The 71,632-nt window shown below is 42.3% G+C and overlaps 4 protein-coding genes across 4 annotated transcripts in view; 2 read left to right on the top strand and 2 right to left on the bottom strand.

Moving 5' to 3' along the window:
* Positions 1–5,310: 5,310 nt before the first annotated feature.
* tbr1b (T-box brain transcription factor 1b) lies at positions 5,311–9,005 on the top strand. Its single transcript, XM_076262789.1, has 6 exons — positions 5,311–5,966; positions 6,268–6,422; positions 6,599–6,720; positions 7,077–7,235; positions 7,353–7,414; positions 8,159–9,005. The coding sequence occupies exons 1-6, from the start codon at positions 5,311–5,313 to the stop codon at positions 9,003–9,005; spliced, it is 2,001 nt and encodes a 666-aa protein (XP_076118904.1).
* Positions 9,006–16,791: 7,786 nt separating this feature from the next.
* On the top strand, positions 16,792–57,822 carry slc4a10b (solute carrier family 4 member 10b). The gene is made up of 22 exons (XM_076262787.1): positions 16,792–16,839; positions 32,117–32,198; positions 34,985–35,128; positions 35,782–35,920; positions 38,192–38,352; positions 39,478–39,666; positions 42,213–42,301; positions 44,001–44,158; positions 44,378–44,465; positions 45,497–45,643; positions 46,160–46,260; positions 47,980–48,154; positions 49,818–49,951; positions 50,416–50,661; positions 51,063–51,168; positions 52,497–52,658; positions 53,128–53,241; positions 54,597–54,665; positions 54,805–54,978; positions 55,272–55,394; positions 56,744–56,759; positions 57,755–57,822. The coding sequence occupies exons 1-22, from the start codon at positions 16,792–16,794 to the stop codon at positions 57,820–57,822; spliced, it is 2,733 nt and encodes a 910-aa protein (XP_076118902.1).
* Positions 57,823–61,640: 3,818 nt separating this feature from the next.
* On the bottom strand, positions 61,641–62,633 carry gcgb (glucagon b). The gene is made up of 3 exons (XM_076263545.1): positions 62,539–62,633; positions 62,268–62,408; positions 61,641–61,761 (listed from the first exon to the last, which is right to left on the bottom strand). The coding sequence occupies exons 1-3, from the start codon at positions 62,631–62,633 to the stop codon at positions 61,641–61,643; spliced, it is 357 nt and encodes a 118-aa protein (XP_076119660.1).
* Positions 62,634–63,946: 1,313 nt separating this feature from the next.
* fap (fibroblast activation protein, alpha) overlaps positions 63,947–71,632 on the bottom strand; it is an 8,287-nt gene continuing 601 nt past the window's right edge. Inside the window, exons 2-26 of the mRNA XM_076263535.1 lie at positions 71,448–71,532; positions 70,976–71,065; positions 70,747–70,841; positions 70,577–70,651; positions 70,429–70,481; positions 70,270–70,339; positions 69,860–69,980; positions 69,600–69,754; positions 69,384–69,481; positions 69,135–69,264; positions 68,946–68,984; positions 68,766–68,864; positions 68,609–68,679; positions 68,452–68,505; positions 68,049–68,182; positions 67,799–67,843; positions 67,557–67,655; positions 67,396–67,465; positions 66,882–67,076; positions 65,696–65,750; positions 65,500–65,599; positions 65,234–65,292; positions 65,006–65,078; positions 64,805–64,878; positions 63,947–64,519 (exon numbers count right to left, since the gene is read on the bottom strand). Of these exons, the coding sequence (XP_076119650.1) occupies positions 64,418–64,519; positions 64,805–64,878; positions 65,006–65,078; positions 65,234–65,292; positions 65,500–65,599; positions 65,696–65,750; positions 66,882–67,076; positions 67,396–67,465; positions 67,557–67,655; positions 67,799–67,843; positions 68,049–68,182; positions 68,452–68,505; positions 68,609–68,679; positions 68,766–68,864; positions 68,946–68,984; positions 69,135–69,264; positions 69,384–69,481; positions 69,600–69,754; positions 69,860–69,980; positions 70,270–70,339; positions 70,429–70,481; positions 70,577–70,651; positions 70,747–70,841; positions 70,976–71,065; positions 71,448–71,532 (2,241 nt within the window). The 3' untranslated portion in view covers positions 63,947–64,417. The remainder of the gene's footprint in view (positions 64,520–64,804; positions 64,879–65,005; positions 65,079–65,233; positions 65,293–65,499; positions 65,600–65,695; positions 65,751–66,881; positions 67,077–67,395; positions 67,466–67,556; positions 67,656–67,798; positions 67,844–68,048; positions 68,183–68,451; positions 68,506–68,608; positions 68,680–68,765; positions 68,865–68,945; positions 68,985–69,134; positions 69,265–69,383; positions 69,482–69,599; positions 69,755–69,859; positions 69,981–70,269; positions 70,340–70,428; positions 70,482–70,576; positions 70,652–70,746; positions 70,842–70,975; positions 71,066–71,447; positions 71,533–71,632) is intronic.

The following is a 71,632-nucleotide window of genomic DNA, read 5'->3' as shown; positions in this document are numbered from 1 at the left end:
TAGTTGGAACATTAGCCCTTTTCTTCACTTTGCGATTTTTTGACATTATATCTTTCCCATCCGTTACCCGAATAATACACATCTGTGATTTAGCTCGGACGATGTCTGCTAGCCTGGTCTAATGGTAGCTCTGGGTCCCAGGGCATTTATGTAGTCTACCAGTTCAGAAAAGGTTTATTCATAGCTATATAAAATACAGCTATACCACAGTGCTCCTATCTTTAACCATTTCCATGAAAGTCACAGGCACATCCAATTGTTTTGTTTAAAGACTAATTTAAATGTGGTCTTGAAATGCATTTTATTGCCTCATTAATAGATTCCCATAGGTGCTTATCTGTGGGAGGCATTTCACATACCCACGAAAACAGTGCGCTGTTGTTTCTTATAAGTGACTGTGCCAGCTCGACTGTATCAAATAAACTTCTCCATATCTCTGGTTGGTGGTTATTACCATCTCTATACATTCTTCCTCATAGGTTACACTGCAAGCATGGAGAATGCATATAAAGACATGTAAATGGAAAATCTGCCTTTAGCTCTGTGGCAGGTTCACTGAAATTGACAGCAGGAGCGTTGCTTGTAAATAACAGCGGGCCCTGCCCTAGGCTTCTGTTTTCAACAGGGAGCCAAGCAGACCAAAATGTTGCTTCATTACAGAGCTAGTCATTAACAGAGGGCCGATACAGATGAAGCTCGACTGTAAAGAAGATATTCCGTACACTAATGAAGACTACATTTGGTGGGGATTTTGACTAACAGATCAGGTCTGAAGTGATGTGCGTGTGTGCGCACAGCCCTGCTTCCATTCTGAGTTAAGTTGAAGCCTCACTACTCTGGGGCTCATTATTCATCCTCACAATGTTTGTGACAGTTCTGTTGCTAAATTAAAATACAAAATAACTGTAATGGCTTGCTACTGTGAGACTTCTCCTCTAATTAGTCTCAGTGCACAAGACCAGGTGGAGGCGTTTTGAGGCCCGCGTCGAGCGGAGACCAGATTACTCTCAGTCTGTCTCATCGCGCTGCCTTCTGTATTTAGTGCAGCATGCTGTACATGCAATATCTCAGCCCGTGCCAGTCCTGTGGCCGCCTTGTGTGGAGTAGGAGAGAGAGAGAGAGAAAGAGACAGAGAGAGAGAGAGAGAGAGAGAGAGAGAGAGAGAGAGAGAGATGGTGGATTGTTCCCCTCCTTGCAATGACACCACTGCTTTCGACCACTCAGGAAGGCCTAGCATTTACTGAAGCATGAGGACATCGCTTGTGTGGACTTATCAATGTTGGCGGTGAGGGCATCTTTTTTAAATATAGTTAGAGTGTCTTTACCTCGAAAGTGTCTGCAGGAGTGAGGTCTGCACAGGTACAGTGGGGGGCTGTGGCCGGACCTCATGCATCTGTGATTGGGGGCATGCCCCCGCAGTGAAGAGCTGGAGTGGGCATAGGGTGAGTGGAGTGTAGGTTCTCTCATGTCCATATTTCTTTTATTCTCCTGCATGGCAGGGCCCGAGAGGAGAGACACCTGAGATGAGGGGCCATAAGAGGCATCAATAATGAGAGGTGGAGGAGTGTCTCCCAGGGGGGTGGGGGTGGGTGGGGTGGGGGTGGGGTGGGGGCAGCGTGGCCGTATGTCATGCAGGGAGGCTAATAAGCCTTTAAAAGCCACAACTGCCCATGTGGCCCAGCGCCGCCCCGACTACGCGTGTGCGTCCCTCTGTCTTTTTCTTTTTTTTTTCTGCAGCGCACCCCTGATTCCTTCTGACAGTAGAGATCGCCGGGCCCCGGGGACCCAAGGGGTCAGTGGGCACGTTACCCTTAAAGGACGCTCTCAGATTTCACCGCAAAATTAACACAAAACCATCAGATACGACTCTGATTTGGACAAACAAAAACAAATAAAAGAGGCGTAATTAGTTGGAATCACAAAAGGGGGGGGGGGGGGGGTAGAACTGACTTTTTTTTCTGACTGACTTGATTTATTGATATGAATTTCAATGGCATCTGGCAAACAACTTATAAATAACTTACGGGCCATCTTAAATGCATTCCCATGAAAATTTTAGTGACACTGTAATATAAGCCACTACCTGCCAGGAATCACAAATAACCTTGGCTCTTCCCCTCTTAGTTTGGGCCTCGGTGCGCCTCATCCCCTTACTGCTGCCCTGACAGGCACATGTTTACCCAGCCAGACAGGAGAGCAGCCCTTCTTCACTCACAAGAAGCGATTACATGTGACTGGGCCAGCGTTCTCCTTCCACCGGATCCAGCCCGCCTATAATTTTGTTGTCAACCTGTGTGCTGTGATCACATCATTGATGTGACAGTGCCGGGCATTAGGTAAAATCCCCGAGCTGGTGCTCACTTTCAGCCCCACTCTCTCCCTCCTTGTCCTTGACATTGATTAGATTAGACCCAGGTGGCCGATATGCTTTTTTTTACATTTTAGGAATAATACTTAACAACACAGACACCTTCAATAGCCAAAGCCCTTAACTTAAACCCTTATTTTTTGGGGACAATTGTTAATAAATCTGTAATGTTTCAATCTGCAAACACAAAATGCAGGATCAGTATTTGTGCTGTGTGAATGTATTAGCAGTATAATATCAGCAGTTAATATCTCTATTTAGAGCTGGCAGGCGGCCAAAGCCAGATGTGCTCCTGCCTTTGTGTGAGGATGAGTAGATTTGACACACCGCCTTGTTGTTAGAGATTGTTATTGCCATCTCGTGACACATCAGTGCCAACACATTGGCTTTAAAATCCGAAATGAAGCCAAAATAAAGCATAGGTCATACAGCATGAACAAGCTGGATGTCCTCCTGTTGTTTTACATATCATTTGCATATCAGTCTGGAACTGGAACTAAAGAGTGATCTCACAACACTCTAGAGTTCAAACTATTGTTCAATGCTTACCTATGCCAGAAGCACATAAACAAGAGGGCACTGGCAGGAGCAGGTCAATGTGTGTGTGTGTTTATGAACAGGCTGGGATGAACCTCCTCTTTATCCCACACAATGGCCTCCCCGAGGAGCGGGCAGTAGGGCCGAGTGATAAACACGAATACTCCTGTGGTCATGGCCACTGGCTGGGCTAATGAGAGCAAAGTACTAGAACTAACACTAAACAAAGGGGACAATACGCTGAGCAGGGGGTGAGAGTGATGGGGGAAGACAGGGGGTATTAAAACTCCTCAGCTGTGCCATGGTGTGGTTAAGTCAGCATGAGCATGAAACCAAGCCAGGCCTGCTTATTAAAATAGTAAAAAAAAACATATGGAAAGTGGAAGTGAGGCATAATCCGGTAATGAGCAGGCGATGGCCTGGTTAGACACAGGCAAGCCCGTGCATGCAAGTTTCCAGAGAATAGATTACTGGACCTCATTGCCCTGCTATAATGACCTTTCTTGTTAGCCTCAGTCATGTAAGGCTTCTCATCAGAGAGAACAGCAACCTACACCTGAAAAAAACCTTACAGGAACATTTTGATTTGCACCCCTAAACACGCGTATTTGTGGTTGCAGACGACTTTTGCTGAAATCGATATGGCGAATGTGTAAATGTGCTTAAGTGGCTTTAGCCCTATTCGCATTGAATGTGCAAAGAGGTTCGACACACCTTGAGAGAAGAGTCTCTAGCCCACAGGTAAGCATGAAACTAACCAGTCAAGTCTGTCGGTGGCAGTGCGGTTAATTCACTGGGAAGAAAGAAATCTATTTCAGGCGGCTGAGGAGGTGGACAAGGCTGCCCTGAGCCGCTGCAGGTAACTGTGATGAAGTCCTCATTAAAGTGCCCATCAAAAGTTATTCTACACCGATTTCGTTAATGCGATCACTAGACATTCCTCATCTGTTCAATGAAGAACATGTTGTTACTCGTGACCCTTTTACAAAGAGCGTTAATAAAATAAACAAATCTCGCAACTTGCTCGCCCATAACCCAGTCTAACTATCAATGTGCAAAAACCGTCCATACGAGCCGTTTGCCTCTGTGCTTTTGGCGCAGAGAGAACCCTCTAGCCTACTCATGGCTCCATGTGCACCTGATCTGTGGGTGATCTTTTCGACTACATTCATGACAGTCTTCCTTTTGCATAATAAATTATTTATTTTTGATTCAATTATTCTTGCACTGCATGTGCTAGACTAGTCTGTTTTTTCTTCATCATGCGCTGCAAACTTCGTATTAGGAATGTGTATGCATAACAGGAATTCTTGGCTTGATTTGGTCAGGCAGATGATCATTTTCACAACTTTGTTTTTACACATTTTAGGGTAACTTAAAAAGTAAAACTAACATTAAGACGTATGTTTGTCGCATTACAAATCACGTGACAGTCGATAAAAATGGACATGAAGAAACTGAAACACTAAAACACGTTCAGATGACTTTGAAACGTAGGCGATTCAATGACACGGGAAGGAGAGGAAGGCTGAACCTTTCATGTGTTTTTTCTCCCTTTAAATACAAAATTCATCAGTTGCATATTTTCCATCAATAGTATTTTATTACAATATTCTTTCATGCTCTATTGTCATATCGGTTTTATTTATCTAATGCAACGGAGGATCCTGAGATTTTAACTTGAAGGCGCTCTTTGACATTAAATATTCATGTCTTTTGGGACTGGTAAACATATTTGCAGTGGATGGCAATGATTTCACGCTATATCGCAAACATTTTAAAGCGGAAGGTGCACTGACTGTCATTTTGGATGTTTTAATAATAAATATCCGTTTCACTGGCAAACAGACTTCCTTACTTTTCCAGCATTAATAGATAAATACATACCCACGACAATCTGGAATTCCGATAAAAAATAATAAACTACGTTATATTATAATATACTTCATAAAAAGTATATAAAATATATAAAAATAATGTACTGTAAATGTTTTTGACAACATAGACTATAACCTGCACTTTTGGCGTTGGGAATTTAAAAAATTCATAATGAAGGGTTTAAATAGTTCCTTCAACGGCATTGAGAAACCTTTGCAAACATCTAAATGACCACCCCAAATAGCCACCGTGTGCGAATGTGGCCCCTCTGATTATTCTAATTATGATCTGACTAATTAAATTACTGTCACGCGTCCACCAATAGAAAAAGTCGCTTCATTAACGATGCAGGCTGAGGAATGAATATCAAACCCTTCCTGATTGCAGAATAGTGTCAAATGGCTAATTTACTGTCTTGCACAAAGTAGCTCAAACCCCGGGAAGGCGTTTTCTCTGGAGTTAAAGTGGAGGGGCGTTAAGCTTGTGCTTTGAAGTTGCTTGCATTAATTGCTGTTTGTCATTGAGCTATGCAGCTTGAGCATTGCAGTGTGGGCAGTGGCTATTCCAACTCCGAGGGATCAGAGCTCGCCTTACAGGACCATCCTATTATATCTGCAAGTGACAACCTGGAGAGAAGTTCACCTCTGAAAAAAAACTCGAGGGGGATGACGAATCAGTCAGAGGCAGACAATTTCCCGGACTCTAAGGACGCATCAGGGGACGTCCAGAGAGGCAAAGTCTCTCCTGATCTCCACGGAGTCTCTGATATTCGTCATAATTTCGATGGATCTGCTGGGGAAAGGTACCTCCTTACTCAATCCAGCCAAACTCAACCGGTCTCAGCAACTCCTAGTGCCATGTTCCCATATCCGAGTCAACATGGTCCAGCGCATCCAGCTTTCTCCATCGGAGGTCCCAGTCGTTATATGGCCCATCACCCGGTCATAACTAATGGAGCGTACAACAGCCTTTTGAGCAACACTTCACCGCAAGCGTATCCGACCGCTGGTTATCCATATACGCAGCAGTATGGCCACGCGTACCAAGGAGCGGCTTTTTACCAGTTTTCGTCTGCGCAAGCTGGACTGGTCCCCGGCAAAGCCCAGGTTTACCTTTGCAACAGGGCCTTATGGCTAAAGTTTCATAGGCATCAGACGGAGATGATCATTACCAAACAAGGGCGGTAAGTATTTTTGACAAAACATCTTGTATTCTATTCAGGAATGTGTTGAAACTGCACATCTAAATCACGTCAAGTGCAAAGTGAATCAAGTGCAGTGCAATATTAATACATCGTGAGAACAAATTATGCGCAAAATTAAACGCCATTCGGTTACATGGCATGCGTATTAGTGACATATCCTACTCTTGATTATTATTATTGCTTGATGTATTTGAACAGGTAAAATTAATTAAATATATGAAATGTGGTTTTGATCCGTGGCTTCTCTGAATTAACATTAATTTGTTTTTGACATCCACAGGCGAATGTTTCCCTTTTTAAGTTTCAACATTTCTGGTCTGGACCCAACAGCTCATTATAACATTTTTGTGGATGTAATTCTGGCTGATCCAAACCACTGGCGATTCCAAGGCGGAAAATGGGTTCCATGTGGCAAAGCGGACACTAATGTAACGGGTGCGTGTCCAAATTATCCATTTTTGCAAATGAGGGCCGGTATAGATATGGCTGTTAACTCAACGGAAATAAATATTAAATGAAATAAAAAAATAAACAATTATTCAGTGAATAGTGACATATAAGATAAGGCAGCCCATGTACTATACTCTATCGTTATGTTTACATTTTTCCAGGAAACCGAGTGTACATGCATCCGGATTCACCAAACACCGGCGCGCACTGGATGCGCCAAGAGATCTCGTTTGGAAAACTAAAATTAACAAACAACAAGGGCGCATCCAACAACACCGGACAGGTAAGCGTGAAACATTTTATAATAGGCCTACTTTTAAGCCTTTAGCAAACCAGTCTACTTTACGAAGTTATCTGTGTTGCATCCTTGCGTAACAAACGAGCAAGTTATGAGTGGGTAAGGTATCCATGAAAAGTTAGCGTATATAGTTTATTTAAAAACTAAAATTACGCATTTTTTGTGTTAAATTTCGATATGAATGCTGTTTTCTATTTGTGGTTTGATTTATCATCTCATGCCTATTAAGCTGTTTTACGCTGGATTGTATAAGTCAAGACAATTACTATCTTAACTAGCTATTAATGAAACTCAACAAGTGTGGCGACACAAACGAATCGGCCGTGCATTTTGCCCCACAGATGGTGGTTCTGCAGTCCCTTCATAAATACCAGCCCAGGTTACATGTGGTTCAGGTAAATGAGGACGGAACAGAGGACACCAGCCAGCCAGGACGCGTCCAGACCTTCACATTTCCAGAGACCCAGTTCATAGCAGTCACTGCCTACCAAAACACTGATGTAAGACACCGTTTTGATGCTTCGGCAGGGCGTCCTAGAAATCTGATTTTACCTAGAATGACTGGAATTTGATGGCGAAATTCCAGAAATTCAAATCAAGATGCCTTTATTTTACAGATTACCCAACTGAAAATCGACCACAATCCATTTGCAAAGGGCTTCCGGGATAACTATGACACGTAAGGGACTATTTAATTTTATGGCATTAACAAAAGACATTCGATATGTTTATGTTCTTGCATTTCTGTAGTAACCAACTCCACAGTGACATTAGTCACCACATTTAGATTTCTGGCGATACTATGGCAACAAATGTTTTATTACAGTATATAGCCTACCATGCGATATTTAATATCATTCGATTGGGAAAATTACAATTGCAATTCATTATATCTTATATGCAATATGTAAGTTATAGTCCTACTCTCTGAAATATTATATGCGGGCTGTAGGTACTTGGTGCAGTCAGATGTCATTGTTCACATTGCGCATATGCAATTCTTCCTAAAGAACCATTCGCGTGTAATGTAATTTGATAGTCAGTTCCCTATTAAAATGCAGTAAATTAACTCAGAACTGAGCTCTTCCTTCTAGGCCAATGCGGACCATATAGGACGGAGTATCCTCGGGCTACGGTGCGCTCTCTAGCAGAGAAACCAACATAAACTGGCCATCATAATGTCACAGACTACTAGTGGCATGTTTTCAATAACAAAACCCATCGAAGGGTTGAATAAAAGGGGGACTGGCATATGTATTTCATACAAACATTTAATTTTCACTAAAATAATAGAAAGGGAAAACATTTATTTTTACTTGCGACATAATTAGCCTATAGCCATATTACTGTACTGACATATTTGTCGAAGTTGTTGCAACAAGTGTTTGACATGCCTTTGTTGTTTTGCCCTCTCTTTCTTCAGAGTTTACACAGGTTGTGACATTGACCGGTTAACGCCCTCGCCGGGTGACTCTCCCCGCTCCCACATCGGGCCTGGGGCGAGATATGCCATGGCTGCAGGCTCTTTCCTTCAGGACCAGTTTGTCAGCTCTTATGCCAAGTCCCGCTTTCCCACTGGCGTCGGGACTGGGCCTGGCACGGATCGGAGCGTCTCACTTACTAACAGCTTGCTCTCCCCTCCGCAAACCGAGGAGACCACAGTGGCCTCCCCGCAGCGCTGGTTTGTCACCCCCGCCAACAACCGACTGGACTTCGCCGCGTCGGCGTACGATGCTGCTGCGGCGGCTGACTTCGCTGGTAACGCAGCAACCCTCCTGTCCTATGCAGCTGCCGGAGTGAAGGCACTACCACTGCCCACCGCAGGCTGTTCTAATCGAGCTCTTGGTTATTACGCTGACCCGCCGGGGTGGGGCACACGCACACCACCCCAATATTGCAGTAAATCAGGTACTGTATTGTCGTGCTGGCCATCTAATTCAGTGGGCCCGAGAACGACGACCTCCAACTACCTGGTGGGCTTGGAGGAAGGGGACACTCTAGCCCCTGAAAGATCACCTCTCTGCGGGGCATCGGAGGAAGCCAAACCAAAGGACTTGTCTGAGTCCAGCTGGATTGAGACTCCGTCTTCAATTAAATCCATTGATTCAAGCGATTCTGGGATTTTTGAGCAGGCCAAACGGAGGAGGATTTCGCCATCTGCCACACCGGTTTCGGAGACTTCGTCTCCATTAAAAGCAGACATGCTAAGGGAATGCGATAAAAATGCATCCAAGGACATTGGTTACTACAGTTTTTACTCACACACTTAGAGATTAGATTTTAACTATATAATAACAAACACCAGACATTAATATGTTCCATCCCTACGTCTATTTAATCGACGTGTTTATTAAAATAGGCTATTTATTTAGTCCACCTGAGTCCAAAATAATATTATACATTGCTAACAGGCCTAGCCAATAAACAGGATCCTATATAATTACAAACACACCAAGATAATTTTTTAGTGGACTAGGCTATAGTCTAATTTTAGTATTTATACCACTAGGTGATTTTTAATTTGGCCATTTATTTTGACGCCTTATCTGTTAATTGTAAGTATGAAAATAATGTAAAATAAAATAGACTAGCTTTCGGTGACATTCCATCTGTTGATGTACAGCATGTAAACAACTATTGAGGTTCAAGAATTACAGTTTTGTATGCAATATGCAGTATTGCAGTAGATGGGACATCCTCCAAAACAATGGAAAGAAACCAATTCCTCGCTATTCTGATTGAACTGTGTTTTGGGGAACATCTTCAATTTTGAAGCCAAATCAACCACGTCCTGTTAGACCTGTTACACCTGTACACGGTACACCATTATGCGCTTTCCCAAAGCATGACAGCGCGGTTGGTTATTGGAATGGTACTGATTTAGCACCATTATTACTTTGTTGTTGTGTGGCTTGATATTGCTGGTGCGTATTAGAATCGGGAGGTCTATATTTCTCTTAAGACTAGTGTGTAGACTCTTTGTTATCTTCAACTGTATACATGTTCATTCAAAATCGTGTCCAATTTTTATACAACAGGTAAATTACATCATGCGTAGGCCTACACTGGTAGAATTTTACTTTTTTACATTTTCAGTGGCAGCTATGTGTAGCCAATGTTGGAGATTTTGTCTAAGAGAGCGCGTTTTATTTCATGATTAGACCTATAAGAAAGCAGACATATTTATGTATATTTTTCTGTGTCAGTTAAAAAAAAATATTGATGAATCAGGTGTTATCTGTGGTAAAGCTTATGTATCTGTGATGTGTTTTAATGCAATAAATATAAGCATACATCTGAAAGCTATCAATATACTGTTAAGTTGAAATATGATAATCGAATCTGTTTTACCAAATGTACTGAATGAAATGAATGTAAATCTGAGCTATGTGGCTAGATGCGCTTTCGTTCCCAATCGAAGTCCGGTGTGCGGGGTCATCACATCAGGTAGCCTAGGCTTTGCCACAACCATGTCACACACACACACACACACACAAAATTATCAGGATGCGATTATAATCTTGTTTAGCCTATGTTTAATTCGTGACATGATTCAAACCTTTAAAAATCAAAATCTAAAAAAATGGACACACACACAACATAAACGTATATAGGACCAAGCCTTTGATTATGTCAGTTAAGGTAATGATTTAACAGCCATTTGAAAATCAAATATTTGGTACGAAATATCCCTCTTTGTGCGTCAAGGTGCATCCAGCCATCTTGCGGCAGTTTACTGTAACATATTGACTTACTGTGAAACATTCAAGACAATATACAACCAACTCGACTGAATATGGCAAGAAAATACTTTGCCAATCGTATGCATATTAGCATAATTTTCGTAAATATTGCACTATTTTGTTGCAATTGGGTGTTGTCGAGATTTTAGACTGCTACGCATTGTTGTAACACTAGAGGGCCCTCTAGATCGTTAGATAGAGTAAACTATTTCATCCCTTAAAGGAAAACAGTGTTGCAGCAGCAAGACACACAAATGAAAGAAAACACAAAAACTTGCAACACACTTGGAAAAATAAATACAAAATGCTAACTTACAAAATGCACAATGAGGTACAAAACAACGGAGAAGTAGCAGCACTCATTACACAGTATTACACTATACTCAATAAAATGAGTAGAATAACAACAGAATATATTGCTATTGATGTGCAAATGAAATGAACACTATGCCTTGTGCATTGCCCCTCTCTTCTGGTGTGGCGGGCAGGAATGACTTCCTGTAATTGCCCTTTATATTGCATTGGAGATGAAGGAGACTCCGAATGAAGACACTATGTTATCTAATCTGTAGGTTGTGTAGGGGCTGTGAGGTTCTATCCATTATGTCGAGCAGTGTGTGCAACCGTCCCTCCTCGTCTAGCTGTAGGGGCTTCGGGGCAAAGCAGTCCCCAGCACAGACAGCCTTCTTAATCAGTTGCTTCAGTTTCTAAGAGCCTTCAGCTCTGATGCTACCGCCTCAACAGATGGCTGCAAAGGAAACTGCACTTGCTGCACCAGACTGGTGGGCAACATCTTTCTGCACACTAAAGCTTCTACAGCCTCCCCCTCGAGAGTCTGCTTTGTCCCTTCCAGTAGACAGCCTCACCGTTGCGTTTCCAGTCCAGTTAGTTGTCCAAGTGAATCTGTAGTCCATCACCTCTTTTCCCCAGTATGGAAAGGATGTTAATCTTTGGTGCAGCTCCTTCTAAAGTTCACAACCATGTCCTCTGTTTTGGTCAAATTTAAGAGGTGGTTGTTCCCACACACCGTCACAAATCAGTTGATCCTGTCAATCACTTCTCCACCACTGCCACACCTCAAAGCTGTAAAGTCATCTGAAAATTCATACCAGATGACAGAATATACAGGTATACAGGGTGGAAAGGTGAGCATACAGTCCCTGGGGTGGGGTGGGGTGTGTTGTGTTGCTAATCAACTGCTCAGATGCACATTAGATCCGACTATAGTCATAATCCAGGAGGTTATAGAAGCGCCACTCTCATTTTTTGGAGTTTCTTACACAGCAGTGTAAGATGGATCATGTTAAAGACAGTAGAAATCAAACTAAACTTTAAGATTTAACTAGAGAGAATGTGCAAGGGACTGTTGATCACATGCATGCACTGCTATGTTCTGTGCAGTTGGGATTATAGTCTGATAGTAAAATGTCAAGTCTCACAACTGTTCACAAAAGTTCACAACATCTTTGGTCAGCCATGTGGTAAGATATGGGAAGGTTTCACACACACACACACACACACACATATATATATATACCTTTTTGTCTTTACTTTGTTCATGGCAATCCAGTAAAAAGTTGTTGTAGAGAATCATCATGAGTGCACACACAGGCTAATGTGCAAACTCGGGTCAAGTCAGGTCAGATGTGTCACAGATATGTAGTGCAGAAAGGTAATTTTTCATCACTAAATAAAAAATGGCATTTATTTCTGTAAGGCGCACACCACATACAGTATGTCTGTAAATTGCTCAGCCTCAACGTCCCCCTCCACCATGGCCAGATTCAGGACAGTCTGGCCTACACATACATGAAAGTCATGTCCAGCTGGCAGCTTGCTTTGGTGAGATACATGTCAAAATGTAAGAATTGTATAATACGCTTTTTGTCTTTGTATTATTTAAAATAATCAATGTAAGTATTAATACATGAAATGGTGGCAGATCTGGGTAGCTTAAACTATGCTGAAAAAATATAGCATGTGTGAATGGCACTTACAATGACCAGGATAAATGCTTCTAACTAAAAGTAGTGAGAATGCCCTTAAAATAGTCTAGGGTTCACAGGGTTAAACAGTTAAAAACTAAATTACTGTACAGCTGGTAAATACACACATTGACAGGGTACACAGGGGTATTGTTGATTATAGACACTTGTGTGTAAATAATTCTGTTGATTATAGACACCCGGGTGTAAATAGTATTGTTGATTATAGACACCCGGGTGTAAATAATATTGTTAACTAGAAATGTAATGTCAGAGGAATTACAATAGTGGATGGAAAGCTGCTGGCTTAATGTTGGTGGGGAGATTTGTGGAAAAAAAAACCACTTAATCTTTGAGTTCATACAAACCCTAGTACCAAAAAAACATTGTGTGTCAAAGGAGTTCTTGAGATATAACACTCAAGGGGTTTTTGACCTTGACATTTGACCTTTGACCTCCAACATCAATTCACTTCATCTTTGAGTCCATACAAACACTCATACCAAATTTCAGGCATGTATGTCAAGGCATTCTTGAGATATAGCGCTCAGAGTATTCATGGACTTGACCTTTGACCTTTGACCTCCAACATCAACTCACTTCATCTTTGAGTCCATACAAACACTTGTACCAAATTTGAAGCATATGCGTCAAGCCATTCTGGAGATATGATGCACAAAGCATGAGATATGGCTTTGACTTTTATTTTGACACACAGGAAACACTTAAGTATAGTAAGTATATGTATAAGTATATACTTTGATCCCGTGAGGGAAATTTGGTCTGTGCATTTATCCCAATCCGTGAATTAGTGAAACACACTCAGCACACAGTGAACACAGTGAGGTGAAGCATACACTAATCCCGGCGCAGTGAGCTGCCTGCAACAACAGCGGCGCTCGGGGAGCAGTGAGGGGTTAGGTGCCTTGCTCAAGGGCACTTCAGCCGTGCCTACTGGTCGGGGTTCGAACCGGCAACCCTCCGGTAACAAGTCCGAAATGCTAACCAGTAGGCCACGGCTGCCACTTAAACAGGATGTGTAGTTTTAGGGAGCGCCACATTGTATGCATTAGAAGCTGAGACAGTTGGATTCACAGGTGACACCTGTGCCAGTGTTCTGATTAGCCCGGGAACTACTCTGGGAGCTTAACCATTGGCTTTAGGCCATTATGACATCACAGCCTCCATTCAAGTCTATGGGGGGGGGGGGGGGGGGGGATGAGCTTTTTAACATTTTTAATCCCCTATTTCTCAAATAGTATAAACCTTTTTAAAAAATCTGAAATAATAACTCTCTTGCCCCACTCCAGACCTTCAGAACGGTTATTTCAACATGTCTGTATGTTAAGCGGTTAGAGTCACATTCATTCTTGAAAAGGTAAAAAGAAAAGGTTATACAGTTTTTTACAATTGTTTACACACATTTTCAAAACTCTGTGTCTATTTTTCAAAACTCCACACACAAAACCCACAACTGCTCACACAAAATGCAAAATGCCCCAAATCTCCAGCAAAATGACACACAACATTCAAAATGTCAAAAACACATGTTTAAAGCAAACATTTGCCTCACATTACAAACACTTTTGTCATAATATGACATTTTGGATACATCATGTACACACTGTTGCTCAAAACCTAAAGCTCTTCTGTCTTAGGCTTTCTATATGTATTTCCATACAAGAGTGAAAGTTACGGTATCAACAAAGAGAAGTTGAAATACACAGTAAAAATGCAAACAATATTGAAACCAAAAATAGTGATTTTTCCCAAATAATTTGCCGTTGTGAATACAGTATTTTACAGCAAACAAGAAAAAAAGCAAAGAAGAATACAGTGACCACCAGATGTACATGGAGTTTTGAAAACACTGATTTTGTTTGTTTCTAAAGACAAGTGTGTGTGTGTGTGTGTGTGTGGGGGGGGGGGGGGGTCGTGTACAGTATGTATTCATAGACCTATAGAACCTTTCAACTGCAGAAACAAACAATTCTACAGTAAGCGTTCCTAAGGCATTTCTGGAGGCACAGAAAAATGTATTGAGCTAATGGTACTGTAACATGGGGACAAACAAAAATAGAGTAAAAAGACAAATTTTACATAAAGTCAAGTTTTTGTAGAACATTACTGTAAGCTAAAGTCCGATTACTGTATTTTCTCTATTTTCAAAGTATCTGCATTGGTTCTGAATATTTCAACCGGAAATCCTCTAGGAGCAGATTGAAAGGGTCTATACCTATATAGAGAGTATATCTATTCATAGACCTATACAATGATTGGATGGTGTTCAGTAAAGTAAAGAGTGTTTGCACATGTGAAGAGAAAGAGTGAAGCACTGGTGATTTAGTGTGGCATTTTGATGGGTTGTGTTTGAAGAACGAAATCAAGTTACTTCCTGTTAGATTTGTGTGTGTTAGGTAGAAAATTGTGTGTGGTGTTTTGCAAAATGTGTTTTAGTCAATTGAAAACTGAGTCAAACACTGAGAATTAGTGTATGGTTTTGCAGATTTGGTGTCGGGTTATGATGTTTGGAGGACATGTTTAGAAAATTGTGTGACAAGCAAAGATTTAGTGTGTAAGCAGTTGAAAAAAACTGTAATAAGAAGAAGCCAGGAGATTTCAAGATAGTGGATTCCATCCACTATAATTAGACACCCGGGTGTAAATAGTATTGTTGATTATAGACACCCGAGTGTAAATAGTATTGTTGATTATAGACACCCGGGTGTAAATAGTATTGTTGATTATAGACACCCGAGTGTAAATAATATTGTTAATTAGACATCCGGGTGTAAATAACATTGCTAACACCCTGGTGTCTGTCTGTATCATGCCATGTTATATAAACTCTATTGTAAATAGCCACATTGCCTATTAACCCCGGGTGTAAATATCATCATCGCTATCTACAGTACACCCGGGTGCAAATAATGTCTGCCTATATGTCAGCTCTGGAAAAAATAAGAGACCACTTCACATTTTTCTGATGTCATCCTACGTTTGCTGAGTGATTTGAATGAGTTGACGGTCATATTCAAATTTGCTGTGGTCTCTTATGTTTTGAATATGAACGTCAACTCATTCGAATGTCACTCAGCAACCGTAGGATGACATCAGAAAAATGTGCAATGGTCTCTTATTTTTTTCCAGAGCTGTATATGTATATATATATATATATGTATATATATATATCTCTCTCTCTCTCTCTCTCTCTCTCTCTCTCTATATATATATATATATATATATATAGAACAGTGAGGAGAGTGACAGGAAGTAAGTTGTAGAGAGAGATGGGGTGGGATCGGGAAATGACCCAGGTTGGACTCAAACCCGAGTCCCCATGGGCACATGGTATGGGCATTATTATCTGGACATACCTTCGGATAGGTTATTTATGATGGCGAGGCGACAAATCTGCTGATGCAACTGAAAATGCTTTCATGTTTATTGTGAAGTAAGCTGTGGGACTGAATTGTGTCCTTAAAAATCCTCAGATCAGCTCTATTGCCATTAGCCAACTTTTTACAGGAAGATGATAATATGTATTCAATGCAAGTGACCTAATACATGGTACTGGCTTTGATAGAGTTAATAGTGTGTCTCTTGTAATGCTCAATTGCACAATTTGTAAAGAAACCTTCTTACTTATGACCTGAGATATCAAGTAAGTAACATCACTACATCATATTTATTAACTAAATAATGGACTTAAAAGCCTCTACAAGCCCTTTTCCAAACACATCTGTTGTTTTACTGGGCCTACTGTACAGAGAGAAAAGGGGGGACAGGAGTTCATATTTCCCTAGTGGGTTACATTCAACTTTTTTCAGATGCAGACCTCTGCTATCCCCCAAGACAGCCAACAAGATAAGGTGGGGACAAGAGAAGTATAGAATGAGTTTATGTGTGAAAGTCAATTGTCTACACTCATGAAGATCGACGCATGGATATTTAAGCGTCTCGTCATAACGCTCGTTTTCACTATAGCATTGCATAGATGAGCGCATGTCCCGTTTTGCATAACTATAATATCGGGACATCTATGACTTTGATACGGGAGAGGGGCTTATCTAATTTTTCAAATCAATGTGAGGAGGAGTTTCTCGTAGACTAAGCGACCAGGGATGCTGCGTCATAATCTGAATGCTTATTACTACATGCGCGTTTGAACAAGGGGTTGAAAACCTACGAACAGTAATAATACCGGGTAAGGCTTCGGGACTTTGTGATCATACAACATGTGACCATACAGTACAGCTCCACCGACGGACTTGACTGAGCAGCTGAACGTGTACTAACCGGACTTATTGTTCTACAGGTAAAAGAAGATGGACATCAGAGACCAAGGCGCTCAAATGGAGCCGCTTCTGCCCACGGTAAGATACCTTTGGATCATGTTATGGCATCGTCTCAGTGAGCGTCCTCCAGCTTCTTACAGTAGCTCATCACTCTACACGCTCGTCCTGAGAGACGCATCAAGAATCTGTGGCACGTTTTGCTTGTTCATATATAACCCATCTGTGCTCGCTTGATATGTAACGGTACTCGTAGGCTATGTGTGAACTTATGCGGCGTTCTGAGGTATAGCTGTTGTCGGACACGAGATGCTAGAATGTGTGAGCTACTCATGTGGATGTTTTTTGCGCAGGACAGTAACATGGTAGCCCAATAATGTAGCAATAGCGATATCTGATACGGTATCAGGACTGTGAATTATTTCAGTTGAGTAGCCCGTATCACGACTAAGGTGATGTGAGGATGTTTGACGGACATAATAGGCTAGGATTTGTACAGGTCGTCGTTTTACTGTGGTCAGAAACCGCAATTCTGCTAAAATCCATGCATAATAGCATACATTCACCAGAATAGGCAAAACATTTTTTAACGTTATAGCCTACATAACGTAAACTTGGAAAAACATGAATGTATGATCACACAGTCTGTGATTCTAGAATTCTTTGAAAAAGACTCTGGTCCATTAGACCTGCACCAGACCAGGATGGTTTACCAGTGTCATCAGCTATCAGGGAATTGTCCCTTGTTCTCCATTAATATCAATCATTATAGTAGGCCTACATCATGCATTAGCGCAACCTGTGTGAATGACCCATCTTAGGACCACAGATTATCCATAAACCTTGTTCAATATGTTATCTGTAAGGTAATCTATTGAATGAGCAAAGCAATCACCATGATGGGTTGCAGGCTGGCAGGATTCAAGGATTCAGAGCCTGCAGGGTTCATTCTTAAGTCTTGTTGTTTCCCCTCACAAAATTACAAGCTTGCCAATGATTTATTAAGTGATGCCAGATAGTCATCAGTCTGTTTAAATACTAAAACACATAAACCTGATTAGTGTGGGTTAATACAGTATAAAATAATGTAAGTACTGTTAGAAGGGTCACAGCTCCTTAGGACTGTTGTCTTACTCGAGGGGGCCTTACGTGCCAAAATAAACACAGACCAATAATGCCAGTTGGGTTAAAGGTAGGTTAAAGAATCGAGAATCTGAAAAGAAGTTTGGAAATGCCTGTGTATGCACGCAGGAGAACAATGAGAAGTTGTTGTGCTCAACTGCAATTCCTCAGCGTATTTGGACTTTGGACATGAACCTCCCACTATGATTTGGTCAGAGCTTTTTAAATCTTCCCTCTGGTATAGCCCATATGAAACACATTGCCCCAGTAAGCTCATGAGGAGCTTTAGATTTGATAGTAAGCAATCGCTGGCCTTTTGGATAATAAACTTAAAGTTGGCCTGGCAGGGCTGGGAGTTGGCAGAGGTGAAAGCCAGGGCAGGCTGCTAAGAACTCAGATGCTCATTTTCAAACTTTGGATGTGTGCACCGGGGCAAAGGCTGCTCAAGCGAGCCGTCAGCAAAATGCAACATGCTTTTCTAATTCACTCATATCATCTTTAGCACGGCAGGCATAGCTTGTGGGGAAACGGGCACGGAATGTGTGTTACTTACATGTTTATTTAACACAGCATGTGCAGAATTTTTTTTTTTTTTACAGTTAAGCATCACCCAGCACCCAGCTCTAATCACTTCCTAAGAGATTTGTTTTCATTATCCATTTGCTGTTGACAGAAAAGCAGCTTTTGTACAACCCCTAAAAATATCATCCTGTGCATTGATGCTGTGATGACGGATGGGAAAGATTGCTCTGTGCCATGTTCTTTTACTCTAATGCAATCTCATACACACACACACACACACACACACACACACACACACACACACACATTCTTTCTCTCATGCGCACTACTCTTTTTTCCTCCAATTTAAAAAGTAAGTGCTCTGGATTGTGATGTAATATAACGGCTTTGTCCATGTCTCTACTCCACTTTCTCTCCCCCCACCCCACCCCATCCCACCCACTTTGACTCTGGTGTGTGAGTGAGATAATGGTCTCATTTGGATGCAATGATGGCTTTTTCAGTCTGTGCAACTGTGAAGATACATTTAGTAGTATATTAATTATTAACATGGTGGTGTTTGAATGGAGTATTCAGGCTCTCAAACATTCTTCCACAATTCAGTGCATCTTCAGTCAGAGAGTGGATACCCTTTTACGCAGTAAATTAGTGATGTTCCCCATCTGCTGTCTAACAGTTTAATTTGTCAGTATTCGTTTTTTTTAATCCTTTTTGTTGAATTGTAGTAAATCATTATCACAGGTAGAGATGTTGGGCCCATTGAAGCTAGGCATGCACGTGCACCCAGATTTTCAGTATCTCAAATAATACTATTTTAATTATTGAATTACTGTTATCTCTGTAATCTATTCATTCTATACTACGAGTCATTGTAATGGAAAAATATGTCATATATCATATCTCATTAAGTCGTACACCCCCTTCCCTACAATATGGGTTTCTTCCATGTTATTCTATGTTACTCACCAAGGCAGGATGAATAAACCATTGTTGAAGTGGTTTGTGGAACACCAATCCCTTTTTCAAACTAATGAAAATGAGATGCAAATACACACTGCTTTTTAGAAATACAGGCATTGATTGTTTTGCAAGATAGATTGGCTCGTCCCAAGCTAATTATTAGCTATCCCTGAATCAGGTTGTTAAGCATTCTGGCTATAGCTATTAGCTAGCTACTCATGATAGCACAACACTAAAGGAGAGCTGTATTAATCAACCAGCAGTGAGCTAATAGTTTTTTTAACCATGATTATTACAGGTTATAATTAGCAAAACACGTCATTTTATATATCTATTGGTCAGGATGCAGAGGATTCCTTTTTGCATTTCAGTGCCATAGCAGGACAAAAAACTGGCATCAAATATAAATAATTGCATGGTAGGCTACTTATTTAGAGTGTTAACAGAGATTACTGAGCTGCTATAGCTGATTTAGTGAAGTTTCAAAATATTCCCCCAAAGTCTTTGAATATGTTCAATTTCGGATAATTTTGTGATTATTATTTATGCCCCCAGACCCACTAGCAATTATGTCTTGCACAATGCCCCTGACTACAGGTGTAGAGGTCTGTCTTTACTACGATAGCCTTTTTCAATATTACTGTTAAGCTGTTGATCACAGCTTAACCCTCGAGAGCATACCTGTTTCGGTCTATAGTAATGTTGAATGTGATTAATAAATGTGCATTAGTACTATAGTGCAGAGAATCATTCTGTTAATGTACCTAACTCACGCTGGTTTTAAACCCTCCGGCTTCCGAAGCCTCTTTTAGTTTCAGCAGTGAGTTGACAGCAGGCCTTCTCACAGCACAGATGTAGTCACTGTTGATGGTAAAAAAGCAAAGGGCAGATTCAGATGATGCACTGTAGCCTAAATACTTCAGTTGGGACACAAAGGGTGCATGTGTTGGGGTTTTTGACACTCAGTGTAATTCACAATCACAATAAGGCAAAGTAATGGCAATAAGTTATCCATATTGATCAACATATTGATTTTTTTGCAGGTAATTGAACCTGGAAGCAGAGGCGTGGTAAGTTGGTTCGCAATTACTGCATGCACATTTGTCTTTGTCTACATGGTGGCTTTATTGACCAGGAATGGAACCCCCCCTCTCAATTTGTAAGACTACTGTATTAGTACAGTTTTACAGTGCCATGAGGTCTGAGAGTTCATAACTGAAATATCCTTAAAGAAACGCTGTGTGTGAAAGCTTGTATTCACCGAGTGCCTGACCTTCAAGGTTGAATTCACCATGTCTATACAGCCAGGCTGACTTTCAAAGCCTGTGTCACTGAAGTGCTTTATTTCCCAGGTCTGTGGTGGAAGTGGTTTCCTATGCTGTGCACTTTAATTCCTCATGAGTCCAACATGATGTTTACATCATGTTCATATTGATGCGTTTTAGTTGTGGTTGGACTGACTAGAGTTGATGAAGAGTTGAGTCCAAACTATCCAGCCACTCTGTCCTTTTATGTTGAGGCTTTAGCACCTGTTTCAGTCTATACCAGTCCTTTTTGAATATGGCCCTTAGCAATTATTGCATTGAACTAGAGTTGAAGAAGGTTTAGGAAGATGGGCTACGTCGCTTCAAACAAAATAACACTCAGTGATCTTCAGTGTTCATAAAAGTATGCATCAGTGGACAAATTGCATCTGAACCAGGCGGGGGGCTGAGCTAGAGCTAGTCTTTTATCTCAGCACTTTGAGGGAAATAGCTTGTCCAATGTAAAACATCCTCTGGGACCTCTGTTGAGTTCGAGGAAAGTCAAAAGGGGATTTATCAACGCTCAATTGGACATGGCTCCTGAGACTTAAGATTGCACTGGCAGCTTGAATTTATCATCACTGGTCTTAGGCCAGGTCAATGATTGGGTTCTTGTGGACAGTTTTGGTGCTTCTTGTGGCACACTGGGCACAACTCCAGGCATGGCTCCAGGCATGGCCATACGAAGTCAGGGTTTGGTGGTTCATTATAAAGTGCTTGCCAGTATTAAGGAAAATAAAAGGGACAGCTGGCTGAATGCTTTTATACAGCTTTATCACTGCTGCCCATGTGGTGGTGTTTTTTGTAAGAGATCAGGGGTCATTTATTTTTAATTCTGTACCCAGGACATGACACTGTCCACAGTTAAGCTCAGAGAGGAAATGAAGATTTACAAGCACAAAAGTTTTTTTTCCCTTTTAAAGCAAAACACCAGCTGCAGTTTGGTGCAAATTTGCAACTGATCACAGTTCAGAGGTCAAAATTACTACTACAATTACTACAACTAAAATTTAAAAAATTAAGCTTGAGTCCAAAACACTTCTGCAACATTAGGTTTCCTGTATGACCTGGTATGTGTTTTTGGTTTTGTGCAATCAGGTCTTGTCATTGGGACACAGGATTGGCTCACACACAAATATAACACATCGGTGGCCCCACAAGTGTTGCGGTTATAGGGGATTTTGCCCATTATGTAACAACAAAGTGTCACTTTGATTAGTTGATGGTAAGAGACATTTGAATGAGTTAATCAGACCCCTCATGATTGAAGATCTCTAATTTAGGTTCTCTGAACTGAGATGACGCTATAAAACGCTGTAAATCTGTTCTCGTGAACTAGACAAGGACACATGGCCCAAATAACTCGTGGACTCATTGAGCTCATGGACAAATTAAATTCTCCTTGAATAACTGTGTTAAAGATTTCCTTGTTTTAAGACTTGCAGTGAAGAATTGTATCTTAAGGTTACTATGTTTAGTATAACTAATATTTTCTCACAATTTTTTGACTGCTCCTTTAGGTAAATCTAATTTAGGTTCATCTATACTTAATGTGCAGTTTGTGTCATCACTATTTCCCTCAGTAAGTGAAATTAGGAATCAGTGACTAATGTGCTTTAAACAGTGCATCCTTATTCTCTCTCATCCTTAGAGCACATACAGATATTTTAGTCATCATAAATTTGTGCTTGCACAGCGAGCATTGTTTCCTCGCTGGGAGAGAACTGGATTCAATCAGAGGCAGAGCAAGCAGTGCAGTATTTCAGTCCAGCTCACACCTAAAACAACTGGAATCATTTGCTCCCCGCAACGCTTGACTGGAGACGAGGTGAAGACGATGCACCTGCAAGGTTGTCAGGCTGAGATGTGGGGTACTGGAATCCATCCCATCATCCGATGTACCCTGGAGAATGAGTGCAGGGGCTCCTCTGGGATTGGGAGCTGCTACAGGGCTTTAATGGGAACGCCACATGGAGCAGGGAGAGGAGGGGCGAGCGTCACTAGCTTAGCTGCATCATCTCTCTCTCCCTCCCTCTCCCTCTTAGCTTGGAGGCTGTTCATGTTTGATGTCACCTCTGTAATCTCACACCGGATTGGTCAGACCGAGGGATGCATGCTTGTCGAAAATAGTGGGTTTGTGTGAAGCAACAGAGGCAGTGTGTGCTTGGACAAGGGGCTTTTTTCCCTTTGCTCCCCTGTCTTCCTGGGCATGGTGTGTGGATAGCCATCATCGTCTGCAGCGTCTGGTCAGCTCAGCACAGCACAGCTTCCCTCGTCTATGGGGCTCAGTGTCCTTGACAGCTCTGGATACCCAACAAGGCTAACCTGAGAAGAGGTCATGCATTCGGGGAGCCAGGAACTGTACAGCCAGTTTAACTCTCAGGTAGGGGTCACGCTTGTAGTTTTAAATGTCACTGGTCTCAGCCAAAAGTTTTCAAGCTCTTTGAGTTGACCATCACAGTAACTAGACATGGGGAGATTGCTTTGGTTGTGTCAGCTTGTATCATGTACACAGCATTGTTTTCCCAATACAGTTGATATCTGATGCTGATATAACAGCAAGGGCACTGAACAGTGGGTTTTATCACCCTGCGGTGCAGCATCATTGACTCAGAGTTCTGCATGTGATGCAGTATTGCATGAGCAAGGGCACAGGTAATGAATTCCTCTTGAAGGCAATGAATTCAACATTGCAGAGAAGAGCAAATCTGTTCCTATAACAGGCTGTGCTAGAGCACAGTATAGAGGTTAGTATTGCCTCTCAAACAAGCTGAGAGAACAGCAGCATCACTCTGACACCAGGCTGTCTGATTACCCTGCTGACCATTTGCAGGGAGGCTGGAGCTTTTGAAACAGAGGCTGCATTTCAATGTTCTTGTGGAATAAGTTATGATGGGAGGTAAGTAGAACTGATGACACCGCAGCTTTCCCTACCTAGCATTCCGACTCAAGATGGGGCATCTCATACTTGTTATAGAGAAAATCAATACACACGATCTTCTAAATCAATGCTTGTGTTGTCCAGGGAGAGCCTGTGTTTTGCTGTGGTAAGGCACTCTAAAGAGCTGGGGCTGAGAAGGTGTCTACTGCTGATAGTGAAGAGGTGATGACCACAGTCATCTGCAGAGTCAAAGTGACAGCGATGATGGCTGCCCTACCCAATTAAATCAGTCCAATAGCCCGGCAGTAATCCCCCATCCTCCCAACATCGCCCCTCTCTGCTCTAAGACGATTTTGACTGAGTGAATGCATAACGTTTCAGCAGCACTTTCATTAGCCAGCAGAGGCCAAACGTATTAAACAACAGCCACTGTGATGGGACACTTTAGGCTTTACACAAGACATGCTCGATCCATCCCTTCCATAGGGATATCTCCACATTGTCACGCCTCATTGATGCCATTTCATGCCACTATGGTGTTATTTTTGGAATGCCACTGAAATTAGTAGTTCTGCGCCTCATCAAAAACTCTTAGGTGAGTTAGCCTGAAATGGGTCACAAGCTATTTCTTCTCTAGAACAGAAAAAAATTACACATTTCCAGGATCTTGAATTAGCACAAATTAATTCTATTAGCTTATATTATGGTAGCAGCTAGCAGGTACCCATGCTAATATGGCATTCAGGGTGCTCTGTAGGCCTACAGCACTGGGAATGTTGACAAGACTAGATTTCCAGTTCATAATGGTGATTATGAACAATACAAATGTAAATCTAGGGGTAATATGGCACAGGTAAATCATACAAATTTGTCTAGCATTTACCAAGTTCCTAACTACAAACTAGTACAACGTTAACATGTGACCTCACTCAGAGGTAGAAAGTAGAAAATAATATTTTGTCTGTGTAGCCTGCTCCATAATAATAAAACAAACAGAGACAAAACTCCCACCTAGATTTACTCAATTCTTTGTGCACTGTAAACTTTTTATGGTGATCAATTTAGTGATTAGAAGGATGGTCTGCTTACCTTTTCTATGGAGCTTGTTGAGGCAGTTGGAAATAGAATAGATTCTGTGGAAAGATTGCAATATCAGGTAGGCCAACAGACTGACTTACCACTCTAAGCAAAACAATGTGCTAAGTTAAGTTAGCATAGTCCTAGATAACAATTCAAACCACACCAAGTGTACCTAAATTTATCTTTCAGCACAGATAGGCTACTTGCGAAACTAAGAGGCAATGCCTTAGCCTAGTAAGCAACCATGTAACTTAGGCAATATTTTTACTAGGCCACTCACCTAAGTTTAAAGCACACACATTATATAACACAGTACAGTGATAAAATGTTTCCAGAGAGGGTTAACAGCAGACTCTAGCCTACAATTAAGCCTACATTAGCCCATACCATTTTTTTACAGTAAAAATCCACCTTGGCAACAGGCAGGCACAGGCCTACCTCTCAACTTCTAGTCTTGTGTGTCAACTAAAAAACACAGAGGAAACGATGACAAACGTTGGTTCCCTCAATTGTTTTGACATCTCTTGGAAGGTTCTCATTAAGCTAAAATCACTGTGAAATAGTGAGACCTAAGCTTGAGCCATTGACAATTATAAGTAGCCTAGGCTCTGGAAATATAGCAACTTAACATTCTACAATAATCAAATGAGATGGCACAACTGTGATGGGACCACAATATTTGAACACTGTAGCATAGGCTGTCACATCAGTGAATGCTCATGAACTGACCTTTGTTTATTTTGTTGCACTGTCTGAAGACACCAGATGTGCCAAATTGTCAGATGTGTTGTTGGTCTAATGTGTATGGTTGCTATCATTAGAATTAATTCTTAATAAATATAGCCTACTGTAGAGCAGCGGGCAGCACAATTGATTGTTCAGAGTACAAAACTGTTAATCCTCTAAAAATAGCAGTGTCCTAAAATAAGTTCACATATACAGTATGAAGAGGCACGAAAGCACACAAGTTCCTATTTAGAAAAAAATCCCATTGGTAGTTCCTCTTGGCATAGATAGAACTCCTATATTTATCAAGCACTCTCAAATGCAGAGTGGCTTAGAATGGAGGGCTGACATTTGAGGACGTCACTCACTGTCATCATCAGATTATTTGGTCATGCTGGTGCCGCTGCTAATAGAGTGATGTATTGTAATGTAACAGCGTACTTGTGAAAGTCATTTTTTGCACAAGCTATTTGGAGACAAGTGGACCCGTGTGCTGAGTTTCTGTGGCATAGAACAGAATGTGTGTGGGGCCATTTGTTGACCACAAGTCGCTTCTGCACTACTGGGAGATCGTGCCTGAGCGAGGCTTTAGTGAGTGAAAGTTTTTAGTGACTAAATGGATTTAACTGTCAGTTGGAGCCCATTCCTGCCATCCGCATTAAAGTAAAGCAGATTTTTAATGATTTAAAAAAGACCATTTATGGAGGGAGGGGGACAACTATCCTAAATTCTAATCTTTTGGAAATTCTGAAAGCATTTGTAATGTGTCATGACTCATGAATAAAGGGCTTGACGTTTTTGAAGAAGAAGCACTCTGAGCAATCTGGTAGTGGTGATTTAGGTTTTCCTGAAAATCTGCTGATTGTACCGAAACATCAGCAGTGTAAATCCTGCAATGGTCATGACATTACAGCTCAATACACATACAATTTAAAAAGGAATTAACAATCTCTGAAATATAAACATGTACTGGTTTAGTGCATTTTCCCATGACATTTTTTGGCCATTACAATGTCAGTACTCTGACTGTGAAGATACCGATGGTGCTTTGAAACTATTGACAGACAAATGATGTACCAATAATGCAGCTGTAGCAGTTGGGTGAAACCAGTAGCCAGTCTAGTACGAGGGATATAGTGTGCAGTGTTTAAGCTAAGGATATACTTAAAGTATTTGGGAACATGATACTGATGCACTGATTGTGTAGCCATGGTACATTGGGAATGTACGTTAGCAGCAAAAATCCATCAATGGCTACAGCACATATGTAGTCCATCCGCCCCTTTCACAGACACACTATCACGCACACACACACATACACACATACGTTTAGACATGACCCCCCCCCCCCCACACACACACACAAACACACACACACACATACATACATTCATGCATGAAGCCTCTGTCTCTCCCTCTAACATATTCTATGCACAACACATTATCTATTTACAAGCTCCCATATAGCATGTGCAACACACAAACAAACACACACACACACACATGCACACACACGCACACACACCCATACAGGCATGCATACACACACACGCACACACACGCACACACACACACACGCACACACATGCATACAGGCATGCATACATACATGCTCTCAGCCTTGTGCATACACCCACACATGCTCCCCACACTCGCTCTGGCCTCTTCACTGCCTCTCCTCAGCCTTAGCGTAGTGCCTTGGGCAGCAGTAAGGCCTTGTGGTGAGCGTCCTCCACAGCACTCTCAGGACTCCTGCAGACACAGGCAGGGGGGGAGGAGGAGGGGGGGGGGGGGAAGTGGGCAGAATCTGTGTCACGATTTATGCCTCTGGCACTACTCTAACTCACAAAAGACAGAGCCAAGTGCTCTTCGTCAGGCCCTCTCCTGTGCCTGTGTGTGTGTCTTGTATGCTGCTAAGAGATGTTGCATGCTGGACAGCACTAAAGGCAGCTCTCTCACATGAAGCACCAGTAGCATTTTCAAACCGTTAAGAACTGGTTTGCTCACAGTGTGTGCTCCTGCATGCTAAAAATGACCCAGTCCCAGTTCATTCTACTTGGTTTATGTTGGGATTGTTGATTATCATTGTGGAGCACATGGTGACACCAAGCCAGCGGTTTCTCAACCACAACTGGTATTCACTTCAAATTAATACATACTCAGACTATGGATGGTCTTACTGATTCTTATGCCATGGTATTTTCTGACACGTTACTTCTAAGCTTAACTTCACACCAATCATGAGGGTCACGCCAGTCTAGGCTGCTCACCATAGTCCTTTCCACTGAATATAATGGCTCTCCATTTTTAGACATCTAATGCGGATTGTCTCTGCATGATGCGAAGGCCCGCGATGGCAGACACCGCCTTGTCTGACTGTCACGCTGAACACGGATAAAGCCCGACTTAAAGCGTGCGTGATGTCTCCCCGACCTGTTTGTCTTACGCCTGCCTCGAGAGCATGCCATTGTTTTTTTTCCAGGATTACTTAAAGGGTTGTATGAAAAAAAGAAAAAGTGGTGCACAAAAAGAGGGATTGTTTAAGTCGCGCAGCTATATGTCAGAAAGGATAGGCAGCTTAAGTGGATTACGTCCCATGCAGATTAAATGTCATTCATTTTTCACAACACATCTGAAAGAGGCTCGTTGTTCTTGTGTCTGTGAGAGCGTGCGGCACAGCACACACGCATCAATTCGTGTGGCATGCGCCGTTTCCCCAGTCGCTGCTTTCTGCTGCTTGATGAAATACGGTTATATTCCCACCGGCTTCCCAAGAGTGCATTAGCATGCTCAGCGAATGTCGCTAATGCAAATGGGGGCTGGTGTTTGGGTTGGTCGAGTTGTGTGGGGGTGTCTGGTGAGGGCTGGTAAACAAGAGCTTGAAGTGAGCCGTGCTCGCGCTGCCGCAGAGAGGAGAGAAGGCACACAGGGGGACTCAGCAGAGATTTAGCTGGGGCTCACACTCGGAGCTCAGAGAGGATCACCACGGAAATCTTGACAAGCACATTTCACACACAGGCAAATATGCAGATACACACACACACACACACACACTGTGTACAGATACTCGTTCACACATGTACTGGTACACTCATCCCTCTTTCTCTTTCTTTCTTTTCTTACTCCTTATATTCTCCTGGCCTGTCTTCCTAGGGTGCCCTTGAGGAAGTAATTTTCTTTCCTCCTCCTCCTTCCCATACGTCAGTAAGGAGGGCCCGGCGCGCACACACACACACACGCTCATCCTGGCTGCTGCGTCATATGTTGCCCCACACCTCTCTGGAGCTCTGCTCACATGACTTCCTCTGCGCCAGAGCTCCGTCATTAGTATTCTCCTGCCCGGGGTTGATCATACGAGGCCTCAGATGCGGTAGTAGGCATCTCTCCTGTTCTGGGACCGGGACTTAATACGGCCCCGAATATACTGCTTATGGAAGAAAGGCTCTCGCACTCTGAAAATGCAATTGCATTTTAGAACATCCTTCACTTATACTGTTTCATAGTAGAGGGAGCATACTGCATCTTGTAATGTGTAACGTTAGCTATCTACTGCAGGACATAACTGTACATCCAAATCTGACAGGATTTAAGGATTGACATTAAATTAGCCATTCCCCATTTTCACTAATCCTGATGTATGGCATGATTCATGATATTCTTTAGTCTCAGCATACTGTATTCTTTGCATGGGCCTTAACTGCTTGTTCCTGTGGTGGTGGTAGAGAACACCATTGTCATCCTACATTAAGGCTGTAATTACACCCTATAAAGAAGTCACCTCTTGCACAGTTTAGAGTAAATTATGCGGTACAGTTCATCCCACCAGCACAGTTTATTCTAGCGCTGTATTTACCACACACTGTATAAATAAGGGTGTTTATTTACCGTGGCTATAGAGACGTCAACATCACTCATCTCTGTTTATGTAATAATCCTGCATTATATTAACTTATGATTTTTTCAAAACAGAGGTCTGGTTGGATTTTCTTTCTCAGACAATACATTTGTGGGTTAATTCCAAACGCTGTCAGACAGCATCCTGGACATTAGATGCCAGCTTTAGTGCCTAGCACTGAACTCGTCTGGACTACTAACATCTGCCCCGCCTTCCCTCTCCCACTCTCTCTCTCACTCTCTTTCTCTCTCTCTCTTGTGCTTTCTCTCTGTCTCTCTTTAAATCTCTGTCTCGTTCTCTGTCTCTCTCTCTTGTGCTTTCTCTCTGTCTCTCTCTAATTCTCTCTGTCTCTTTCAGCAGTGCTCTGCTCTCACATGGATGGGCATGTGTGGTTTTAACAGCAATGGTGGCGCTCTAATCCACACTGTCATTTAAACCACCACCCCAGAGAGTTGCTCTTTACTGTGTGGTATTGGTTATAATGAAAGACTCTGGCAACAGAGTTTTACTTGAATGCAGCAATCAAATGGGATGCTCATATTTATGAATTTGGATTGGTGTTGCTCTGCAAGTAGTTAAAATAAAATAATAAATAAAATCAAAAGGGCACTACACCACAGAAAAGTCTTGTGAGTTATTTGCATTTCTGTGACCTTCACAGGGCATTTAAGGACATCCAATTTCAATAGTTTTGTCTGTTTTCTGTGCTGTTTGATGAAGCAGTACCAATTAGTGCACAGCAGGGGCAGATTAAAAATATCACATTGTCAGCGTAGCGTCAGCCTGACGTACCAGATATAAACCTAGCAACTACCTAAATCTGTCATAACATTTCAACCCACAAGTATCATAGCATAATATCATGTCATCTAAAAATGTGCATCCCCTTCCGGTATTGTTATTATACTGGGTTTAGGGTAAGACCAGATCAGTTTGAATCAGCCTTTGTAAATGTTTATGTGTGCTTCTTTTCATGAAGGCCATAGTTGCAGAAAACTACAGACCTAATGGAAAGCATTTCCTTCTGTTTCATAGTGCCCTTACCATTAGCATTGAATGCATTGCATCCTTTATGTGACCTCCTGTGTAAGGACAGGGAGATCCAGGCCAGGCTTGTTTGTCTGGAGGTCTGGAGGCTGTTAGCCAGAATGGGGTCTCATGCCGGGGCTTCTCCACCGCAGATGGACTGTTGTCATGGCAGCGGATAATAAAGTTCTGTGAGGTCGACGAGGGGATACTCTGTTCCACCAACACACACGGACAACCCGCGTTCAGAAAGTAAAAGTTCTGCCAAGTATTTGATCCAACCACACGGACCAGCTCGTAAACCAGCTCGTCCTAATTAGCAGCCGGGTAGATCAGGTAATTAGTGATATCACCTGTATCACCTGCACAGGTAGAAAGATATATGGCAGTACTTTTACTTTCTGGAACCGGGATATCCGACTCTGCCCACAAATACTCCACCCACCCCACCCTTGGGGCTAATGCCAAATGTTGCCATGATAAACGTGACAAGCAATTCATCAGGCTCTCATTAACCAAGCAGATTTGAGCAGATGCACTTTAATGGTGTGTAGTGTTACGGTTGCCTTGTCTCCCTGGCTTCTGTTGTCAGATGGGCCCCTTGGAGACTTATCATTTCTGGGCTCCTGCAGGAAGGTCTCGTTAACGGCGCTGGCACACATATTGTCAGCATATTCTCGCTAATTTATTTATATAGAGTGCGTGCTGCTATGAATAGAACTGCAGGAATGCACCAATAATTAAGAGAGAAATTAAACATGGAGGTGGTTGAGTGCTTTCGATATGCACGCATGCAGAAACACCTCTCTGACTTTCCCTCTCTCCATCTGGACTACTATTCACTGGCTTTTGTGTGTTGAATATGTGCCTATCTCTCCGTACTCTATACATAATGTAGTCTTAGCTGTGCGGTGCCCACTGGCGTGTTTGATACGGAAATATTGAATATTATGATGCAGGTCATTTGTCAGCTATTCCTGCTCCATATCCTAGCAACCAGTGTAAATGGGTATAATAGAGTGTTCTATTAGAACTGGGACAAGATACACATCACATAATGGAATGGCTCTGAGAAGAATATGTCTCTGACGTCAGAATGTCATGTGGGAAAAGCTGTAGTGTCTGAAAGAACTTGACAATTTGATTGCAGCATGAAAGGCTCGTTATTGACCATATTAGTAACCATGGAAACTGTCAACTGAAGTGTGTGTGTGTACTCCCAGCCTGAGGAGATGATACAAGGAGGTCAGATGCTATTAAAATGTATGATGGTCCTCAGCCAAAAGAATAGTTACGGAGGATGTAGCAGCCCAGAGGCTGGTTGGTAGAAGTGCAGAACTCTCAGCCCCTTATCATTCACCATTCGTAGAAAATAAGTAATAAGAAATTTTAAATGAGATAGGGACTTTAGTTACTTTACCTACTTATTTGGGTGCTTTTGGATACAGAAGGTACAGTAAAGTAACTAAATACATTAAGGTCGTTCCACCAGTGTATGTTGTTATATGTTGTATGTTGTTAATAAGTTGTTCATTATGACAACTGAAAAAATATAATACACAGATAATCCATTTCTCATGCAAAATGGCATTAAGGTCAATAAAGCTTATATCCACTGTGGTGTGTGGTGATCAGTGTTGAAGTAACACTATGTTTATAACTGTCTCCTCATTATCACTTTGTGGTTGTGGTGTGGTGTGTGTGTGTGTGTGTCTCGTTTCCTCGCTTGTGTGGTGGCCATGTTTCTCCCTCCCGTGATCACTTGCTGTGGTGTTGCGAAATGTTGTGACTTAAATGTGCTAAGTGCTAACTGTGATGGACTAATGAACTGTCCCCCCACAGAGGAATGATGAGGAGGCTGTGGTGGACCAGGGAGGGGCAAGGTCCATGCTGAAGACCAACTTTGAGAAGGAGGAGCTTGAAGGTAAGATGAACTGGGTTTACCGTAATTTCCCAACTATTGGCCACGGCTCATACATTGATTTTGCAAAATTTCTTCAGCTATGAGGTTAATACACAGGGGCAGTTAATATGGTATTAATATGGTTTTGTTTCTTGTAAATTGCATAAAACCCTGTCCTGCGGCTTGTGCACAATGTGGCTAATACACAGGAAATAACTGTTATCTGTGGTTGGCCCTTTTCTTTCTGCTGAAGGTCAAGGATGTGGGTGTCTGTGTGGGAGAGTGTGTGGGTGGCATGGTGCGCAGGAAGAGAAGAGTGGAGACCGCCTGTGTTGTGCGCTTTCCCTTTGCACCTCTCAGGAGACAGAAGACATGGGAAGGCAGGGGGGAGGAGGACCTCATGGGAGACAGGCTCTGGGGAGTGTGTGTGTGTGTGTGTGTGGGGGGGGGGTGTTGTTTGGTGGACCAGCACTGACGTCAGCCATGTGTCAGCCTCTGGAAGTGTTCTATTTTTACACTGGTCTTGTCTCTCTCCCTCCAACATACGAAAAGCACACATACAGAGACAGGATATATAGGACTTACGGTGATGTGTTAGGAATATATTCTTGGGAGGGATGGCAGTCAGGTTCAAAAATGTATTTCTCAGTGCCTACTTCCAACACAAATTAAATTGCTCATACAAGTATCATTATGGTAGAAAGGTGTATCTACCGCTCGATCCATTTTATGGGTTCACATCAAGTGATTTAGTGATCATTTGTAAGTCCCTGCAATAAAATGGCTGGTAATCCCATCACAATCAACTAAATATTGTATTGTGTCAATTCATTCAGATTCATATATTGCTGAAATACTGATAGTACCAGAAAATCATCAACATATCTGATGTCTGAGGAACGTCAAATATATGTCTTTTAGGGAATGGTTTAGCCACAGATTTCTATGTGTGGACCTAGTGTGTGTGTGTGTGTGTGTGTGTGTGTGTGTGTAGTCCTGTGTACTGTACACACTGTGATGTGTAACAGTTTCTGACTTGCAGCTGCAGTGTGTCGTGACTGTGGTGTCTCTGAGGCAGATTGGCCATTTTTTCCGGATGCTTCTGTGTGATGTCACCGATGTGCAGCCTCACATAGCAAATGTTTGGGTTTCATTTGTTCAATCTCGCTCTCTCTGTCTCTTTCTCTCTTACTCTTTCTCTCTCTCTCTCTCTCCCCTCTCTGCAACCCTTCATGGGTACACGCCAACTACACTGCTGACTCACTCCCTGAACAAAAGAAACACTAAACACACACACACACACACACACACACACACACACACACACACACACACACACACACACACACACACACACACTCATACACAACCATACACACTTACTGACACACAAATCACACGCATACACAGAAACCCACACACACAAACACACCATGACCGTGCAAGATTAGAGAGTGGCATTGTTCGAATTGGCACAGCACTGACTGAAAAAAAGAATCAGAATTCACTTAGACTCTCATTTCTGAGCCTGCCTTCTGGGCCTGACAACTCCCAGGGCCACACATCGACCCGAGACATATGATTTCCTGACATTTCTGGGCCTTATTTAATGACACAGGCTGGTGGCCGAAAGAGAAAGAGAGAGAGAGAGAGAGAGAGATGGATAGAGAGAGAGAGAGAGAGAGAGAGAGCGAGATGGAGAGAGATGGAGATGGAGAGAGACTGAATGTCAGCCGAATGCTCAGAGGAGCAGCTTCATGAGCCAAGATGGCCTGCTGCCTCGGGGCGGGGGGAGCATGGAGTGAAGAGCAGGCCGTGCCGCGGTCAGTGAGCGTTAGCCTCATGCGGCCACAGGAACACATGGCAGCAACCCAGAGGCGCTCCGGCTGCACGTTCAGGCACTTCCTGCACTCTCACACCACCCCTCTGCTCCTCAATGGGGGGGGGGGGCTGTCACTGAGAGTGCTGGATGTGTTTGACAGATTTCACAGTTAGGCTATGGGCCATGGTAGTCTTGGTTCAGAAGTTCATGAGAGGATCAAAGAAAAGAAAGGAAGTGGACACTGATATCAGGCTAATTGGTGTTTCATAATGTACTATTATTGTGCTTGTATTGTTTTGTGGTAATACCTGTAGAATCTGCAGCACACCTGTGCATGGCAGTTCCATTTTTTTAGCCATGGAGGCTTTTAGAAGAGTACTCTGTGTGTGTGTGTGTGTGTGTTTGTGTGTGTGTGTGTGTGTGTGTCTGCGTCTGCATGTGTGCGTGCGTGCCTGCGTGTGTGTGTGCATATGCGGGTGTGTGCGTTGTCACTGCAGCGGCAGATGTTAAATGCTGAGCATATCCTTTCAGCCAGGTCACTTATAATAAAATGGTGTAGTAATAATGTTTCAGCTAAAGCACCCCACCAATGTCATAATTTAATTCCTCTCTCCGGGACACTCTGTCAGTATCCACTTCCATGGAAACCCTGATGGCGCGACCTCTAAATCCAGATTACACCTAATTCTATTTATTTACTATCCTTTTTGCTGTATTAATATGGTTTGGAATTGGACTCCCCCGATTGTTGATAGTGAATGCTCACAGAAGGAAAAAAGACTAAAAGCAGAAAAAGCAACAGTAGTAGGGAAGAGCTGGGGGGGAAACAGTGTGTGTACCCAACGGCTGCTGATTTGAATCAGTAGCTGTCACAGACAGTAAGCTCTCTCGCTGTGATGGTTCATGGCTCTTTGGCTGTACTCCAAACCCACCCCCACCCCCACCCCCACCCTCTAACCCTCCAAACCTGCTCCCTCTCCCCCAGGGCACCGGACTCTCTACATCGGTGTGCACGTGCCACTGGGCCGGAAGTCCCACCGGAGGCACAGGCACCACGGCCACCGGCACCGGAGGAGGAGCCGGGAGAGGGACAGTGGGGTGGACGATGGCCGTGAGTCGCCCTCCTACAGTAAGGCCAGCCTTCCAGTGTGGGCGGGATAGAGGAGGAGGATTTGACCCGTAGATAATCATATCCTGGGTTGTAGTGCCCTCTTCTTCTTTATTCTACTAATATGCGAGCGGTGGTAGTGTTGTGGCTAAGCCAGAAACATTTCCTGGCTGCGTTTGAGCAAGGCACTTTACCCTAAGTAGCTCTGGGGCCCGGCAGTAATTGACGTCTGTAAGTCGCTTTGGATAAAAGTGTCAACCAAAAGATTAAAGAATAATAATACAAATATATAATATACTGTGTATTTCAGCACCATTTAAAGTAATAATAATAATACAAATATATAATACACTGTGTATTTCAGCCCCATTTAAAGGCAAATATGTTCACTTTTGAGGATGCTAATTTGTGCTGATCATGCATACATGGTGTTATCACATGCATTTATGAAGATGATCTTCTCACTTAACAAATCATTGCAAAATCTCCCATCATGCTGTCTTTATTCTCAGTCCCTGCTACTGTACGATTAAATTCACTATAGCACAAACATATTCCTGGTTGCTTTAAACCATAACTGGTAACCATAACCAACCATAACTGTAAACAGTGCATGTTTATATAAGTTTGTTTTAATGGACTGTGAGCGTTCTCCATCCGTCTCTGGTCGTCAGACACCCCATCTCAGAGAGTGCAGTTCCTACTGGGCACAGAGGATGACGACGAGGAGCACATTCCCCACGACCTCTTCACACAGCTGGACGAGATCTGCTGGCGGGAAGGGGAGGACGTCGAGTGGAGAGAGACGGCCAGGTAATGCAACACCGCCAACACCCCCACCACCACCACCACCGTTACGTGTGCACCTAGAGGGATGGGCACGCTATTCAAGTAACTCACATTAGGTGCCCTTGAAGTGGGCTGCACAAATGCTCTTAAGTAGTCATACTTAGTTCCCCTGACGTAACAATTTCTTGAATACTTGAATGCACTTACTGTAAGGGTGCACAACTCAGTCTTTTACTGCCTCAGGCGGTATCGTTTAATTTTTATGGCTTCCCATCTGTTATGCCCACTATACTAGGTTTTATAAATCAATTTCTAATCTTACTTAGCACGACTGACAATAACTGTTGTGTTAATCCCTGATGGCCTGAGCAGATGTATTAGGTGTCAATATTGCTGCTGTTTCGTAACTCTTGTGTGATGCGACCAGAAGCTGCGTTGAAGCTGTCTGGTGCCTGACAAAGGCACAGTGAATGCATGTGGAGAGCAGTCTCATAACCATGGCATGACTCACAGCTGCTAGGATGAGTTCTGTCGGCACATCCAGTTCGGCTTGCTGAGTCTTTTTTCCCACTCACATCCACTGTGCTGCAGCCTGCGTGCACCCTGCATCCTTCAGCCAGACACCATGTACAAGGCTTGCAATTGTGTGGCAGGGAATTACTTGTACACTGACAAGTGCTTTAATTTGAAGGGAAAGGGCTTAGGAACCTAGAATATGATGTTCAATGTGTATTATGGTTAGCATCTGCAGGGCTGTCCAGAAAGACCTTTGTTTTGTCATAAATACAGTATGGCAGTTGTCTGGCCGTTTTCCAACGATTTTTCTGCCTGGGGTGGAAGTTGTTATGGTAACAGTTTCAAGTGACTCTCATCACAGAACTGTGCCAGCCATCTGATGGACATTCATGTTGACGGTTCCACAGAACTCCTAATAACCTCAACATATACACTACCGATCAAAAGTTTGGGGTCACTTAGAAATTTTCATTCCACTCCATTATAGACAGAATACCAGCTGAGATCAGTTGCATTGTTTTTTTAATCAGGGCAGCAGTTTTCAGATTACACAACTGTTAGAAAGAAATGGCTGATCTTTAATGCAATATCTACATTTCCCATTATCAGCGACCATTCATCCAATGTTCCAAATGCACATGCTGTTTACTAATCTGATCATATTAAAAGGCTAACTGAGAAAACATTGGAGAACCCTTTTGCAATTATGTAAGCACATAATATGATCTGAAAACTGCTGCCCTGATTAAGAAAACAATGCAACTGATCTCAGCTGGTATTCGGTCTATAATGGAGTTGAATGGAAATTTCTAAGTGACCCCAAACTTTTGATCGGTAGTGTACTTGTTCTGACAGTTAGATGTTCATCACTGTGGATCTTGTTGTTGTTCAGCTCACCCCAAGTTTATCTGAAAGCCTATAAAGTGTTTTGTTTTAATGGCCTGGCTTTTTTAAAATTGATAGTATATTAAAGACTTTGACAGGAGCAATTTGTATAGAGGAATGGATTTGGACCATGAAACGGCCCCAGACTGGGACCCTTGTGGTTGCTGAGCTTGTAGAACAGGATGCTGACACTTCTATGAGACACTATGGCTCTCCCTGTATCAGACTTATAGTGGTGTGATTTGTGATTTTTCCCTCTGGAGATTTGTGATGAAATTGCCTTTGGATGACAGTGACTGATTTGAATGAAACTTGTAGCTACAGTATATCGCTCTATATCGCTATCTAACGCTATATAACGCTCACCTGAATATGACAAGAACATATTTATTTCATCTGTTTTTAGGATGCAACCTATCACAAACATTAGTTCCCCAGGGATAAAGCCCACCGCCATCCCACCTTTGAAATAGCCACACCACATTAGTATGGCTCGTCAACGTGTGCCACAGACCTGACTCCACAGCACCTGCTGATGTCACAGCTCTAATGAGCTCCTCGTCCATACTCTGAGCACATATGGCGGAGCAGCTGGCTGTGGCCGCGCGTCTGCCGCAAAGTCACCTCACCAGGGCCACGTCCTTGTGCAGGCAGCGCCAGTTTGAGGTGGCAGATATAACGGAGTGATCTGAAGATAACCTGTGTTATTTATGTCTTTGTGTGTTGTTTGTGTGTGTTGTTTGTATGTGTGTGTGTGTGTGTGTGTGTGTGTGTGTGTTGTTTGTATGTGTGTGTGTGTTGTTTGTATGTGTGTGTGTGTGTGTGTGTGTGTGTGTGTGTGTGTGTGTTGTTTGTGTGTGTGTGTGTGCGTGTGTGTGTGTGTGTGTGTCCCAGGTGGCTGAAGTTTGAGGAGGATGTGGAGGATGGCGGAGAGAGGTGGAGTAAGCCGTACGTGGCCACTCTCTCGCTGCACAGCCTGTTTGAGCTGCGCTCCTGCATCCTTAACGGCACCGTGCTGCTGGACATGAGGGCCACCTCGCTGGACGAGATCGCAGGTAGAGCCGCAGCTCAGCTCCACACCTCTGTCTACCCAACACTGGCAAATTTGAATTCAATTTTCAGTCCACCACTATGGCAATTTCAAATCAACACAGTGCGTCCAACTGTAAACCATGGAGACAACAGTGGAAACTACTCTCTGTAGGTTAAACACTAGGATGCTAGTTAATGCGCATTTAGTTTGATTTAATATGAGAATAAAGTTCTTGGTTCATTCGCTGCGACCTGTCATTGAACTGGAAGGTGTTTTTTTTAATTGTGCTAATGTACAGAGACATTGCTCAGATTGTAGCAAGGCACAGCAATTCCCCACGCTCCCCCCCCAGAACCTGTCTGTGGGCTGTGGGCTCCTCAGAGCTATTTTAGCTGCGCTAATGTGAGGTCTCACCTCATCAATCATGCAAGCGCTCCCAGGCTCTATCACAGCTCCTTAAGCATGTGAATTATACATCAGAGAAAACCTGGACTAAATGACTTTTTTTGTCTCTCTCTCTGTCTCTCGCTCTCTCTCTCACCCATACCCAAATGGCTTGTGTGCTGCAACAAATGGGATGTGTAGTCATAACACGTGCTGCCATTTCACTAGCTCACTTGCTGCAGAGGGGTGCTGATTGATCTGTGTAATAACTTAACAGGTCCCATCTGCATGATGTTTTTCGCTGTAAATGACCCAGTGGAAAGATGAACTACATCGGCCCAGGAGCAGCAGAACTCACCAGCACACTGTCTTTAATCGGGGATCATTATACACTCCGCAGATTGTTCACATCTGTGCCATTAATTATTTATTCACTTCTGCTTGCCCAGAAAAGGCTTGAACATGGATTCTGTTAAATCAGGCATTATGTTCACCACCGAGCTCATTTTTGTGTGTGTCAGAACCTCTATGAACCCCAAATCAATTTGCCCAACAGCTCTGTGTCCTCATTTAGTGTTAGTGTTATTTAACATGCTTGGAGTATGAATTTAACAATGATTAACAACCTTGGAACCTAACAGCGTTTGTTCAGAAGTGTTGATCTGGCATCTTGAAAGAGCTCAGATGCTTTTAATATCCTCTCACTGTCTCTCTCTCTCCTCTCTCACTCTCTATCCTCTCTCTCTCTCTCTCTGGTGGTCAGAAATGATCCTGGACCACCAGGAGGCCGCCATTCCTCTGGGAGACGACATCCGTCGTAAAGTCCGTGAGGCACTCCTCAAGCAGCACCATCACCAGAATCAGAAGAAGCTGGCTAACCGCATCCCCATCGTGCGCTCCTTCGCAGACATCGGCAAGAAGCAGTCCGAGGCTCACAACATGGACAAAAACGGTGAGCGTCACCGTATCGGTTCTCGGCTGAGGTGATGCTCTCACTTCTCGGCTGTGTCCACTTAAGAAAGTCTTGAAATATCATCAGTCTCTTGCAGTCAGTTGAGTTGTGTCAGATGAGAAGCTTTTAGAATAGTTTTAGGGTACATCTAACTTGGGATGGAAAATGGTCAGTAGTTACAGTACAGTATATTATGGTTAGATGAATTAAGTGATGATAGCCATTATAAGCAATTTAGCAAAAATGTACGGAGTAACCATGCACCACATATATGATTAATGATATGATAAATTCTTGACTATCAACTCCAATGACAGCAGTTTATTTTCCTCTTTACACTCTGTATACCTACCTACACTCAATTTGGTAAAATATGGGTTAGCATTTTGCATTACCCTTTACCCTGTCACTATCTTTTACTGGTGGAAGGTATCTGGGAAGGTCTGTTTAATTCCATTGTAAGACAGTTCCATATTACCCTGCATTGTCCATTTCTTACCCTTTATTGGTGTGGTTCAGCATCTGTTCTCCTGTTTCCTGTGGTTGAGTCAGTCTTTTTAATCTGTGTGTGTGTGTCTTTACTGTATGTATTTGTATGTGTGTGTGTGTGTGTGTGTGTGTGTGTGTGAGTCTTTAATGTATGTATTTTGTATGTCTGCGTGTGTGTGTGTGTCATTGGCAGGCGGCTCATCCTTCTGTTCCGCCCTCTGTGGCTCTTGTAAGAGGGCGGGCTGTCGGAGTGAGAGGCAGGTGTCGTCCTGCGCTCCCTGGTCACTCTGTTGCCCTCAGTGTGTCCCTGTCCCCGTCTCCACTCCGATCCCCACCTCATCCACCACCCACCCACCCCCCACCGCCCCGCAGCACAGACCCCCGCAAAAGAGCCCACATCCCCCGCACGCCACGGACGTGTCCGATATCCAGCCACTGGACACGGAGGAGGACACGGATGCAGGCAACTTAAAATACTTCACCGACTCGCTCCTTTAGCTCCTTCCTAAAACATAACTTGTGAAGGTGAAGGTCCCTGTGAAGGACTTCCTCATAAAGCTGTTGTCGTGTCTCTGTCAGTGCTAGTTGACAGGTTGGAGGGAAGTGTGGCACTTCGCAGTGCTGTGAGATGTAAAATGATGATTCTCTGCAGCTCAACATGGAGCACAGAGATGTTTGTTTGTTTGTTTGTTTTTTCCTCTAATTTGTGTTTCTTAACAGTTTTGGTGCTCAGAGGTTAGTGGGTGTCACAACACTGACAATGGCTGACATGGATAAAACTAAATATTTAAGTGGATAAAACTAAATATTTAAGTTGAGAAAACTAAAAAGACAAAATAACCACACATTACTCAGTTATCACAATACTGTTTCATTTTTACAACATTTTAAAAAAGTCATGTCTTTTTAACAGACATAGATATAGCATGACTAGGTATGCCTGACTCAATATCCCATGCTGCATGATACTGAAATGAGTTCAGAGAAATGGCGAGATAATTGCCCCCTCTAATTATTGGAAATAAACCCTGTTTTCCAGGATCACCTTTAGCAGGTCTTATGTTTAGGAAGCAGAGTGTGGCAGCTCCCCACATGCTGACATTAACACCCCAAAGAACACCCTAAACCCTTTTAGTGCCTCATCTGGAGTGTTAAATTAATGAATTGAGTCATTAATTCCAGTAGTGCTTATCCAAAAAGCAGCATTTTAACAGACATGTGCGTGACCAATCTGCAAAAATCTGGTCGTGCAAGTCAGAGTATGTGTAATCAGAATCAAAATCAAAATTTTTTTTAGTTGTTTGCGGGGGCCGAATTATGCTAAAGTGCTAAAGGGGTTCATGTTTGGGTGTTACTTCGTTGTTTTTGTCTGCTTGTGAAATCGCTTTAGTGGCAGAGCTCTGACACAGATGTTTTTATGCTAAAAAAAAAGATCATACCCGAAAGGTCTGCTTCTGGCCCTGATGCTTTTTAGCAGCTTAGACTAGAGAGATAGCACCTGCCAACACGCGGATCAAACACTGAAATTAGTTTTAGCAAATGTCATTTCTCCGCTTTAGAGACCCCCTCTTCTTCTGGTCTGTCCTCGAGCTAATTTCATGTTTGTATCAACCTGTCTCAAAGGGGGCAACAACGCTTTAATCATCACAGGCACCCCCCTCAATCACAAATTCTCCCGATCCACCATTCATTCATCCACTCACTCACTCATTCACTCACTCACTCATTCATGCAGTCACTCCATTCACCACCTCTCTCACCCAGCTGCTTTTATCTGCTCTTGAGATTCTCCTCAAATCGCTGGGGATGTTGCCAATGTTGAATACAACACAGCAGAGTGTCAATGGTCCACCTTAGTGCTCACCCTTGGAGCAAAGGCCGTTAAGCAAACACAGTACCGCCCTGAAGAGACACTTCTGTCTGCTGTGATGTATTACCATTTGTGAGGCCGGCCTGTGCCTTTCGTTTATGATGAGAGCGGCTGATGCGCTCAGTTGAAGGGCCACTTGTGGCCAGATAAGTGACAGCTTGAACTTTTCGTCCCGGTCCGATCGCAGGTCAGATGATCTCTCCCCAGACGCTCCCCATGGCCCCAGAGGGGAAGAGTGAGGTGAGCCGAGAGAACAGTGCCGTGGACTTCAGCAAGGTAAGAACCCACGACCCCCAGCAGATCACACACTCATTCTTTTACACACAGAACCTACAGGGAAAGCCATAACACACACTTCATTTGAGAAAACACAGCCAATGTTTTGATTATGTTTGATGATGTTGCACAATGTCTGTATGAGTAATCAAGCTCAATTTCTTTCTCATGGGCATGAAGCAGTTAGTTTATTCTATTTTCACAGTAGTGCAATGGGTATTATTGGGTGTTGATTTCTTGCATTTCAATATGCACAGTTTTATACCTTCACTCGACCTGATTTTATATTGTACATTACTCCAACCATCAGCTCAAATGAGCATTCTGCAAAGTCAGCAAACTTATTAATGGCTCTACTATATAGTATTTAGCCAGAATAATTGTCTCTAATGAATTATCCTTTCTGTTTCTCCCAAGGTCTGCTAAAAGCCTTGATTAGCTGTAAATCAGCTTATTACTGAATATGTTTTAATGGAGGGCTGCCAATACTGTACAGTGTTTTTTCACTTCAATGATTAGGTGCCGTGAAACTGTCAATCTGCCGAGATGGAAATGATGGAACTATTAAATTATAACAACTAGCTGGAAAATGCTTAATTCATTTGTTTTCTGTTTGTGTCTGGTCTGCCCCAAATAACAAAGGGATTTTTCCAGCATTAGACAGCTCACCTCTGACTGTGGATTAGGATTTTAGCTGTACTGAGTGCAAAACTGATCTCTGCCCATTAAGACTGAGCGCCACCCTAAAAATAACCGCCGTTTTCTAAGTCGGGCGCAATTTGTGCTCTGCCACCCTGGCATTTTGTTGATTGTCCGTTTCCACAGAATGAACCTGCAGTCTGTTTTTAAGTATGCTCGTAGAGCTTTTGTTCAGGCAAACCACCTGTTCCCCTCACGCTTCAGTGAAAGATTATTGAACCACTTCAGTGGAATTCATGACATTCTGTCATATTCTATCCTGTATGTAGTTAAGCTCTTTTGGGGCAGATGTTGACTTGACACTTGACATGTTATGTTCTCCTGTTTCTCAGTATCCAACTGCTAATATTCAGACCACATGTACAATGAGTCAGACTGTCAGTGTTTCTGCTGAGAATGATGATGGAAAGGTTTTCATGGCATCCTAATTACATGTGGTGGAACATGACAGTGCAGCCCTGGTTACAGCAGCAGCAGCTGCAGCTTGCCAGAGATACAGCTCAAGGTTGCTCCCGCCCCTGTACCTCCCTCCGCAGTCCTCTGTCTCTTTAAGCCGCGGCCTGTAGGATTGACGCAGTGCAGCTCCATGGCAGACAGCAGACAGCAGCATATTGATGGGACTGGTGGTGGTCCTGGCTCTACAGCTCTGCCTATATGTTATAGAGGGATGGAGCAGTGAAATAGGAGGACAAAATGGTCCCTTTCATTTGGTGTAATTGCAGGCTCCAGATTTGGCTAATGCGATCATCCACCTGCAGCCGCTTTTTTTTTACACAGGATGTCTCATTGGACGTGTTTTGGGTGGGCATATGTGTTTAGATGTGCCATTCTAAGCAGCACTCATAAGCCCACACAGCCCTTTGGCAGGTAGTTAGGAATGGGGGGGGGGGGGGGGTGTCGGATAAAAACGAGAGCAAAGCGGGTGGCCGCCAGCCAATCTGGCACCGGGCAGAGGTGAATCCAGTCGTTCAGAAAGCCGTCTGGCCATGTGTCTCCACAGATAGACCTACATTTCATGAAGAAGATTCCACCGGGGGCCGAGGCCGCCAACATCCTGGTGGGAGAGCTGGACTTTCTGGATAAGCCTGTGGTAGCGTTTGTGCGCCTCTCCCCTGCGGTGATGCTGAATGGCATAGCAGAGGTCCCCATCACGTCCAGGTAGCTGTCCCACCTGCTGAGTGTAGTCCATGGGTCACAGCATTCTATGTGCAGTGGTTACATCCATGTCACAACATAGTAAACCTTTTTGAACTGCTTTTATACAATACACGCTAGAATGAACATTCTATGAAGTCACTAATGTTTTTGGTATTTTTCACGTTGTTTTATAGCCATTGCCTCATTGCTGACATCCTCTTTTGTAATCCATGTTTTCAGATTCCTTTTCATTTTATTGGGGCCTGTGGGAAAAGGCCAGCAGTACCATGAGATTGGACGTTCCATTGGAGTTTTGATGACCGATGAGGTAAGGTGGATGCCTTACAGTATATGCTTTCAACTGACTTTAAAATGCTCGCTTGATTTCCTGATTGCTTTAAAGGAATTATCCGGAGTAAAATGCACTTTAGATCAATTTACGGATGATTGGGAGTACATACGTTGAGTTGACATCAAAATCATGTCATTCGGATGTGTTTTGAGAAAGTTCGATTTTACCGTTTTTAGTCACAACTCGTTAGCCTGGAAGTGACCAGGGCAAGTCATTTCGCCGCTACAAAACGCTATTTTTATACCTCTTCTACAGTTCCAAACAACATTACAGTTACGTGGTAGTGAGTAGAGGGTCCCTAAAGCCAAACCGAAGTATCCCGAGGTCTTTATGTGGTCGGATAGAGAGTCCAGAATGAATTTCATCAAGCTAGTACCTTTCCGGAAATGTTGCTGCTGCAGCTGGCGTCTTTAGGGGAAAGACCGTAGGAGTCGATTGCCGAGTGTGGAGTAACACGCTCTGGAAATTCACGAGTTTTGACTAAAAACGGTAAAATCGAACTTTCTCAAAACACATCCGAATGACATGATTTTGATGTCAACTCAACGTATGTACTCCATCCATAAATTGATCTAAAGTGCATTTTACTCCGGATAATTCCTTTAAATCCTGATTATATCTTGTGATGGAAAAGTGATTTTGTAAAGCCTAACAAAAAAACAAATGCAAAAATGTTGCGGCACTTTACAGCCTCTCTTTGGAGTTCTGGAATTCTGAAGGTGGCAGGATGAGTGTTGTAATGACCTTCACACAACCTGCTAATTAGTCATAGGCTCCATCCACTAGCTAAGCTGCTACAGTACTTGTGCGTTTCCAGGGCAACACTTCAGTCACACTAGTGTGGAGAATGCTGAAGTCATTGTGCCGCACTCAAAAAACTATTCTCTCTGCCATTGCAGTATGTCTCAGTGGAAGAGAAGACAGAGAAAGAAACAGTCAAAAAAGAAAAAAGCTTCAAAAGGATCTTATTTCCTCTGGTGACATTGCTTTCTTTCTGTCATTTCAAGGTCTTTCATGATGTGGCGTACAAAGCAAAGGATCGCAAGGACATTGTGGATGGCATTGATGAATTCCTCGACCAAGTAACAGTTCTGCCACCAGGAGAGTGGGATCCTTCCATCAGAATAGAGCCTCCCAAAAATGTTCCTTCCCAGGTTTGTGTGGCCAAGTCAAAAAATAGTCTGTCCAGAAATAGAAATAGTATGGGTGGCCAGTGCTACAACTCTGGGACTGGCACTGGCTAGCGTTTATTTTTTGCTTGTGGATTCAGAGGCGATATCTTTCTGGCCATTTGAAGAGCATAGTCTGTGGTCCTCTCCTCTCCGCATGGATATAACAGCAGGGTGGAGCCAACCACATTAAAACAGCATCAAGTAGAAGATGCTGCCTGAAGATTTTACATTAGTTAGCGTCTATTACATTACCAGCACAATGTACACTGAAGAAGAACCTGTTATTACTGATTCTGAGACACAATTGTTCACCATCAGATGAATCATACATTGTCTAGCTGTAGTGTCTGCAGTGAAAGAACTGTTTTCTGTAACACCCTGAAATAGAGAGAAGGAGCTGTATGATAAACAGTCTGTCTCTAGCCCCCCCCCCCCAAAAAAAAAAACACACATACACACAGACACATCTCTCTCTCTCTCTCTCCCCCCTCTGTCCAGGAGAAGCGGAGAATCCCAGGTGTACCCAACGGCACCACCGACATTGGAGAAGCTGAGGAGCATGGGGGACACGGTGGCCCAGAATTGCAACGCACAGGGAGGTGTGTGTGTGTGTGTGTCTGTGTATATCTGTGTGTGTGTGTGTGTGTGTGTGTGTGTGTGTGTTTGTGTGTGTGTGTGTATGTCTGTGTGTGTGTGTGTGTGTGTGTGTGTGTGTGTGTGTGTGTGTGTGTGGGAGTAAGTCACACATGTGCAAGTCACAAGCAAGTCTCAAGTCTTAACCTTCAAGTCTCAAGCAAGTCCAAGTCATTTTTTGTGACAATCAAGCAAGTCAAGTCAAGTCATAGCTTGGGTCAATCAAGTCAAGTCCAGTCATAACCAAATCATACAAATTCATGATGATTTACCATGTTTTCATTTTAAAATAAGCTACAGTAAGCTAGTTATGAACTGCTGGAGTTTTATTTGTAACAAACAAATTCAAGCCACATACATCTGAACGGCTTATAGAATAAGATGAAATGTATACGAATAAAAATAAATGTATTTCAAGTAGACCTATTTTAAAATAGCCTATTATTGTTTCTATATGCCTCAAATATTAGGTAAGCTACATCAAATCATGAAAATATATTCAAACAGATCAAGTTATACCTGTCATCTCCAGGGACCCAATAATGTTGAAAAAGTGAACTAATCAATGAATCCAACGCTGCCGCCGACGTCACTGCCAAACTTTGACCAGCGCAACGGCGCAATGGGTTTTAGTAGGGTTTAGGACCGTCAATGCTGTATTATACATAAGCCTAACATGTAAAGTAAGGTACTTTTCTATGTTGATTGCTGGCAGTTAGCTAGGCCTACTACTGACAGTGTTACAACTAGGCTGTAACGTATGGAACAGGGACGTGTTTAAGAGGGAGGGAGAAAGAGAGGCGCTTACTTTAGGTTATATTGGCAACATTTTCGCTAGCATATCAAGATTAAACTTAGACAAGAAAAAGTTTCCCATTTCACACATTTTAACCTATCGTGTTAACTAAAAAGCATACTAAAAAGCATACTAAAACCAAAGCCAACTCTTAACATGCCTTAAATTTGACATTAGGTTTCTAACACGACTAACTTCTGACGGATGAACATCGACGTGGTGCTGTTATGTCGCTAATTTGCGCATTTGTAGACTGCTGTTCATTTCTCCTTTGAGTTGTCAGATAAATCATCTGTGTAGCCAAGCATTATTATGTTTTGGTGTAAACGTAGAGCCTTCCATATTTGCAAGTTAGCCTACCTCAGTCTGTCTCATTTGATCTGGCACTTGCTGTTGGTCTGTCGCGACAATGACAGGTTCGCTTACGTGACGCATGCAACAACACCTACAGTGTAAGCATATTTTCTAAAAATAAAGTTAACTCTTTAATATCTATGAAAAAATAAAAAGTCAAGTCATTTCAAGTCATTTGTCTCAAGTCTAAGTCAAGTCTCAAGTCATGAATAGCAAGTCAAAGTCAAGTCAAGTATTTTATACATGTTGATCAAGCAAGTCTCAAGTCCTAAAAAATGTGACTCGAGTCTGACTCGAGTCAAGTCATGTGACTCGAGCCCCCCATGTCTGTGTGTGTGTGTGTGTAAGTGTAAAGAGAGAGAGAAAGAGAGAGGGAGACAGAGGGAGAGAGAGAGAGAGAACTCCCTCCAAAGCTGTAATGACAACCTCAGCCTCACACACATACACACACACACACACACACACACACATTCTCCACACTTCAGCGTCCAGGAAGCAATCCCCCCACTCACTATTGTTGTGTGATCAATTGCAGGCTCTTTGGAGGATTAATCTTGGACATCAAGCGCAAGGCACCGTTCTACTTGTCAGACTACACGGACGCCCTGAGTCTGCAGTGCATGGCGTCCTTCCTCTTCCTGTACTGTGCCTGCATGTCGCCCGTCATCACGTTTGGGGGCCTGCTGGGCGAGGCCACTGAGGGCCGCATAGTAAGACCGCACCCTCCCAGCACACCTCAGCCGCCCAGTTGGAGAGGCTGGATATGAAACATATATATATATATATATGTCACTACTGCACAACCACACAGTTTGGCATGAATATGGTCTAGTTGAATCTAGTGCATAAGGGCTCTCAACTATCTCAACACACACAACTGACAGATCTCACAGTCTCATACCACACATGACACTTTTATCTTTGCTTCCTCCGATGTAATCTATAATTTGACTACTAAATAAGAGTAGAGCTGACAACGGGATACGTTCATTTTGTCGGCTCCATGCAGTACAGCATACCGCACACAGACTACAGGCTATAGCACACATTCATGTAACACACACACACACACACACACACACACGCACACACACACACACACACACACACACACACACACACACACACACACACACACACACGCACACACTACAGACTACAGGCTACAGCATACATGCATGTAACACGCACACACTTAACCTCACAAAAAAAACACAGCTCTGCATTAAAATGAGCGCACAAGTTCTTGCATGGAAGGTTTTCTTTTATCAAAGAAGAACCAATGAACTAAACTAATCTACTAACACACCACTTTCCTGTATGGCTAATGTATTTACACCCTCATTCATACAGCCTGTAGAAAACCATAGATGGACAGAAACAAAATAGATTATAATAAGGGAGGGATTATAATCGTAGGGATTATACATAGTCTACATTTTACATTTTAATTACATTTTAATAATATATATTTTAATTAATGCCATATTAACGACTGATGGATGGATTAACCTTTTCCGTGAACATGACCTAAAATAGCCTATTATCAAATAACACCAATGGACTTATTCAGACTTTTAATTCAGCCAAGACTGAGAGAGACATGCCGTTTATATCCTGTGTGAGAGTTAGAGGGAGAGGACTGAGATAAGTGGCCCCAAAAGAGGCCAGGAAAAGTAGTGCGTTTGGGGCTTTCCCAAGTGACACACAGTGAAGTAGTGAGCCAGATAGTAGGTCCTGATAAATGCTCTTCAGGTGACCCCTACAAATGTATTCATCATGTATCCATAGACTATCCGTCATGGCTATTGATTGTTAACAGATAGTAGGTCCTGAAAAAATGCCCTTCAGATGACCCCTACAAATGTATTGATGATGTAACCATAGGCTATCCGTCATGGCTATTCATTCTCTACACCTCTTCTCTTTCTCTCTGTCTCTCACACTGTTCCTGACACAGAAAAGCTCACACACAGAAGTATGCATGCTATGCTTTGTAAATGGCAGGCATGGCATCTAATGACCAGTTTTTGGATATACTGTATAGAAATGTCTAATGACATATTAAAGCAATACTAAATATAAGTTAGCATGCACACAATTGTCCATGTCAAAACTGCCAACCCCCAAGGACAAAATATCACTCCAAGCTGAGCTCAACACTTGAGAGCCCTGTTATTGTACTGTATATTATTATTGTACAGTTTTATGGACCATTTATCTCACCAAAGCACTGATTAGCATATCCACACTAACCATATAGCCTAGCCTTGCTGGATAGATTATTCTAATGGTGTCAACTCAAAATGAGAGGATTTACCATTGTAGTCATCAGGGTTGTTTTAGGTTGATTTCTCTCCTTCTGTCCTCCAGAGTGCAATTGAATCGCTGTTTGGAGCCTCAATGACGGGCATCGCGTATTCCCTATTTGCTGGACAGCCACTCACTATTCTGGGCAGCACTGGGCCTGTGTTGGTGTTTGAGAAGATTTTGTTCAAATTCTGCAAGTAAGTCTGCATTCAGCTGGTGTAGGTACAGTATGCTGACATAGGTTTCATCCCTTTGTTAAACCAGCGTGGTCTGATGGATCAAGGTTCAGTTCCATTTATACAGTAGTGATGTCTTCCTCTTAATCTGTCTTTAGACCGTCGGTGTGCCATTCTGGTCTATTTGTCAGTCTAATGCATATAACAATGTAAAGAGAATTTAACTTTCCATTAAACTAATGAATGAATGTGCCTGCTTGACCTCATGTTGGAAACAGTAGGATGTGCGTGCGGGTGTTATCTCATAAGTTAATAGCACAGATATATAGAATCTAGAATTTATTATTGTTATCACGTCCAATTTCATTTAACAAATAGCCTGATGTCAACCTGATGGCAATAAATGCATTAAAAGAGATTTGACTCTAATTTCTTTATTGCATTATGCATGTTTTTTGTGTTGTTCTGTCTTCTGTGCATGTAAGGGAGTACGGCCTATCCTACCTCTCCTTAAGATCCTGCATCGGGTTGTGGACGGCATTCTTCTGTCTGCTCCTGGTGGCTACTGACGCCAGCTCGCTGGTGTGCTACATCACACGCTTCACTGAGGAGGCCTTCGCCGCTCTCATCTGCATCATCTTCATCTACGAGGCCTTGGAGAAGCTCATCCACCTGGGAGTGCACTACCCCATCAACAAGAACAACGACCTGGAGAAGCTCACGCAGTACTCGTGAGTGGACGACTTCACACAAGTCTGTGATTACTTAAATTACTAAAATGAGGTTCAGTGGTTCTGTCTCTATTATTAGCAACAGTCACAGTAGTACAAAAAGCCAACCTAGGGCTCTTTAAAGCTTTTGTTATTGCATTCAACCTGTGTTGCTAAATGTTTGAAGCAGTCCAACAGCTGCACTATGTACCCTGGTTGCCAGCAACAACGTGGAGTGGGTCAAAAAAAAAATGAAAATGGGTCACTTTTGAAGTGTGAAAAGTGTGAAAAGCTTTGGTCTGTTCACTCCCCCCCCCCCCCCCCCCCTTGCTCGCAGGGACATCTAATTACCATACAGGCACACATCCACCACACCTGCCTTAAGATGTGCTTGTTGTGCTGTTCTTTCTCCCAAACCGCAGATGCGCCTGTATCGAGCCTCAGGATCCTAACAACGCCACCCTGCAGTACTGGGAGAACAACAACATCACGGCCTCTGAGATCTATTGGGAGGCCCTAGAAGTCAAGGTGAGACGATGTGTGTCAGGTAGAGGCAGATTTAGGTTACAGAGGCTCTCGCTGCCCCGCGCTGGGTATAATATGACAAATGGCCTCTCCCTCTACCAGTCGACTCAAACTTTGCTGTGAAACCCCGTAGCCCAGGCCTATGGCTCCACACACACAGTGCTGAGTGGTTCTCTGCAAATGGAACCGGACCAATGGTGGAGATTAAGGACATGTGGGATGGATTACCCGGGATTAGCCATGCCAAATCACCATTAAAAGCAAACTGTATGCGTTCAGTTTTTGCGTCGGTCCTACAGGAGGAGGGCTCTTTTATTTTTTAAACTGCAACAACACACATGGCCACGCACTGCAGCTGGCTGACAGGGGTGGGCTGTCCTCCTCGAAGCAAAGAGTAAAGCGATATTAGACATCTAAAAGTAGATATTTTGGAACAATGCATCTCTATATGCACACTTAGGGGGATATTACTCACTGACTTTCTGGGCCTTTCTTCCTTTAAGAATATGTGCCTAGATGTGGACCATTTCTCTCTAATGATGTTATAGTGTAGGTGTTTAAGGCAGCATTTAGAATGCATTTAATGTCTCCTGTTTTACTATGTCCTCAAACATAGATGCAGTGTGACAGTGTTATCCTGATTAAAGTTATAGTGAGAACGGGCGCGCTCAATGTCCAATCTGAGAGCAATTTCGCGTGCGAGTTATAAAGTGACTGTCAAATTAGAGTAGGAAAACCGCACAACCGTTTTGGCCTAAGCCCTCGTCAGCCACACACTAACGATGGCTTAGGCCGAAACGCGTCTGTGTACATGGCATTAATCAATAAATAAGTAATGAGAAAAAACTTGAGTGTCCTGATTAAAGTTAACAGTTGTCTAGGTATGATAGCAACAGCAGAAGCTAAAAACATAATTTTTTTGGCCTTTCTATTATCGTCTCAGCAGGTAAATGTAGACCTACACGCACATTACATTTGTGAAGTTTGTAATTCACAGCCTGGTTAGGTAAATGTTATTGCAATGCACCAACAACACTACCTGAATTAAAACTAAACAGAGGCCTTTTCTGTGACTTTTAGACCTGTCGAGTACATTATTATATACTATACATATGATGTCCTTTTAGACCTGTTGAGTACATTATTATATACTATACATATGATGTCCTTTTAGACCTGTCGAGTACATTATTATATACTATACATATGATGTCCTTTTAGACCTGTTGAGTACATTATTATATACTATCCATATGATGTCCTTTTAGACCTGTTGAGTACATTATTATATATTATACATACATATGATGTCCTTCCTTGTCCTTTGGCAGGAGTGCATTGAGAAGCGCGGTGTGTTTGTAGGGAAGGCCTGTGGCCCTCACGGCCCTTACATCCCTGATGTCCTCTTCTGGTCCGTGGTGCTCTTCTTCTCCACCGTCGCCATGTCTGCTTTCCTCAAGGACTTCAAGACCAGCCGCTACTTCCCCACCAAGGTAGAGGCCCCTTCCTCATTAACAACAACATCATCATCATCGTCGTCGTCATCATCAACAGCAGCAGCATCAGATGGTGGCTACGGTCAGGAATTCACTAGGATCTGTGTGCTTGTGCCCTCTAGTGGGCCCAGGAAGGAAATGCAATGGTTGCTGGACGAGTTTGGCTCACAGGAACCTGAGGCTGGTGATTCAGGGTATCATCATGACTCAGACTCTGGCCCAATTTCAGATTGCTAAAATAGCTGCCTCTCCTCACAACAGTGTCCTAGCATTGACCTTAAATGCCCAGGTTAGAGGAACAACAGTAAGAACCTGGCAGAAGTTGAATAAACATTTGGATACCAATTTCTACATAACTGTGCAATCAATAAAACATGGCAGGTGTTACGAGGAATATGTTGTTTACCATTGTTGGCTTATTAGATAGTGAATACTTGGTGATTCACATCTACTCCTTTTTGTCCAGGTGAGGTTAATTATCAGTGACTTTGCTGTGTTCATCACCATTCTCACCATGGTGTTTGTGGACTATGCCTTGGGGGTCCCATCACCCAAGCTGCAAGTCCCCAGTGTGTTCAAGGTGAGTACCTCTCCCTGCCTTTCACCGCTCTTCTACTTCAGAATCATATGTATGCCATGCCACCGTTGTGCAAAACGATCAATATCTTCCGCAGCCAACCAGAGATGATCGTGGTTGGTTGATCAACCCTCTGGGACCCAACCCCTGGTGGACCATCATCATCACCTGCATCCCTGCCCTTCTATGCACCATCCTCATCTTCATGGACCAGCAGATCACTGCCGTCATCATCAATAGGAAGGAACACAAGCTGAAGGTATGGTCAGGACTCCTTCTGAAACTTTTATTTTTTTCATATATTAATATATGATTTTGTAGGTGAGTAGGAAGGTGATGATACACCTACACATGTTGTGGTACCCAAGACTAAGGATATCATTTAATGAGATTTTCTGTGCTACCACGCACTGAGCCAGATAATGAAACACATTAGTTCTGCTTTCCAGTCTATTGTGAGCTAATGGTGTTGTTCTGTACACTTATGGGGAGCACATTCACTTCCTGAGCCAGAAAATGATACTTTGTCCACGGCGTTAAGAAGAGAAAAACAGACTCTAGACTCTGAGGAAGATGCATGAAGCATCGAAACGTTAGTCCCTTTAGTGCACCTTAATTAAAGTTTATAGCTACTACATCTGTGCTGCTCCGAATTTTTACTTTTATATCTACACGGTCCGCTCTTCGTCTGATGCACCAGATGTAAATGCCGCAGAAGCGCGGTGGATCCACTTTTTTGTGAAAGAGAAAAACAGAGCTTGTTGTTGTCATTGTTCTTTCCCTGTACAGAAAGGCTGTGGGTACCACCTGGACCTGTTCGTGGTGGGCGTGATGCTGGGCGTGTGCTCGGTGATGGGGTTGCCGTGGTTCGTGGCGGCCACCGTGCTCTCCATCTCCCACGTCAACAGCCTGAAGCTGGAGTCGGAGTCCTCAGCCCCCGGCGAGCAGCCCAAGTTCCTGGGCATCCTCGAGCAGCGCTTCACTGGACTCATGATCTTCACCCTCATGGGCTGCTCCGTCTTCATGACCTCCGTGCTCAAGGTCAGGGCAGCAAGCAGGGGCAGGAATAGGCTTGGGTGAAGATGATGTCAGAACGTTAAGGGATGCCTCCAGTTGTCAGGATGCAGAAAGTCTTTAATATACAAACAGCTGGTAGCATATCCAAGCTTCACAGTAATGCCTAAAGGAGAGTGGTTTTAACAGTTTAGGATTATTATTATACCCTTATGCTGTCTTGATAACTTACTACTCTTTTGCTGACGTTAATATCTTTTCTGAAGGCATGGTGATATATGGATTTGTGCAGAGATTAACCTGTAGTAAGTTGTAATCTTTTTATTTTCTTATTGATTCCTTAGTTCATCCCCATGCCTGTGCTATATGGAGTATTTCTCTACATGGGTGCATCATCACTGAAAGGAATACAGGTAATAGGTCATTTACACAGTGATGTCCAATTAGCCATGGCACACAATTCACTGCTTCTTCTGAAAAAAAGAAAAAAAAAACGTGCATATTTATTCTGTAATAGACTGATTCTGTCGTTGTTTTGGGTGTTTGGTGCAGTTCTTTGATCGTCTTCTGCTGTTTGGGATGCCGGCAAAGCACCAGCCGGACTTCATCTACCTGCGGCACGTCCCCCTGAGGAAGGTGCACCTGTTCACCATCATCCAGCTCACCTGCCTCGTCCTGCTCTGGGTCATCAAGACCTCCAAGGCCGCCATCGTCTTCCCCATGATGGTAAGACCACACACTCGGGCACTCAGGACTCTCTCGGCCCCTGCCCTATATCAACGCAGACTGGAGCTCTGGAACGGCTCCACAGTATATAGTAGAGATACCGTAGAGGTAGACTGCAGAGGTTGAGAATTTCTAGGGGGCATACGATTTCTAGCTCAGCCCCCAGTGAGCAGAGTGTTGATATTGCCAAAACAACTTGTGAAAGTGCTTTCAGCACTGGCTCCATGCCAGGATGTAATGGTGTGTGTGTGTGTGTGTGTGTGTGTGATGGTGTGTGTGTGTTTTCCTGGAAGGTGTTGGCACTGGTGTTTATTCGGAAGCTGCTGGATTTCATCTTCACTAAGAGAGAGCTGAGTTGGCTGGACGACCTGATGCCAGAAAGCAAGAAGAAGAAATTAGAGGATGCTGAGCAAGAGGTGACAGCCTATATAAAGTCCTTCATTGCTATTTCCCATGATTCACTACACATCCATCTTCTTATCAGACGCGTTATTGACACATGTGAAATGATGTACTGCACCCCCTCAATCTGCTTAAAATGGTGTGAGAGCTTCACGTTCCATGGTAGTTTCAGAATATATTGACTCTGATATGACTTTCTTTTCATATCTATCCAGGAGGAGCAGAGCATTCTGGGAGAGGAAGAAGGAGTTGTGCAAGTGCCATTGGAGGGACATTACAAGTATGATCGAACAATGTTCTTCAGTAACGTCTACATCAGAACAACTGTCATTCAAGTTTGTTTAGTTTCACCATTACTAAGCAGTTCAAAAAAGCAATTTCTCTTGTGTCTTTTAGAGATGATCCTTCCACAGTAAACATTTCAGATGCAATGTCGAAATCCTCCTTTGGGAATACGTGGAACTCAGACTCTAAGAATAAAAGGTAATGGCAATGTGTTTATCAAGCTTGTGGACATGCTAAGCATGCTTAAAAAGTACATTAAATTAATGGATTTTTTAACGAGATGACATTTTTTCATAATAATATTTCACACATGCAAGCTTAAGAACTTTTTTCATAATTACTATTTTAAGGAAATTCATTAAAACTCAAGAATTCAAGAAGTATTATATAAATGTACTCGCTTGCTGATAAGTAAGTTTATTGGGTGATAAGTTTATTGTGTGGTTAGTCATGGCCCTAGAGTTTGCAAAGATATGCCAAAGACTTGGCATAAATCAACTGTACACTTTCTATAAGTCATGTATGTGATTGCCATAGTTGAGCATAATTGAACTGAGCTGTACACCTCTACTGTGTACACAAGGATAATGTCTCTATTGTAGACTAGTGTACTCCATTCAACATGACATCAGTGTTTCGTCACAGCAGCCTTGTTGAAGAATTCAGCTTTTTCAGCTAGAGTAGCATGTTTGTTGACCTCATGTTAACTGTGTGACCTAGACACAATATGGCAGTATGTAGCTGCCATGAAAAGGAGTATTATGGTACTCCTGTGTTTCCACACAAATATATGTAGAACCATGCTTAGACTCTCTTAAAGCTGCAGTGCACAATTACAGGACTGAGAGGGTAACTTTATGTCCTCGTTTTAATTCTAGGTTTCGATTCTACATCATGCAAAGTTTTGTGATGTTTAGCATTTTGAAACCAGTAAACAGGCTTTTTAGCATCCTTACAAATTGACAGCTGTTAGATTGCAGAGGTGAAGCCCACACAGAGGTGGTTGCTCTCTCGCATTTTAATTTGACCCAATCTCTCTGTCCCATCTCTGTCATAAGCTCCCATTCCTAACCTTCAGAAGCTGACCCCCAAAGGTAAGCTCTGGTGACCTCTGCTGTTTGTTCATGGTAACTCCACCTTTCCTGCTCCCCCTGTGGACTGTTTATCTTTGCACCTCTGAAACAAAATGTTCATAAAACGTTGAATGAGAGTGGACTGCAGATGAAGTGTTTATGCCCTCCATTCAACGCCTGGTTGCCAAGATAAACAGCGATGCATTGTTTGCTGTGGTATTGGGTAGGCCCACAATGTAAACCTGCCGGCTACCACCCACAATGTTCCTGGATATTCTGTGTTTGATATTCTGGAGCAGTTAGTGGTGGTGTGCTTTGTGGTTAGTCAGAAGAAGTGTAATGATTCAAAAAGTGCATGCAAAAGGTTAAGACAACAACATCATGTCAAGTCATGCCTGTAGCCTACCCATCATCCTCAGAGCCATCACAGCATGCGGATGCTACTTTGCTTTGTGTCCTGTAAGCATGCAGCATTCTACAGTCCTCAGCAATGGATGTGAATGAGAGCCCTGTGAGTCTGTGATAGACGTGTTTAAATTCAAAGTTCACTTTCCATTGACTGTCACAATGGTCTTGTGCTTCCCTTGTCTATTCTGCCTCTTAGTTGTGTGACTATAACTTGCCTTACAATAATTAACCTGTTAGCTGTCCAGGTTAAATGTTATTCCTCATTTTCACCTTTGGATGAAAGCATCTGTGCAATTTAGTGGGTGGGTTAACTCATTTAGTGTGTGTGTGTCTGTGTCAGGGTTGTGCACAATTCGAATTGCAATTCTGCTTCCTGTTTGCTACCTCAATTGAAATGCAAGTGAAATTCAAGAATTGAATTGGAATTAAAGCACACACAAGCCTGGTCTGTGTGTGTGTGTGGTTAACTAATTTAGTCTGTGGGTTAATTAATTTAGTGGGTGGGTTAACTAATTTAGTGCTAATTTAGCATATGGGTTAACTAATTTAGTGTGTGGGTTAACTAACACCATGTGCCTCTCTTTTCCCCTTCCTAACGTATCCAACAGCAGTGATAAAAGGAGAGAAGCAACGTGACGTGGAGAAGGGCTCTGACGACAAAGAGACGAATCTCTGACATTTCCCTCCTTCACTGTGTCTCTCTCTCTCACACACACACACACACACACACACACACACACACACACACACACACACACACACCAGTATGTGGTGCCACTCTTTTACTGCTCCTCTTCGTGTCCGTCCCGTAGATCCATTTTCTGTACAGTGCAACGGGGTCGCACAGATTTTAGCTGTTATGTCTGAAAATAATTTGTTTGACAAATTGAAAACAACAGAGACACCGTCATTATGATTTATTTACTAGTGTTTATACATGTAATTGAGTACCAGCAGCCAAGGAGATGTGTTGATGGGGTCTGCTTTGTCTGTGAACCTGGAATTGAATGAGAAAGTCTGAATCACAAGAAGAGACTATTTTAAAAGCAACCTTTGTTTTCATTGACAACCTTATGTATTTTGTATGTTTTGTATTTTTGGAAAACACAAATCTCTCTGTATTCTTCAAAGTGTTAATCAATGTTGAACAATAGATGCTGTAGATTTAAGCAGGAAAAGCAATTAGTGTTCAAAATGTATCATATACACAACTACTGCCAAAACTAAGGCCATATGCATGGAGCTATTTACATTGTCAAACATACTCGCTGTTCATAGAGAAAAGAGAAATTAATATATATTTTAAAGTATTAATTATAATATTTTCTCAGTATTTAGAGAAGAGATGCTAAACTCTTGTTTCTTTGTAATGAGATAAATATTTTACTGAAAAATGGATAGATATCCTCTGCACTACATGCCAATTCATCTCATGCACATTGAAGTGGCTGCTTTTTCCTGTCTTGATTGTATATATCTTACTGAAGATCTATCAAAGAGATTCATCACTTATCACGGCACGCACATTCGTTGACCTCATGCCAAAGTCTAGACTGCTTTCATGGTGAAAAATAAAAATCCTATCTCTACATAAGTATTTATCAGTGCACCACTATCATCAACACACAGAACACGCTTACATATCATGTAGAGTTTTGCGTAGTGAGAAACAAAGCTTCTCAGAGATGATTGTACTCTCTGCCTATTGCCAAGGTTGTGTTGCAGAAAGTTGCATCTAATAAATGAATGATTAATCAATAAAGGCCAAGGTTGTACTTGAAATGTCTAGTGAGCGGCAAATTAAAGTATAGCCAAATTTAGAAACAAATGCAATAGTACTTTAGAAGGGCAGATCAAATTATTTCTAGATTATTTTTGGATGAGACAGATTACTTTGCACAATAAATATAAACCTGTAACATGATTTTATTTATGTTTTAATAGTAACACTCACATACCACATATTATGAACATTGTAAGCTTGTGTTGTATGTGTTTTATAGACTGATTCTTTCTTACTCATCTCATAAAATTGGGCCTGGTGATTCATGATTTGATGAGATCCAGGAAGGTATTATATGAAAAGCTGGTATTGATGATACCAATCAATGATACATTTATCTTCAGTCACTTGTGTAATCATTTTGATTTGTGTCTGCCAATATCTGCGTTTTTAAGTCATTTGTTTTATCTTTTTTTTGGTGGGGGGGATTTAATGAACTAGAATCTATTAAATGAAATGTAAAGTTATTATTGATTTAGTCTTAATGTTACCGTATTTATTAAATGTGTAAAATGTGGTATGAAATAAACTGATACTGTAATTTATTTCCTTTGTGAGAGTCTTCACTCGACGCATGTGTGTACAGTGATCCTGCAACATCTCACTCATGATGCTGCCCTAAAAATAAAAGAATCCCTTCTTCTAACAGTAAGAGTTTGCACAGATGTCACACTTTACATTTAGCAGACACTTATTGACCAAGGTGACTTACATATGTCAGCTCTATATTACAAGGGATCACATTGTCCCTGGAGCAACTTTAAGTTAAGGGTTAAGTGCCTTGTTCAAGGGCACAACAGTGGAAGCTGGGAATTGAACCGACAACATTCAGGCTACTGCATGCTAGCCCAGCTTCTTAACCACTACACTACCACCACCCTTCACTTCACAAGGCTGTCATTTATTTAACAAAGCTTTAGGATGGACAGTTGCCAGTGGTGAGTAATTTTCAACCCTTTTGGTCATGGGTGACTTTCCAGCTGGTATGGTCCACGGCATAACAGAGATCTACTGTCAATTAATATTGTGTGAAGTGGTAGTGCTAGTATTACTTCCAATTGAATGTTGACTCCTCCTGGAGTGATTGGATTGCACAATGGAAAATGTATCAAGGCAGACCCTACGTGATTTGAATGATGAACATCAATAACATAAACAGAGATGGTTCTGTTGGATGGAAGTGACAGTGATATGTGAATAAGAAGAATTTGTATCGCCAGATGGGTAAACACATCAACTGACAGCTCAGAGAATCCTCACTCCCAAAGCATGCTGGCCCACTGGCTAGTATCCATTATGTGTGTGTGTGTGTGTGTGTGTGTGTGTGTGTGTGTGTGTGTGTGTGTGTGCACTCATATCCATACTTCTGTGTTTGTGGTACCACTTCCCATCACCTGATCATTCATCCATACTCGGTCACATGTTGCGTGACAGGTTTTCTCCGGTAATGTTGTTCAGCATCAGTTTGCTCTGCAGTGCACCAAAGCCATCAGGGAGAGTGAAACTAAAGCGACAGCACAGACCTGTTCTTACTGAAGAGGGCTTAAAAAGTGTTATCTACTCCTTGATGATGTGGGCATTGGCCCAACTAAGTGGCTTTTGTTTCAAGCTCTTTTGAACAGTGTTGTCCTGTTACAAATGTATCTACTAAATCAGGGGTTGCCAAACCTTTCCATGACAAATACCACTAGGTTCTGTTCAAGGACCCCCTTGGTGTGTTATTAAACCCATCGACAATACTACGGCAAATGTAAAAATACATTAAGGTAATCCTAATAATTATTTAGCCACAAGCAAGCGATGGAGCATACAATGTGTAAAAATTGCATTTGGGCTTTCTGCTATATGAGAGCTACCACTCTACTATTATTCCCAGTCATTATCAGGGAAAATATGCAACAAATGATTATAATGGCATTGTATAACTACTGTACCCTCATAGTAATAAGTATATTTAACATTTTTCAAATGTATTTATTTATTGCTTTTATTTTTCCTTCCAAATTGCTGAGGCAACCTTGGCCCCGGCCCCCACTTTGAAAACCACTGTACTAGATGACTCATGTGCTGTGCTCAAATTGTACTATGTGCCACCAGTGTCTTGTTTTAGTGGATGTTGTATAATGAACTGAATAATCAAATCTGTAATTTCAGGGAAATTAACATGACTAACCACTAACTTGCTAACTTACAGTAGTTAAAAATGCTCCCATATTATTAAGACAATTTGACCCTCTATGCAATTAAAATAAATACACTATTACTGGGCTATTACTGCATTTCTACCATGTACAAAGAGCACATGGATTAAACCTAGTCCTGGACTAAAAGAGAACTTCAATGGAAATTTCCATTAGAAAAAAAGCTTTTAGTTTCGGACTAGGTTAAATCCGTGCACTGGAAACTGGCCCCTAGACTAGATTTGTTGCATCAGGTGCTAATAAACCCAAAGCAGTGTAACACTCTACTGTGAGAGTAATGATACTTGCTTATGGGCAAATCAACTGTAGTGTAATGGCTGACAGAATTCACACAAGTCAGAAGGATGGTCAGAGCTTTCCAATCAGCAAATTTATTGGAGTGATCAGTGACAATACTGGTCTTATAAAATTGGGTCCGGATCAGGTGGCCTATGGAGGGGGTCTGTGCTCTCTGCTGGGACTGCTGATGATGGGAGCTTCTCTCTCGGAGCGGAGCGGAGTGGAGTGCAGCTACTCTCTCCTGCCCCTCCCCGTCTTGAGCCAGGACACAAACTCCTTCGCTGCCTGGTCCTGAAGGTAGGAGCTGACGTCGCTGGTGTAGGTGCCTTCAGCGTGGCGTCTTGACGGACCACTGGAACAAGTGATGGAAAGCGATTTTGAGTGACAGGCGACAGGGTACACTTCAGATAGGATTCAGATGTTGATAGTAGGTGGATGGGATAATATGTGTTACATGTTTTTATATGCTGTGTGGATGAGATATGTGTTACATGTTATATGCGGTTTTGATGATGGACGATATGTGGAAATGATTATCCCTATGGAACAATAAAGACTATCTATCTATCTATCTATCTATCTATCTATCTAGTACTGTTTGTTGACAAATATTTGGTGTAACAGAAATGTGTCCCTAATTTCAAATTACTGAAGATCAGAGGTGTTATTTTCAAACCTTTCACATTATCACTGAGTCTTTGGAGTATCCAAGCAGTTCAAGTCAAGCAGTTTATCTCTTAAGTCTTGAATTAATCGAACCTTTTGGATACACACATTTTCTACCATCATGATATTAGAATATCAAAGTGAACCTCACCCTCTTACAAAAAGTAACTGAGCTTGATATGAGCAACTTACCCACTCCTCTTAGAGTTCATTAGCCACTGAACAAAGTCCTGTGCTCGCCGTGACTCCAGATATTTACTGTAGTCATTGGAGAAGGTGCCTTCTGAATGTCTCTTCATTGGCTCGTTGTAAAGCGTGTCTTCTGTCAAGAGGCTGAAATTGTCGACACATTTGTCATCATTCAGTCTTGCATTGTTTAATTCTACAAGATCTATAGATAACAGAAGTAGAACACTAGTGTGTAACGTATCAGTAGAATTGACCACAGGAGAGGGTCTAGTACCTGGAGTTGTCCTCTGTGTCTTGCTCGGGGATTTGCCAGCTGCTCTGCACAAGGATCAAGAGCAGAAGTCCAACCAAAGAGTGGATGCCTGTCATGGTGCGTCTTTCTGAAGATGCAATAAGATGCAATGTGGGTCATTAAGTGATGGCCAAAACCAGTCAGAAAGTCATAAGGGTTGCTGCAACACCTTGGCATGGAGCGAGATACAAGCGCTGAGGTGGTCTCACCTGGATTGTCGGCTGCTGGTTGTCGATTGCTGTTGGGCTGGTGGAGAGTGTCCCGTCTGTCCACTTTCTCTCTCTCTCTCTCTCTCTCTCTCTCTCTCTCTCTCTCTCTCTGCGCACTTCTTCTGTCAGCTGCGTTCTCTTCGTGGGCTCCCTGGAGCTGCTTCATGGTCCCTCCTTGCTGTGCACTGTCTTATATAGAGACGCCCAGAGAGCGCCTGCTCAGGTGGCACGTAAAACACACAACTGCATTACTCTCAACCCATTAGTCAGCCGCCCGTGTCATCGCATGGGACGTGTTTTTGCGGCTGCTTTTCTGTTTAAGTAAGAGAAATCAGACCGGCCTGGTGACATAACAGCTACCACTTTAGGCACTCAGATCGAGCATGATGCCATCATGTCAAATAGACACCAAAAATATATGTAGACTTTTGCATGACATTTTCAAGGAACATATTGGACACTTACAGTAGCTGTGCTGACCACGAGTGTTACAATAACTGAGTAGAATGAATGAAATTGATATGTTTTTTTTATGTTGATTTCTATTCTCAAAATGTACTGATTTTCTTTACTGATTAATACTGATTGTGTCACTCTTGAATTATATACCGTAGGATACTTTGTGTGTTCTTATTTAATGACTGCTTTGAATATATATTTGATAATGAATGATAATTAGATAATTAGATATTAATGAGATAATGTCTTTTTTGTGATGTATTTATTGTTCTTTATGGACTTTTGACAGAAAATGTGGTTTGGGGTGGGGACAAACCTTCAGTACATCTTTCTCAAAAATCTTCATTTATTATATTTGGAAACATCAATTTCTAAAGAGAAAACTGCGAACACAGTAAACACATATATTCAAATTCTAACATTTCTGGACTATATCATCCGTTGGCACCACAATATTATTATTAGTATTTTCAAGCATTATGTGACCAAGGCATACTTTAACTGTGCATTAGATGTGCTCTAAATGTTTATATTGCCACACCGGCAATCCTATGAGTGCAGTAGGATTTATTTGGCAATGCCAACAGTGAGGTGAGACTTTTTATATTATCTGATGAAAACCCAGGCTACTTCCACCTACTGTATATCAGTATGCCTCATTTTCAGACAGTCAGTAATACTTGTAGCACTTATTTACACACACACACACAGGGAAACATCTAAACCATTTATAAATGTTTATTTTTTGGATACAAAGAAACAGTCACTTGAGGTCTCAGTTTATGCACTTTGTTTTCCCTTGCAAATGACAGACACAACGTCCAGCTACCATTCAGCTTTTAACGACACACATTAGATTCAGTGCAATTCCATCACGTGCACGTCAAAATTGTAAGCTGCGATCATGCATAAATATGAGTACATTTTGAGTTCATCAAATGGGTTCACATTATCAGACTAAAAATCACAACATTTCCATACAAAATTTCATAAGCCAAAAATATTTCACAAACTGGACAGTGAACACTTCATACATGTAAAAAAAAGCATAGACTTCAACCAAACTGGAATCCTAAGTCCAGAGAAATATGACTGCAATGCATTCAAATATTCAAGTACCTTAGCAACGAATCATACCACACAAAGATATAAAGGATTTAATTTTGATCTAGTGAAATGTACAGATTAGCCCTCTATTTGGTCTGGGAAAAGCACTTCTGGAGGAAGTGACTCATGTGGTTGTAGACGTGGTAGGTGGCACTGCCACCCAAGCCGTGATCCTTATCCGTGTACCACTAAAACAGGGTAAAAACACAAGATGGGGTCAGCTTACTTTAATAGGTGAGCATATGAAACAGTGCAAATGATGTCAGTTAATGTAATTTATAGCTATAATACAGCCAATTCCACTGAATTGTACATTTTCTAAATGTGTTATATTGTGCTAATTACTATATGTATTTAAACTTAAAGCGATAAACTGACACTGCAATTAACTAAACCCAAACCAGTTTAACTGTAGCTAATACATGGAAATGATATACAGTATGGTCCCACAGTTCTCAAAAATGAGAATTCACCATTGTGTCAAAGTCAATCTTTTGATCCACTAGGGCCTTGGATATCTGTGCTGATTGCTGAAAATGAACATTATCTGAAACACAAGAGACATTGGGAGAGACTTACAAAATATAAAGAGATGATAAGGAAATCTAATATTTTCTAGTATCAGTATAATTATGAGGTGCATTTACTGAATCAGACATGATGTCTATACAAACCATCTGCGGTTCCGTGAATTAACAGGTACTCCACAGACCCAAAATTCTTTGCTCTGGAAGTGACCGTTGAATTCTATTAAAATGGACAAACGTGATCAGTATCCCATGACCAGTCACTCTGTGGTTATGGAGCAGTGCACAACAAAGCCATGTGTTGTAAGCTATCCCATTTATCTCCTCCTGTCTGTATCTAAAAGGTCTACTGACGAGTGATAAGTCTCCTCTCACCTTGTAGCCGTCCACATTCTCCTCAGGCCGACTCATGTAGCGCTCAGTGTACACAGCATCTGTATGCAGTCATGGCAAACAAGGAGATGAAATATCAGTGGTGTATCTCGGATGTGTGTGTGTGTGTGTGTGTGTGTGTGTGTGTGTGGGGGGGGGGGGGGGGGGGTATTGCAATCTAAATATTACAACAGTTGTGTGTAAATATTGTGTCTTATTCAATTGTCAGTGATTTTTAGTAGGCTACACAGTATGAAGCCATACTTTACCGTAGTATTCCCATTTGGCGACTGGAGCTACCGCCATGCCACACTTAAACAGCCCACTGCCAGAGCCCAGTGCCATCGATGTGACGTAGCCACCGTAAGACTGCATCAACACATTAATGCCGTTCATTCAGTCACATCAATCTTCTGATTTATTTTTTTTGTAAAGCTTTAATCAAAAAAGTCCGAACAAACTTACCCAGCCCCAAATGGCTATCCTCTTTTTGTCAATGAAGCCCATATCAATGAATTGTCTATCAATAAACAGAATGAAATATTACACACTCAAGTAAGCATTTGCATATACATGTATGTGTGTACAGTATGTGTCAGGGGTGCCATCACTTGTATGAAAGTAGTATTGGCAAATTTCTTGCCAAGCCCAATGTGTTGTATTTATTATTATTATATCGGAGAAAATTAATTCAGGATGGGTCATGCGGAAGCCTACCTATTTTCTTTGTGATTGCCTTGATTACATTGTAAGACTACAATCTTAAGGTACACTACTCAGTCATAAGGTAAATCATTGCTGTTTAGCCAGGTGAAGAAACATTTAGCTGCTTTTACAATTGGGTGCATATGTTCCCATCACATGACTATGATTTAACAGGTGTAAAACAATATAGCCAAAAAGTCAGATGAATGCCATTAAATGTACAAGAAAATTGACAGTAAGTGACAATAAAAAGTGTACAGACTTGAGTATAATAGAAAATCTGTAATTTCACAGCCAGACAAAAAAAGTAGACTTCAGACAAATGTGTCAGGAGGGCACATTTGACCACTGACAATTTAAGGTATGCTCTGTAGGCAGTGTTGTGCAAGTTCATACCTCAGCACTTTGGTCAGCGTAAACTTTGTATAAATGTGCTATACAAATACTGTACATGTTCAAGTACTTCTTATACTTCTTCATACTATCCTATTTTTTTTAATACACCCTCTTTATAATCAGCTGCCCATTAGTACTGCTGTGGCAATACTGGCAATACTGTTGACGGCGGCCGTGTGTGTGTGTGTGGTGTGTGTGTGTGTGTGTGTGTGTGTGCGTGTTAGTGTCTGTGTGTGTGTGTGTGTGTGTGTGTGAGAGAGAGAGAGAGCCTGTCTGTGTACACATTTTTAGCATATCACAGGATGTAATGAGTAATCCATTGCTAGTTTTTCCTTCGTATTTGACTGAATGCTATTCCAGGCATTATGAATAACATACCTGCACACTTTCTGGCCCCATTTAAACCCATAGCCTCCCTGACGCAGGAGCTGTCTACCTCTCTCCTCTTTATCACTTCCTGGCCGTGCGCTGATGGACCGGCAAACAGATTTCATGCTAGACTGGTGTGAGCACCGAGTGGGCTGTTTTCCTTCACGGCTAAGCAGTTTACCTCACAGCCCAGATCTGATCTTCCACCTCATACGTTCCCAAGCGCTGGTAGATGGAGTGCATTATTTCGTCTCCCTGGTAACCACTTCCTCTCCCATCGAAGCTGGCCACGATGATCCCCTCTGCACTCGCCAGGTATGTGGACCAGCCCAACCTGAAGGAGTAGTCTGCCGTCTGGCTACAGGGGCCTCCGTATCTGTAAAAGCCATTACATTAGCGGCTACAGACAGCAGTGACAGGGGAGTAAAAATAAACTTCCGGCTTCAGAAAGTAAAAGTCCTGCCATGTATTGGTTCTACTTGTGCACTTAAAAAAGGTGATTTCACTACCTAGCTGATCTACCTGCTTTAAAAGTTGTACTAATTAGAATCAGCTGATTTAGTGAATGGTTGGAACAAATATGTGGCAGGACTTTCTGAAGCCGGACTTTTACATCTCTGGTGACGGATGCTGTTCACCACAGGCTGTGTAGAGAGATGGAAGAGCTGAAGGAAAAGAGGCATTAGCAAACTCACACATAAATCAACAGGGGATATTTCTTGGACGCGTCGAAATTTGGCGGTAGCATCATCTGATACCAGAGGTCTGTGGAAAAAAAATGAGTGATAAATTATGTGGCTTTTCATTTCTTTACATTCAAAGAAACACTAAATTACTTTCAATTTGGAGTTCTTACCAAATCCTGCCAGCCTTAGTGTGCCACGTTTAACAGTGGGCAAGTGGAATTCTTCCAGGATACTTTGTAGCTTACTGTTGTCCTCCAGGACCTCCATTTCTGCCAAATGAATAGTCTGACATTGTAAAAAAGCAAGGCCTGCTACAGCAATTGGATGAATCGGGGTATGCTGAAAATATTCTATACATGCTCGAGCCCAAACTGAACTTTACTGAGCATATATCACACAGTTGTATACATACCAGAGCCTTCGTTATCAAGGAGAGCAAACAGAGGCACTCCAGGCCCTATGGAAACAATAGGAAAAGAAAGCAAACCAACTTACAAAGCAGTATAGCAGGAGAGCTGGTGTCAGAGCACGACCCTTTCAATCAGGTTAGAATTTAAACGTAAGGTCAAGGTTGCAGCACTGCGACATGCTCTCATTGACTCTGACATGTGGGGGCTTTTTTTTGCCAAGCCCTTTTGCATGAGTTGTCGCTGGCTCCTCACCGTAGCAGTCCATGCGGACGTAGGAGCTGTTGCGACTGAATATGTGCCCTAAGTTGTACTGACACCTCTCTGGGTGCAGCGAGCAGGTCAAACACCGCGGAGCAGAGTGGACACCCCCACTGCCAATGCTGATCCTACAGAACAGACAAGGTGTGAAAGTCAGATGTTTAGTGTGTACTCATAAAGTCAGATGGTTAGTGTGTACTTATAAAGTCAGATGATTAGTTAGTACTCATAAAGTCAGATGGTTAGTGTGTACTTATAAAGTCACAAATGCAGATGCCCTCTCTCTGGGTTTGTGTTCAAGAGTAAGTGTTGTCTTTGTTTGAGACAAGGAGCGAGACTGGGTTCAAAAATAAAATCAAAGTTTAATTAAAGTCTTGATCAGTGGATCACGGCTTACTTGTAAAGATTTCTCTGACCCGGTCTTCCCATGTGTTCATTGCTTATGTAGTATCTGCCAGAGGAGAGCAAATGTGTATTTATTTATTGAGTCATTTTCACAATAAAAAAAAACTTTGTCACCCTTACACTCAATTTTCCATGACATCGTAACTCACACAGCGTCTTTGGCCAGTTTGGAAATGTAGATAACTTCCCATTTCCCTGAAGTAATAGGCTTAGCTATCCCCTAAAATAGAATGAGATCGGTGTGAAAGCACAGCACAGATAAAGCTGAATAGACTCATGTGTACATTCAAAAAAGGGGGAACTTACACCTTTGACATAGTGGATGTGTTTGTAGCCTTTTGAGTCACTCATGACTTTATAAAAACTCATGTTGTCCTCTGCAAAAAATGCAGGGGAGGGGTTGAACTGAAAGATAAACCAGAAACAATATTTCAGACATGATGAATCAATTGTATACCATCTACGAAAAAAACGAGCAAAACTTACTTGGCCCACCCAGCCTGTTTTGCTCATTTGTTCAAATTTCTAAGAGTAGAGAGGAGAGAAGAGAATAGTTCAGATGAGTTGTTGATGGTTACATTACTTTAAAGGTTGTGAGGTGACGATCTCCAGCCTAAGCAGGAGTCTCTCAAGGACACAGCAGTGCCCCAGAGGAATGTGGCTAGTGAGACGTACTGCGCTTTCAACCCAGTTAGTTCCGTCGAAGTCATAGATCTGTAAGAGAACGTGGTTCTGCTTGCGCTTGAGCCACTGAACAGCAACGCGGTCATCTGTCACCCAAGTGACTGAGCTCAGGTAGTGATCACTGCATCAGAAACGACACACACACACACACACACAGACACACACACATTATCAAATGAAATAGGTACGTAAAATAACTTTTGTTTCTCCAATTATTGTGACTGAAAAGTATGACAGTACCTTGAGCCGAATGGACTTGGCACAACAACCTGTGAGCGCTTTGTTGGATTTGCAGTATCAATAACATATAGCTTCACCTTGGGGATGGTTGAGCCAGCCTACAAAATACATACAAAATCAGCCATGGTAGACTGAGGTCATATTCAGATATACAGTAGAGTAGACAAACAGATTTTTGACTGTGGGTGTAGTGTACATTAAGACAATTCAGCAAACCTTTGGGTATGGCACTGCAACAGTTTCTGGATACTGTCCATTCCCAAACCATGAATAATCAATAGTGTGAACATTTGTGTCGTTAAGTTCAAGGTAAGCAAGAAATTTCCCTGTAGTAGACCACCACATTGCCTCATTGGATGCAAAGACTTCCTCTGTAAAACACAGACACAATCATACTTTTGTACACTCCAGGGCACATTGCTTAACCTGCTACAGTGCATTCATTTCTTTTTTTCTGTGAGACTTGTATTCCGCACCTTCATATACCCAATCTGGGATGCCATTCAAGATCTGATTCTCTTCTCCATTGGTAGTCACTTGTATGGATGGAGCAGTGGCAGACTGTTTCAGATAAATATTGTATCTCCATGTGTAGGCCTGTGGAGAAAACAGTTAAACTGTATTAATAAAAAAATACTTGTGTGAGAAACATATTGTCATGAGTACAGATTTCTTGGTATAGAGTGACCAAAAAGCAATTGTTCTGGCTCTCTCTCTCTCTCTCTCTCTCTCTCTCACACACACACACACACACACACAAACACACACATGCGGGCACACACACACACACACACACACACACACACACACACACACAAACACAGAGAGATAGAGAGAGAGAGAGATAGATATATATATATATATATAGAGAGAGAGAAATACTCACCAGCATGCTTCCTGATGGTGCCATAGTTAGCAGCTGTACAGCTTGGGGGATGTCAGATGTGATGAAACTCCTGTTGGAATAAGTTTTACAGCTTGTGAAAAAAACTGCTTAGATAAGTTACAACCTATGTGAGTAATATGATTGCAAATAAGTACTTACGAGTTTTCCAAATTAAACAAAGAGAAAGAAGCTGAGAAGGAGTGTCTCCAATGCTGTTGGAATAAATCATTGTAAAATGAGCAATACATCTATTTACACCAAGTAACTGGACGTGAAATAAGTTGTGAATAATTCTAAATAATACTACCTTTGAATAATTGCTCTCAAAGCAAATGTATTTTCGATCTGCAGATACAATATAATCTGTGGAATCTACTTGACTCTGTAATAAATGCATACACATTGCAAACATTAAACATCACAGGATCACACACTGAAAAATAAAGTACAGACTGCCAGATGGAAAAAAGTACTTACAAATGTTGTGTTGCTCAGAAATGGAGAGACTACTTTAGTTTCAACATTATGGATGTAAATATTGCCTTCCTTAGATTTATGGAGGTATTCGTTATCTGAATGACAGTGCAACATAAGGATGTTATCTGGTAGCTGAATTTGGTTTACAGTGAAATATAAGGTGTTGTTCCACTTTGCCTGTGTTCTACACATGGATTGCCCCCCCCCCCCCAAAAAAAAAAAAACTTACCGGATACCCAGTAAACACCATATTTCTTGTACCTAATGGTGTCATTAAAGTAGTCAGCAAATGTAAACGTTCTCTTAGCTTTGCCTTGCCCTGAAACACAATAGAGAATTTTAAAGTTTATTAACAGATCTCAGTTTAGGATATTCTGAGTTACCTGACATGCAATATCGCTACAGTCTCAAATGTCATCGCCTGATGGCGCCACACAGTGCATTTTTGACAGTAGGGTATTTTTGACAAGAAGGGTATGTTTACATCTACCCCAGGCTAAATAAAAAGCAAACAACTAGAAACAGATACAGTATATGCTCATCTGCAATTAGGTTCAGACATGAACATTTTTTTTAATCTATTTTCAGTATTTCATACAAGCATAACGAAACTAATTCAGACTATAGCCTGGAATCCATATAAATACAATAATGGGGGAAACAACATGGATAACGACCACGGTTAAAAAAGAATTACTTACTATTTAAATGTATTGCCGTTGGGATAGATATTAGCATGATGAGAGCAACCACTCCTACAAACCCCACAAGCGCCTTACTACAGCCCTGTGTGAAGTGACAGAAATACACATGAAAACTTCAGAGGATACATATTTCAACGGGGTAGCTATTTCCTTCGAAATAACGCACACAAGCACATGGGCGG

Source organism: Alosa pseudoharengus, unplaced genomic scaffold, assembly GCF_046254945.1.
Source record: "Alosa pseudoharengus isolate Yale_2024_CS ecotype anadromous, Long Island Sound unplaced genomic scaffold, YU_APseudo_1.1 YU_APseudo_1.1_scf_3, whole genome shotgun sequence".
Lineage (NCBI taxonomy): Eukaryota > Metazoa > Chordata > Actinopteri > Clupeiformes > Clupeidae > Alosa > Alosa pseudoharengus.
The sequence above is the reverse complement of the archived record's forward strand: the minus strand, read 5'-3'. Positions and strand labels throughout refer to the sequence as shown.

Coding starts and splice junctions, on each gene's coding strand:
- tbr1b (XM_076262789.1), top strand. CDS start 5,311: ATGCAGCTTGAGCATTGCAGTGTGGGCAGTGGCTATTCCAACTCCGAG. Junction 5,967..6,267: donor ATCATTACCAAACAAGGGCG/GTAAGTATTTTT, acceptor TGACATCCACAG/GCGAATGTTTCCCTTTTTAA. Junction 7,415..8,158: donor TTCCGGGATAACTATGACAC/GTAAGGGACTAT, acceptor CTCTTTCTTCAG/AGTTTACACAGGTTGTGACA.
- slc4a10b (XM_076262787.1), top strand. CDS start 16,792: ATGGACATCAGAGACCAAGGCGCTCAAATGGAGCCGCTTCTGCCCACG. Junction 32,199..34,984: donor TGAGAAGGAGGAGCTTGAAG/GTAAGATGAACT, acceptor CCTCTCCCCCAG/GGCACCGGACTCTCTACATC. Junction 54,666..54,804: donor CATCACTGAAAGGAATACAG/GTAATAGGTCAT, acceptor TGTTTGGTGCAG/TTCTTTGATCGTCTTCTGCT.
- gcgb (XM_076263545.1), bottom strand. CDS start 62,633: ATGACAGGCATCCACTCTTTGGTTGGACTTCTGCTCTTGATCCTTGTG. Junction 62,409..62,538: donor GACACAGAGGACAACTCCAG/GTACTAGACCCT, acceptor CGACAATTTCAG/CCTCTTGACAGAAGACACGC. Junction 61,762..62,267: donor ATGAACTCTAAGAGGAGTGG/GTAAGTTGCTCA, acceptor CACTTGTTCCAG/TGGTCCGTCAAGACGCCACG.